The sequence below is a fragment of the Lactuca serriola genome, chromosome 1, assembly GCF_051521515.1.
Source record: "Lactuca serriola cultivar US96UC23 chromosome 1, Lser_US96UC23_V15, whole genome shotgun sequence".
NCBI lineage: Eukaryota > Viridiplantae > Streptophyta > Magnoliopsida > Asterales > Asteraceae > Lactuca > Lactuca serriola.
Window position 1 is genome coordinate 34122635 of NC_136408.1, and position 72089 is coordinate 34194723.

Sequence of the window (72089 nt, forward strand, 5' to 3'; positions counted from 1 at the left end):
GGATCGATTGCAAATGCTATAATATTTGACCATTCTAAAATTTTCCAAATATCTAGCGCATTAAGAGGGAAAAAGGACTAGAATCGGTTTTGACTAAAAATAATTAAACAACTATCAAAGGACGATCCAAAGTTCGTTGAGGATTGGTTGCTTGTGAGTAGTTGGAAGTATGGTATTGGATGGACCATATCAACATTATTATGAATAGATAAGATTCTATTAAGAATGAGTTGTCATATGGAAAATATGGAAATGCATCCATATTGGGAGTTGAATATTGAGAGTCTATATTTAGATTAGAAAATTTTATGCAAGAAGGATGTTCAAAGGAATGTACTTTAAATGTGAGACTTCACGTCTATGGAATTGTCTTCTAACAATTTCCGATAGAGTACTTTGTAATTTCATTGGCCAAGTCTTAGTGACTTTTGTGCTATGACTTTGCGAAATAATCGTTGCATAAAATGTTAGAATCTAGCATATTCTAGTAGTGTCAAGAACCTTGTGTTCTAACACTAATGATAAGGATTAGGAATTATGAAATGAGCATCATTGGAAAAGTTTTTCAATTGATATACTTCACAAAGTAAGGACCATAGGAAACATAGTGTGCATGCTTTGTGCATGGGACAACTATTGTTGTAATTTGAGTAATAAGTTGATTTTCTGGAACATTAAACGATGAATAATAAGTAATCAATATGGTGTTTAAATAGAAGTGTTTTATTTACTCTCACAAGTTTGGGGCCATATACGATAAAGTATTATTGTTGTGTTTCAGTTTGCATGTTTTGACTTCCAGAATAATTGGGTTATTCGAACCTCCACAGTCGGTCATACGTTGGAAGTAGGTATGAAGCAAGACTGTCATGAAAAGTCTGTAGATTGTTTGAAGAGTTTAGACATAGCACAAGTTTGCTGCAGAGTTCATGAATGCTTTAATAAGATTAGAGTATTGGATGAAACCCACGCTCACTTGGATCGCTTCATGGATTTATCACAGATGATTAGTGAGACGATAATATTGTATATTCTTGAGACCGAGACGTGTGAGTTGTTATTTGTTGGTTGGTTGCACATTGATAATAAGTAAACGCACCAGTAACTTGGTGCTATAAAACTTATTGTTGTGTGTGATTCGATGAGTGAATGCAAGCATGCATATGAGTCGAAGTTTATCCATTCCTTTTAACCAAATTTGGATAAAAGCGATATTTGTGGGCCCCTCAATGATTTAGTGATGACACCTAAGTGATTGGCCAAGCCGGGACTAAGTTGATGTGTTCAATTGTAGTCTGTTGTCAGTCGTCATAAATCGGAAGTCGGGAAACAGTATAGAGAGAATGATCGAAATTCATGTCTTGTGTCTATACGATATCTTGAGAATGGAGGAATATATAATCCCTTATCTAAAGGACATGCATATATGATAAGATCAGAGTTGACAACGGCTTTTAAAAGCTACGATTGCTTATCAGGTTCTGAAGTCATACGGAAAATAGTTATTAGACTTATCCAAGTGGGAGACTGTTGGATTAGTGTCTAAGTCCATAACTATTTTGGTATGTACTTGACCCGATTATGAGCATGGTCCTTTTGGGTTGCCTTCACCATAGCAATATGTAGGATGAATTAAGGAGAGAAAGGTTTAATTATGATTTATTAATATATTATAAGAATAATATATTAAAGGAGAAATAATAATGTTTAATTAATATTAGTCAAAAATTAATTAAGAATTAATTTTGTGGCTAAAAGAGATTAATTAAACTTAAGGGACTTATTGTGTAATTATAAGATAATTACATAGATGGGCTTATGGACTCCATAGAAGGTGGAGTGGATGAATTCTATGGGGGGGGGGGGGGGGAACCCATTAGAAGTCGTCCAAGGCTTCTAAAGAAGGAGTCCATGGGCTGCTTAGGGCTTAAGCAGTCAAATTAGGGTTTCCTTGTTAGATAACCCTAATTGCCTAAGTATATAAGGAGCACTTAGGCACCAAAAACGTAGCTAACACTTGGATTAGGGTTTCCAGCCGTTTTTGGTGCCTCCCCTCTCTTCTCTTCTTCATCTTGTTGCTTAGTGGTGTTTGTGACTCCATTAGAGGTGCAACACTTGAGGCACTAAGCTTTCTAAAGCCAAGGATTAGATTGTTATTGCTATATAACAATCAACGGTTAGATCCAAACCCTATTTTATGTTAATATGATTAATTGTATGCTAGATCTAGGGTTTATAGCTTTGGATATTCAACTGCATGTTCATTAGACAAACTAGATCTAAAAGCTATTAGGGTTTGCATGTATACCATAGGAATGATGTTTTGCTCAAAACCCATCACTACTCTCATCCTAGGCTTGCCCTAGGGTAATCACCATCCCACTCTCTTCCGTCAGCTACATAAGAAGTCCCTGTTGTCTCCCCCTAACTAGCTCGCGAATACTATTACATATCACTAAGACTAGATAATTCTTCGAATGAGAGATCCTACCCTATAACGGTTGGACTCAAACAAGAGCTGCGAAATAGAGCTAGACCTAACCTTCTAAAAATTTTTATTCCTCGCAATATGTAACTTAACATATTCTGTTACGAGTTAGTAAAAGACAACTAGAACTCCTAAAAGCACAAAGCAACCAACATTCGAGCATTGAGTAAACATGATCAAGCATATACTAATCAGGCCATCATACTGACTAATCTGTACTAGCATGCAATTCATAAAGCTCATACATATATAACAGGCACATAAGGCATCCTTCCTAGATCCTTATTCCTAATCTAGCATACAGTTCTCATAAACATATCATAACACAACTTGTATGGGTAATTTAGGAGTACTATTTGAGCTTGGCTGATTGCATGCACCACACCATTTTCTCTTTTAAAAATTCTTTTCTCTTTTCAAAATTCTTTTTATAAAAGTGATTTTCCTTAGAAAATTTTCATACCTGTTCCTTAGTTTGATTTCAGACACACCTGAGAGTGTGCCCGAATCCCTCAAACCAAGGCTCTGATACCAACTTGAAACATCCCAAAAATACGGTCCAAAAATTTCGTTTTGATTATTTATAAAAACCATAATTATCATTTGTCACCTCATAAAAAGAACATAAGTAATGTATCTCAAAGAATCATCATAAAATATTGTATCAAAATCATGTGTCAAATATCAGAGTCTAAACATCCCAGGCTGAATCAATGGTGTGTGCACTACAATCATCCTGAGCTCTTCCCCTTGCTACCGGAAGTATTTGAATCCAAAACTGAAAATTGTAAGCTCGAAGCTTAGTGAGTCTCCCCAAATGACCACATATCATACACGCATAACATGCAACTAGGAGATACGAGCCTAGCCCACCCTCATGGAGGTACGGGCCCCGCCCACACTCCGCTGGCTATGAGATACGGGCTCCGCCCATACTCAGGTACTATGAGATACGGGCCCCACCCACACTCATCTACTATGAGATACAAGCCCCGCCCACACTCAGTTACTGATCATACATACAAGCATCATATAGACAGCAAGTATAACTAAATCTATCAATCAGTCAAAGATCCATACTCAACTATACTATGAGACATGAGCCCCGCCCACACTCGGCTACTAATCATAAATATACGGGCTGGCCTTGGTGCCTTAGACCCGTTCTACTGGAGGAAAACTCACCTCGTAAAGTTGACTGTTGAATCTCGAGTGAGGAATCTCTAACGGCTGCTCCCACGACTCCCCGACTATTATTATCACAGTAACACTTAGTTAAAACCTGATAATTCTCCTTAGGATAAAATGACCATTTTACCCATGGTCAAAGTCAACCTCCTGGTTGACCCAACTCGTCGAGTTGCTCCATCAACTTGTCGAGTCCTAGAGCCTGAAATCACGATCTAACTCGTCAAGTTCCCAGGCTACTCACAGTCGCGTTCTACCGAATCAACTAGTCGAGTCCCTTCACCGACTTGTCGAGTTCTACCTTAAGCTAAAACGGGACAAACCAACTCAACTCATCGAGTCCCTTTATGGACTCGCCGAGTTCCTCTATCTAATTGAGCCATCTCAATGGATTAAGCTCCTACCCTTCAGATCCAAACTCCATACTTCATCTACACACTGGTAATACACTTTTAAGGATAAAGTTTCCAACTTTATCCGCTGTTAGCCCTTCCTAATGGGTTTAGCTCAAACCCTAACTCTCTAGAACATAGATCGTAGTCCACAAGCCATAATACTCTAAATCAAAGCACACTATAATAGATCTAGGCCTTGGACATCAATTGGACACATAAAGTTCCTAGCTTTCCTTCCATGCATGGCCTTTTAGGGCTAAAAAGGCCATAATAACGTTTCTAAGCTTGCATGTGGCTTCCATGGCCATAAAGTTTGCACCTTAATGCCATGGAACCCCCTCTAGATCCGAGATCTGGAATGTAAGTTACTTGGGACGTCCAAATCCCAAAGACCAAGGTTCTTGAACCAAAATCCTCATAAAATGGAAGTAAATAGATCTAATGAATGAATGGTCAAGTTAGATACTTGATTACCAGAAAGTGATGAGGATGGAAGGAAATCCCTAGATCTACTATCTTCTCCTTGAACCTTTTAGTTCCTTCTTCTTTTTCTAGCTTCAAGAACACACAAAATCACTCAAGAATGGCTCACACACTCACAAAATGCTCTAGGGTTTCGTGGATTAGGGTTTAGGACTTGGAGGCTGGAAATGAGGCCAAAAGGTGGGGATTAAGATGCTTAAATAAGGTGCAAAACCCCGAAATTAGGTTTTCACTTTGGCAGACCTACTCGTCGAGTCGAGGGCTCTCGACTTATCTAGTAGATAGTTGAAAACCTGCATCCAAGACTAGATTCTACTCGACGAGCCTGGGGCTTCCAACTCATCGAGTAGCTCTATATATATGAATAATTTTATAAATAAATGCGTACCAGAAACCGGGCGTTAGAAAAATGCTTTGAGGGTGTGAGATGAAGGGAAGTAAATTAACTTTATCGGTTTTTGGGCCTGTTTGGCAAAAAATAACTAGTAACAGGTAGCTTGTAGCTGATAGCATTTTGTTAAACGCTACATGGAGTAGCATTTGGATTTGAAGCGTTTTGTTTAAACTAAACGCTAAAAGCTTATAGTGTTAAACGACACTTTTTGTTCAAAAGGGAGCATTTTGTCAAATGCTAGAATCTAGAAGCTCTTAAACACTCTCAAACGTTCTGTACCGAACACGCCCTTTATTAATGGTATGTATGTGAAAATAATCGATAAATGAATGTTACGTCTCTAAATGTGTGCGTGTAAGGTAACAATCCGAAGAGGTGTTTTATTTTGTAACTTTGTTAAAAGCAGTGGAACAGTGTTGTTGTTGTTGGGTTTTTTTTTTATTTTTTTTTTATTTTATTTTTTTATTTTTTTTATGCAATTCATGAGTCTTGTATTACACATTTGGATCTGGTTAAAATAAAAGGTATATATGGGTTTACTACCAATTTGATTATGCATGTAGTAGTGCTAGAGGGAAGTCATACCACATTATTTTTGTTTTGGATTCATCACTCTTTGTCAAATCTAATATTATATGTAGTGAACAATATTTAATTGTGGAAGTGAAATGCATTTTTCCTAAATGCAAATGTTTTATCATTAGTGTGTACGCTCCTCGAGATGAAAATAATAAGATGTTGCGGATGCAATAAAGGCTTAATTGTAGAAGGGAAATGCATTTTTTCTAAATTCAAATGTTTTATTATCAATTTGTATGTTCTTCAAGATGAGAAAAATAAGAAGATGTTGTGGAGGGATATACTTTCTTTCTGCAATGAAGGCAAGGAAGTTACAATTTGCTTGGAGGCTTCAACTCAGTCATGATACTTTAGAGAGATTTGATACAACATTTTATCCAAGTTGTTTATGTTTAGGCTTTAGCTGGATGGTTTTCATGAAGTGGTGGTACAGTAAGATTAGGATGCTGAGTTGGACTTGGGCAGACAACCATTAAACTAGAAACGTGAATGCCTAATCTTTGATTTAGACTAAAAATAATATAAAAATTATTAAACCCGCAATTGTTGAAAATTTCATATTGTAATTGCTTTGTTCTCATTAAAAACTTACAATATTGATCAATGTTTTTACTAACAGTTTTATTCCCTATATACACCTAGTGCAATGTAGTTTGTGTAACTATATAACGCACACAAATTATCTATAAAACAATTCTTAAAATGTTTTTAATAGACGTGGCAAAACCTAACAACACACTGACCCGACACAAAATAAATAACTTTGATTAATATATTTGAACCGATTTAATTAATCGGTTGATATGACATGACAAAATAATTTAAAAAAAAATAAGGGTGTGGGTTGAGAATTTCAATTTGAAAATTATATATTTATTTATATGTAAGTTTTTTAAATTCTTAAAATAAATTAGAAAGATTCAAACCAAAACCATACATAAAAATAATGACTTCATTTTCACTTTTTTTTGTTATCTTCCAAACTACTATGTCCCCATGACTAGGTCTGACAATCGTGTCGTGTTCGGGGTGGCGTGTTGTGGGTTGACGGATTGGCGGGTCAAAATATGTCAACCCAAATACGATCCATTTAAATATACAGGTCACGGGTTGACGGGTTTGGAACATAAACCCATATATGACCTGCCAACCCATTTATTTATACGGGTTTACAGGTTGGCGGGTTTGTGGGTCTAAATTTTAGACATTTAAGTCATAAACATCCAAATGAAAATTAAAAACATTTATAGAAACATGTTACAGACTTAACCTTATAGGTCACGACTTCCGACCTTAGACCATCCACCACGAGTCAAAATATCAAAACAGTCAAATTGTCTATGAATCAATGGTATATATTATATAATACTTATTAAATATTAATACTTTAAAAATAAAATAATTTTTTTATTAAGAATATAAACGGGTTGGCGGGTTAGCGGGTTGAAAAACTCAACCCAAACTCATTTATTTCGTGTCATGTCGCGTGTCGTGTCGAGAATTGTCAACCTTACCCATGACCACTCCGTCCTTCATATGAGATATCCCGCCCTCCGCCTCCGAGCTCATACTTTTTACATTTTTCCCTCTAAATTGACATTCAATTTTGTCGCTCCGCCTTCCTAAGTCATACTCTTTCAACTTGTTTAGTGTTTCAAACATGGCATGACACATTCAAGGTATTCACCTAATCCGAAACTCAAATACGAACTTAACACAAAAATAAATTGGTAGACACGATCACACAACACATTAATTAAACAGATCGGGTTAAGATCAAATTGTCTCAACCCATTTACTGTTTTGACAGGACATGACACATTTGAGAGACCTCGTTTTTAAATGAGAACCAATATTAAAAGACTCAAAAAACAATCTTTTTTACCAAAAGTTAATTAAGTCCATTTTGCTTACTTTGATTAATATTCATTCAAGCAATCATCCAACCACACATCCACAAGATACCCTTCTTTTCTGGTTCGTGAAACAGCTTTAGGGCACCATGCCTTTGTCTCTGTGTCTCTGTGTTCTCTTTTCTTCTCCTCTTTCACTTTCACTGCCACTCTTTAAAACGTGCATCAAAAGCTCACTTTTACACTTGCATGCGGGAATATATATATATATATATATATATATATATATATATATATATATATATATATATATATATGAGAGAGAGAGAGAGAGAGAGAGAGATATGACCATATAAATACTTATGACATGACACACTCATATATATAAGGGCACATACCATAAGCAGTTAACTTGTAGACAAGTAGCGGTAGCACACCCTTCAGTCCAAATGTGTTTATTAGAAGATGATAAGAGGTCAGTTGAGGGTATGTTTGTTTACGCTTGTGGGACAACAGCAGGTGAATGCTATGATCGGTGTTATGATTCCGGCAATGAACCTTGAGAAGCGTATATATGTGATGATAGTATGAAGTCGGGTATGTTTTATCATGCATCCGAGAAGGGGAATCAAGCGCTACTGGTCCGATTACTGTCTACTTATTTATTTTGTTGTTATTATTATTATTATTATTATATATCTAGTTTTAGAGTATCTATATATAATTAATTCTTTTGATCGGTTTAAAGTTTGCTTGGCAATTTTAATGTATGGCTCATTAAAAGGTAGTGTGAGGTTTAAGCATGTTCGAGATTGTAATTTGTATCATGTAATCTGTTTTTTTGGTTAATTGATGTAATAATCTTGTTTAATCCAAATAAAAATATTTGTTCATACTTATTTTTGTTTCTTCTATTTCCACTTCTACCCCTTTTCTCGATTATGATGCTTTTTTTAGAAGATGGCGTGACAGATTTACAAGATCCAAATAATTGAAATGCGATTTTGGCGACTTTTGAACAACTCGACTGGTTTGAATTTCAAGTTTAAGCAACTAAAATTTACCAATTTGAGCGGTTTCAAATGAAAATATAATCGGTTAATTTAATTGTTCTAAGTTGCCATGTTATGGTTTTGGCTTTTAACCTTAGTGTGTCAATGACATACAAAACTAATTTGTTGGAAAAATTATAGTTGATATGTGAATATATGAATAAATTATTACGGATGTGTTCAGTATAACTAGATGGTAATGGATAGTGTTTTGTTAAACGCTACGATGAGGTAGCTTTTGTATTCAAAGTGTTTTGTTTAAACTAAACAATACAAGTTTATAGTGACAAATAAGACTTTCTGTTTAAAACAGAACATTTTGTCAAACGCTAGAAACTATAAACTCCCAAACACTCCTAAACGATTCATGCCGAACACGACCTATATTTTGTTTGGGTTAAAAAAATTATATATGATAGTGAAGCAAAAAAAAAAAAAAAAAAATATATATATATATATATATATATATATATATATATATATATATATATATATATATATATATATATATATACCGACACGTATATAAAAATAAGTAAGATTTCTTTTTTAAAAGTTAACACACGGAAGTTCAAGTAATCAAAAATATATTTTACATGACCCGACTCAATGTAGGAAGCGTATATAAAAATAAACATGAAAAAGTAAAAAAAAATTTATGTTGAAACGTCGACAAACTTGAATTTATATCGACATGTACATACCAAAAGCAAATTTTTTTTTTTTTAAATTAACAATTAGAAGTTCTAAATTTATGTTGAAATATTGACCACCTCGAATTTATACTCTAACACATACATAAAAATAAACACGTAAAAATTAGTTTTTTTTTCTTCAAATTAACAAACGGAATTTATTAACGAAATTCAGATTATGTATACTACGGAAAATAAACATGAACGTTTATAAAATGGAGGGGGTGAAAGTGATATTTTATAAAGTTTGAAGTGGAGGTGGTCAAATTAACTTTTTAAATATCATTCTACAAACTATTTTAAAATGCAAAGTCGTAGAAAATATAACTTAAGAAAGTGGAAGATGCCAACGATCCATAAAAACGTAAATAACTGTAATTTATAACGACACATATAAAAAAATAAGTAAGTAAAAATTCTTTTTTCGAAATTAACGAATGAAAGTTCAAATAATCAAAAACATATTATATGTGACATAATTCATACATAGGAAGTGTACATAAAAATAAACACAAAAACGTAAAAAAATACATTGAAACGTAGACAAACTCGAATTTATAAAACTCGAATGTATAAAAAAACAAGTTTAAAAAAATTAACGAACGAAAGTTTTAAATTTACGTTAAAACGTTGACTACCTCGAATCTATACCGACACTAACATAAAATAAACATGTAAAAAGTAAGTTTTTTTTTTTTGTTTTTTTTTTTTTAAATTAATGAACGAAAGTTATTAAGAAAAATCATGTTATGTATACTAAATTAAATAGACATGAAAGTTTACAAAATGGAGTTGCAAAAATGATATTTTATATAATTCAAAGTAGATGGAGAAAGTAAAAAATGACATTTTAAAAAGGAATGAAAGAAAACACGATTTTATAAAATAAAAGGGTATAAATGTATTTTTAGAAAGTAAAGGGTGCCAATTGTCACTAGAAACATCCACCGACATTGTTTTTTAATATAGATATAAGAAAAAAACATCAACAACCTCGTCTACATGTTTGGACGAAAGATCATCCACCAGGACAAATCATTAGTAACCCATCCGCAAACGTACAAACTCGATCTTCTAATGATCTAATAGACCACTGCCACTATGTGGTCTTCATATCCGCAGTCGAGCCTCGATCCATCAAGGAAGCTCTTCTGGAGCCCGAATGGATCATCGCCATGCAAGAAGAACTAGAGTTTGAAAGAAACAAAGTGTGATAACTAGTACCGAAGCCAAAAGGTCACACTGTTGTTGGAACAAGATGGGTGTACAAAAACAAACTGGATGAATCCGGTGCGGTCGTACGAAACAAAGCAAGATTAGTTGCTAAGGGGTATAGTCAACTAGAAGGTGTTGACTATGATGAAACTTATGCCCCCGTAGCCAGTATGGAAGCAATATGCATTTTCTTAGCGTATGCGACACACAAAAATATGAAAGTACATCAAATGGATGTAAAAAGTGCCTTCCTGAAGGGTGAACTGAAAGAAGAGGTTTACTTACAACAACCTCCAGGCTTCGAAAGTCAAGATTCCCCAGATTATTGTTATAGGCTTGAGAAAGCAGTCTATGGTCTTAAGCAAGCATCGAGGGCATGGTACGAGGCTCTCTCCGAGTTTCTTGTCATGTCCGGATACAAAAGAGGTGTGAGTGACCCCACATTATTTAGAAAGGCAAATGGTAATCACCTTATGCTTGTCTAAATCTATGTGGATGATATCATATTTGGGTCAACAGATCAGGGTATGGTGGATGAATTTGCAAAGCTCATGACTAACAAGTTCCAAATGAGCATGAATAGAGAGATCAGTTTCTTTCTAGGACTCCAAGTGAAACAAGTCCCTCAAGGGATATTCATTCATCAAGAAAAGTATACCTATGAACTGCTGAAGAAATACGCAATGGATAACTATTCCTCAGCCAAGGTTCTTATGGCCTTCGGATATAAGATTTCCGCTGATCCTTCCGAAGATCAGTGGACCATAAAACTTATAGAGGAATGATTGGTTCGTTGATGTACCTCACCGCAAGTAGACCAGATATTGTCTTCGCAACAGGCTTGTGTGCCAGGTACCAAGCCGATCCTAATGTATCGCACTTGACTGCAGTTAAGCAAATCCTCAGATACTTGAAAGGAAGCAAAGCTCTAGGCCTCTGGTATCCTGCATGGAACGACTTCAGCCTTCAAGCCTTCACAGATGCGGATCCTGCCGGATGCAGACTGGATAGAAAGAATACTTACGGTGGTTGTCAATTTCTTGGAGGAAGACTGGTCAGCTGGTCCTCAAGAAAACAAAATTGTGTTTCTTTGTCCACCACAGAAGCTGAGTATGTGGCCGCAGCCAACTGCTGTTCTCAAGTCTTATGGATGAAAACCCAGCTGATAGATTACATATACATAACGTTGCAGATACCGATTTATTGTGATTCAGAGAGTGCCATAGCGATTTCTTATAATCCTATTCACCACTCAAAGACGAAACACATTGAACTCCGGTATCACTTCATCAAAGACCACATTCTCAAAGGTAACATTGAATTGATTTTTGTCAATACTCATGAAGAGATTTCTGATGTGTTTATAAAGGAACTTGATGCAACAAAACTCTATAGTTTTCTGAAAATGTTAGGTATGATGAATCCGGACCCGCAATTCTTCTTGAATTAATAGGTACCGCAGACCACTTCTGGTCTCTGTTGCGGTCCTAGAAGTTATATATGTATCATACATAGTTTCAGTATACTTTGTATACCGCAACCATATATCATACTTATATTCCTTGGGTCTTTATTGTTTGTTGTTTATGATCTTTTATCAAGTGTTCCTTTCAGATCTTGCTACCACAGTAACACTGTCTTCCACCGCAGTCATCAGAATCAATCCACAGTCACATTAAATGATCACTTCATACATTCCCTGAACTTTGTGTGCTATTTAATGGTCCTCATTTAATAAATAAACTTCTCCATTAAATAAAAATAAAAAAACATTCTTTTGTAGCATACAACGTTTTAGTCCCCTATAAAATACATCTTTTTGGTGTCAGACCTATTTTAGCTTAAATGACAAATAAATCTTTTTTCCATAAAAGAAATCTTTTAAGAAATCCTTCTTTTTCTTAACTTGTCACTTCTCATAGCCCCCAACTGTCTAATCCGTTTCAACTTCCTTTTTATTCAATGGATTTTACACCCTCACCACACGTTCTTCAAACGTGCAGTATATAGGGTAAATCCAATAAAATTTTAAAATCTAGGTCTATATAAACCCTTTTTCCCTCCCAATAAAGCTTTATGCTTTCTGAACCCTCAATGACGATCTTTCTCTTCCTCACCTTCTTGCACTCTGTTTTCTGCAAGTTCCTAAATCTTTTCAAAATGGTGAAATCTGACATCTCAAAGAAGCAATCCAAGGCGTTTGGGTCCGCAGGACCTATTGGGTTTGAATCAACAACCAAAAATCAATCCCCAACGATAGCCTCTAGCAATTTCAGAGCTGTTTTTGAGGATCATCCCTCATACAATGAAGCTATTCTTTTGATGATCAAGTACCTGTCATCTCACCCTCTATTTGGCGCATTCAATTCATTCACTAATGTTGTTCCTCTGTCTACCCTGCTCAAGTGTGATTTCTCCACTTTTCACCCCAACAACAACCCTCAAGAAGTTCACTTGACCTTGATCGATGATTCCCTGGTAGTCCTGACCAAAACCAAGTTTCTAGAAGCAATCAACCTTCGAGTTCTTCCCTCAACTCGAATTTACTCACCAAGTGCCAATGACATCACCTCAACCCTATACCAGATGGGGTATCAAAAGAAGCTGAAAAGTATTGGGGAATTCAAGACAAATCAACTCCCTACAGTATGGCAATACGTTTGCCATTTTGTGATCTGGAGTCTCTCTGGCAGAACCGGAGGCATAGACAATATGGGACTCCATCTGTTGGAGATCCTGTGGAGCATCTTCATTGGGAATGCAGTCAACTATGGACAAATTCTCTGGGATCATTTTCTATGGTATCTTCCCAAGGAGAACCCTAGAGAAGACCCAACTGAAGTCACATTTGCATGATTTTGGTCTCTTTGCATCTTGGATCTTCACAAAGATGTGAAGCTTGACATGGGTGTGGACACCAATCTCTTCATCACATGCGACTTAAAAAGGTACCCTCTTTCAAAAGATCAATCAATATTTGGACCTCTAAGAAGATTTCATGTACACATCTTGATATCTATTGGACTTGAAACCCAAGAAGTCACTGATCACATAGAGGCTACATATGGTATTGACCCATACCATTCCTCCCCACCTCATCCCATTCAGGCGATTGTTATTTCTTCAAAACCCCATGGTCCCTTAAGTACCACAGTTCCTACTGCAACCGTAGTTCCCACTTCAACCTCAGCCCCTCTTACTGAAGGACCCTATAAAACAAAATCTAAGCATGTCAAGCAAATTGTCTCTTCTAAGAAGCGCCCCCGCAACATAGTCAGGAAATATGCAAATCCTTCCAAGAAACGCAAACACATGATTGTAGAATCTCCAACTGACTCCCATCCTTCTCAATCCCCAACTCATGACGAACCAGTAAATGTTGATAAATCCACAAGTGATGAATCTGATGATCTCTTCAGACGAAAGAAACTAAAGCTTACCCCTAACCAGAGCCAAATGTGTGACCAGACAAATACCTTAGTCTCTCAAAAGACTCTGGTAGTCCTTGGAACCCCCGTAGGATTATTCACATCTACCATCTATAGTTACTCAGATGCATCAAGTGCATTTGTTTCAATTGAGCATGGAGACAACACCCCAATTGGATCCCAAGAGGATCCTATTGGTACAAATCGCCCTAAGGTCTCCAGGGCAAGTCACCTTCATTATTTTGAGCCAGAGGAGTTGCGCTCCATCCTTCATTTTGCAACCCAAACACTTCAAACAGATAACCATTTGCAGGGCACCTCTTTTGCCCATGTCAGTACCGAACAGAGGCCACACTTGACTACGAGTCAAGGAGACCAAGGAAGTTCGGGAAACCATACTCCGCCACCATTACACTCATGTGTTTTAGGCGTGGTGAGCACAATTGTGCCAGGATCCATGAACCCGGGGGACACCCCGGTGCGAACTCATGGATTTGATGGTTATTTTTCAAACGACTCCTGGACTCGGTATCAACCAAACACTGAGTCCGAAGTCAGGAAGTACGAAGCCTTCTGCAGAGCATTCCAGGCCCACAAAGATCAACAAAAAAACCAACAACAACAAAAGGAACATGAATTGCTAACCGTAGCAAAATATTGGGCAGAAGCTTTCAGCAACGCCAAGACTGTTCATGATCTCTTGCAAATTCAAGATTGGATGTCTCGCATGGAAGCCACGGTGCAAAACACTCAAAATATTCATGATATTGGTTCATCTAAACCTCCCCCCACTACTGAAACACATGGTTCAAATGACGATGGAACCGCAATTGAGATCAGTTCCGAACCAATGTTTGGTTTGGATGATCTTGATGTTGACCAAATAGATCAGCCTCCTCATTCAGATGATTTCATAATGATCTTTGATGAAGAAGAAGATTCAAGTGGCTCTCAACACTCCACCACAAAGCCAAAGAAGAAGAAGAAGAAGAAGAAGAAGAAATTGGTTGTATCCCACAAAGAATTTTTTCTCCCTGTAGTCAAAGGTCGATCAGATTCTGGCCGCAGTCACAACCCCTCAACCGCAACAAATTGAAATTTCTAGGCCGCAGTCCCAAGCAGAGCAGGTTGAACGTCTCGAAACTAGGGAAAGACTGGCTACTGAAAGAATCTCCTTAAAGGTGGAAATGGGCATTCGAGCCCTCGACAACAACAGAACTGTTGATCATAAAGAGTTGATGGCGACTGCTGAACGCCTGATCCAAGAAATATCTACAATCAAAGTTGAACTCCAATCTAGAATTGCGGATCAAACAGTCCAGTCAAAGAAGCTTGTTGAGGAAACTCACAACGCTTATGAGTCCACAATTGCGGTCCTTCAATCCACAATCAACAACTTAAGGCACTCTCTATCTGCAAGCTCCCATGGTCAAGAGATACTGAATCTTACCAAAGAAATTCATCAACTTCTCTTCAACACCAAGATTCCATATAATCAACAACTCAGTGATATTATCAAATCCCAGTTCAACAATGTCTTCTCAAAGATTGATGGCCTCAGACAATGGTTTGAGGAGCAACAGGTTGTTACTTCCTCAAAAGCGGGAAGTGAACACTCAAATCCGCAACACCATCTATCTACAGCAGCTGTTCCCATTCCAAACTTCGGTCCATCCCACTTTGTTTCATCACAACCAAGGATCGAAACTCAACAACCAACTCCACAACACTCACCGCAACACATCGCTATGGTTCAATCTCTTCAACAAACTCCAATTGCAACTACAGATACACATAAGCTCCCCTCTCCAGTGCAAACTCATCACTCTCGTCCACCACATCAAGAACAACAACACTCACCACTTCAAGAAATCCATCAATCCCTACCTCGTCAAGAAACTCCACCACATTTCAAAAATCTAGAGCCAACAATGTCTTCTGAACACTCCAATGTCTCTCTCGCAACCAAACAACGTAAAGCAGACTGGAAGGCTGCAAAGTTTGCTGAAAAATCTGGAGAGATCATGGCATTGACACGACAATGGATGAAACCCTGATTAACTCCTGGGTTAATCCTACAACAAGACTACTTGATGAAGACTACAGACCAATCTTTACATATGTTGAATCGCCTACAGATGGATATTGGGATATCCCTATTTCTCCTAATGTTAAATTCTTCACTGTCTTTGAACCCTTCGACCGCAGTCTTCCCGATAACCAAAGGCTCCCCCTTGAATTTGAACGACTGAGCTGATTCCACGCCAAGCACAGATCTGCCTTCGAAAGCATATGGTCTAACGATAGACACTCCATAGTCAAGAGTTACAAGATAAGAAGATTCATAAAAACAGAGTTCATTCAGTACACACTGAAAAGAAGAGGTGATGATTATATCCGAACTCAGGCAGATTTTCACTGTATGAATCCGAAAGAGGTATTTTTTATTGCCAGGGTGTTTCAGATCAAGTCAGAGAAACATCCCAAGATGAAAATTGCATTTGAAAAGGCTTGTGAGTACCTTAAATCCACAGTGTGTGACTTCGCCAAGATTGATGCGGATATTCATCCAGTCCTTGCTAAAAAATTCAATCTTCCTGTACTTGATCTAGCACCTGTCTTTATAGAAGGATGTCAAGATCGATCCTTAGGTGCAACCAACTTTCCGAAACTGAGAGTTGTGTTCAAAAGAGCTAACAGCAATGTCAAATACTTCATCCCCATCACTGCTATGCACCGTCTCACCCATAGAAAGCTAGAAGTCACCTTGACTTCAATGCAGAGGACGAAACACACAACTGATGAAGTAAAATTCAAGATCACAAGGAGGATCACTTGGCTAGGTGAAGTAAGAAAATTCTGGTGGTTGCTGATCAAGTTTTTGAAACTCAACAAGTGAGAAGGTTGAAGAGGTCACTTAGGGGGAAAATGTTGAATCAGAAAGTGACACTCTTAAACCTCTCAATCTGAAGTCTATTTCTCTATCGCAACGGATCTTTTGCTACCGCAACCTCAAATGAAGAAGTTATCTGCAACGACCTCATCCGTAACACAGACTAGTTATTTTGTTTCTTAACTTATATGTTTACATTGTATTAACCAATGTACCTTGCATGAACACTTTATCAGAAATTTAGTCTTTGTTTATTCTCCATGTAATTTCTCGAGACTCTATAAATAGAGATGTCAACTTTTGAATGAGAATACATCTTATTTCTCAATCACATCTCTCCATTCTCTTAATATCTGAATTCTTACCTTTTTATTCTCAAGATCTTACTGAACTACCTCTCAAATACATTAAGATCAAAATCTCATATCTCTTTCGGAGCAAGTCCTTGTGACTTCACTCACTTTAAGCTGATCACATAAATTAACTTGGTTTGAATGCAAACCTTGTTAAGAATCAGCTTAGTGTTTACTTGATATATAACTTGTTGTCATTTACATTTTCTTTACATTTCGTAATTATATTTCTGCAACTAACAACTCTAACAATCCTAACTTCTTATTATTGTTGAGCTTAATGATCCTTTGAGATTAACTTCATTCCGCAACATATAACTTGTACTAATTTTTGTTCAATATCTCAAAAGTTTTTCTCTCAACAACCTGCATATGAGCTGGAACCAGAACCAGAACCAGAACCTCCTTCCTGAGTGCTCATCACCAAACTGAAATACAACATGCAAATGATCAGAACATACCCAAGAATCCTCATTCTACAAGCTTCCTAGATTCTCCAAGACTCTCTGTAATTCAAGTATGGATCATATGCTTTCAGTAGTATGGGCCCAATACTACCTTCCACACTTATCCATACTTTCCTCAAGAATCATCCTGAATCCTCTAAGTCACCCTCTTAAACTAGTGCACCCTTTGATCGCTAAACAACATAACTAACCCGCTGAAGCACTTCCTAGGCTCTCATAGGTTCCCGACCTCACCTTGCCGTCAACTGCTAAAAGATTCTCACTGATGTCAACAAACTGCATCATGAATATAGTCACAGGCAATAGAGATCAGATAATCCTTCGAGTAAAAGACTCAACCTTATAACGGTTGGACTCAAACAAAAGTTGCACAATATGGTCAAATCTATCACTCTGATATTATTTAACATGTGCAACATGTGACTTAGCATATTCACTTAGTAGTTGATCCACATCACTAAGAGTCCCATAAAGCACAAAGCAAACAACATTCGTGCAACAGAAAATCTAACCAGCATATCCCTACTCAAGCCATTCTATCCACAAATCTGAAAATCACACTAGCATGCAATTCTTAAAAGCTCATACAATCAGGCATATAAAGGCATCTCTCCTATCATAGAATCCTAAGCAGATCCTTAGCCCTAATCTAGCATGCAATTCTCATAATCATATCATATATCATAATAAACATGTGTTGGTATTCTGGGAACCACTTACTTAAGCTCAACCGATTGCATGCATCATACCCCTTTCTTTGATTAGAAACCCTTTTAATAAAACATTTATTTTATGAAAATTTTCACCAAACCCTCAGTTTGAGTCCATGCATACCCGAGAGTATACCTGAATCCCTTAAACCAAGGCTCTAATACCAACGTGTAACATCCCAAAATATGAAGGTAAAAAAATTCATTTTTAAAACAACCAAAACACTCATTTATCATTTATCAGACTATTATCCCAAAATCTCAAGGTTGCAGAAAATATAGGTGTATACGTTGTGATCAAGTCGGGTCCTTCCCTTTCGAATCGGAAGTACCTGAAACCACAAACAACAACTATAAGAAAAAGCTTAGTGAGTTCCCAAAATATCACATAACATGCCACCATAGAATACCATGCCACATACATAAGGTTGCCATGGGCTACCCCCATGGTCTTTACCTGGAATACCATGGACTACCCCCATGTTCTGATATCCAAGTGCCATGGGCTACCCCCATGGTCTTCACAAAAGTGCCACGGGCTATCCCTAGGGTCTTTAGAAAATTACTTTCATAACAACTACCAATCCACATGTCAGATAATGGGTCGACATTGGTGCCTTCGACTCATTGGTATAATGAGGAAACTCACCTCAATCCAAGATAACCAAATACTCGAACTGCTTCTACCAGAAACCTCGCGCTGACATTAACAATTAAGATTTCATCAATAATTGATTCCCATTAAACCAAGAATTCTACTCCAATAACCGATCCTTCAAGGTAAAAGTCCATTTTACCCTTTTCCTTACTTTCCCAAAATCCAAAGACCAAACCACTAGCATCGAAAGCCCAAAACCCTTAAATGACACCACAAGGCCCAATAAGGCCCAAATATCTAAATTGGACCCAAACCCATCATGGACCTAGCTCGAGAAGGCCCAAAATCCTAAAAGACCCAAAATATCCAAAGGTCAACCCTGGTCAAACTTTTGGTCAATGGTCCATAGCCAACAAGTCAACGAATCAAGAGAAGCTCATCAGACTGAGTACGCCCCACGTACTCAATGGGTACGCTTAGCGTACACCCAAGAAAGTCAGTATGCCCCGCGTACAAGGAGGTACGCCCCGTGTACTAACCCTGCCCACAACCAACCTAGAAAATCTCTTAATCCCTTAAGCCAAGATGTCCAAAGCTTAGATATAGTTCCAAAACATGGCTTAATCCATAAAGATGTTAGCTTTGACTTTTTTCATGGCTCAATGGGTCTCAAATCCAAGTTTTTTACTTTCCAAATTCATCAAAAAGAGGCTAAACCACATGCATGAGTTGATATTAACTATCAAGATCACATTTTTATGCATTTGGGACACCTAAAACATCCAGATATAGTGTCCAAACTCTTGGGGCAAGCTCAAACTCACAAATACAAACCAAAGGGACCGAAACAACCCCAAAAAATATCTAACCAAGGATATGCCAATGTGAGAGATTTTTACCTTCAATAGATGGCAGAGGATGAGATACTTTTAGATCTATAAGCCCTACTCTAAAAGATGATCCTTTAACAACCTTCAACCTCTTCAAATGCTCAAGAACACTCCAAAATCACACATAAAAGATTGAGAACTCCAATATGGTGGCTAAGGGTCGAATATTAGGGTGTAGGAGGCTTGGAGGTTGATAAGGGTCAAGACTTAAGAAGATAAGATGCTTAAATAGTGGTAAAACCCTAAAAATGGGGGTTTATAGCTGAAGGGAGTACGCCCTGTGTACCCCTTAGTGCGCTTGGCATACTCAAAGAAGGTTCACGATCACTTTAGTCTCTATGCCCAGCGTACTTGTTGAGTATGCCCCGCGTACTCGACCAAGCTCCAATTCTTATGATCTTCAATTGGCTATAACTCCTTCGTCTTAAGTCTGTTTCCAACGAACTTTATATCCACGGAAAGGTAACATGAAGCCCTACACTTCTATCAACTCATCTTCTCCTAATAACTTCCTGAATAAAAACCCAAAATTCATAAAGAACCGAGTTATCAAATTACGATTACACCTTTAGGCTCCGAAACACAAACTGACACTCAGATCACTTAATCTATAACCCCCCCTCAATCCAAAAAGGGCCAAAACTCTCCTTCCCAAGGCCCTAAACCTTATGATAATTGGGCCACAACCCTGAATAATGAAACGATTCGAAATCGAGCGTTACACGAAGTAAGAAAATATGCCTAAATCAAAAGGCAAATCAATAAAAAAATTACAAAGTTCATAAAGATACACCTGAATATGTTGGCTACCACTGGCCTCATGCTTTATCTTCTTCTTGTTCCTCCCCATGTATATGTAATCTATCCCTTACTATTAGAACCTAAAAATTCACAGCTCTAAAGGCAAGATGGGGTTTTGCTTAACAGACGTGGTGAGGGGATCAGCATGACATTTGGGTATGAATTTCAATTGTTTAATTTTGGGAAATTTGGGTGGCCACGACGTGGTGAGGGGATCAGCATGACATGGCAATCCTGCATCAAATGTGTGTTTCATTTAGACAGCATGACGTGATCATGCAATGGTCATGAAGTGGTGACGATAGATGTGCAAAACCTTTATCTTCGGGCTCAAGACCCTATTTAAAGGAAGTGATGGCTAGGGTTTCCTCCACCCCCAGCCTCCATCACCTCCAAAAGTGTTCTTGATCAAACCATATCCTCTTTGCAAGCTTTGAGCTCATTTTGGTGTTTTGGTGCACTGTGAAGGAGGAAGAAAAAGAGTTTAGTGTAAGGATCAAGAAAGAAACTCCCCCTTATCTTTGGGATCACTATATTGACCATTTGTAAGACTTCAAGACTTGATCTTTTTGGTCCCTTCTTAGTAGATCTAGGGTTATTTACATATTTGAGTTCATAGTTATGAATCGAATGGTTCAATAAGATAAAGTTTGCAACTTTATGACTCACCAAGGCCCCTTGAGCATTATACCTTCTGGATCTAGAAGTTGGTTGAGTTTGTAGAGTCATACTTATGGTTTAGGTCATATTTCTCATATTATAACCTAGTTGGATGAAGGACATGCATGGGTTATGCATGTCCATAAAGTTTGGGTTTTTATGGACCATAAGGGTGCTAATAAGTTTCCTGAATAGTGAGAGATGAAGACTTAGTGGGTTAAGAGATTAATCCCTTAAGTTGTCTTTGTGTAGTTGCTACGACGTGGAGACTTGCTTGTTGCGATGTGGTGGTTGGTCTAGTCGCAACTATTTTGTCATGAAGCTTCCACGACATAACCAATGCGTGGCGACGACGTGGAGGTCAACTAGCATTAACTTTGACTGTTGACTTTTTGACATGGTTGATTTTTAGTCATATTGTTATTTTTAGAAAGTAAAAGGTTTACCTTTTATTATTCATTAGGAGGTATGTAGCACCCACTTTTCGACTGTGTGAGCTCGTTAGCTGTCGACTACATTTTTTCAGTGAGTTTTATCACTATATTATATAGGATGCTAGTTGTATTAGTGAATCTTACATGTATGTTGGGTGGGGCCAGTTTTGTATGCTGCGCGGGACCCCTTTAAATTTTTAGTGGGGCCCGTTATATGAATTGGGCGGGCCGGTTATGCATATTTGGTGGGGTCCTGTACGAGAGCTGGGCGGGGGTCGTTAAGCTAATTGGGTGAGGGCTATTATGTTTGTGGGTGGGGCCCATATGGTTATTGGATTAGGAGTCTAAGCCCATAAGTATAATTGGTATGTACTTGAATTGATAGTAGCATGTCCTTTTGGGTTGCCTTCAAACCTGGCAATCGAATAGGATAATTGTTGGAGAGAGAAGAATGGTTTATTAATTTATTACTAGGTTAATAGATTAATTTGAAATCAAGATAAATGATTTATAAATGTATTATGGATATAATATATTAAATAGAAATCATATTGTCTAATTAATATTTAATCAGAAATTATTTTGGAATTAATTATGGGATTAAAAGAATTAGTTGAAACTGCAGGAACTAAAGGTGACAATGTTCAAATGTTGAGCATTGAAGCATTCTAGAATCTCCCTTAGAGGTAGGGAACTAAATCTAGAGTGTCTTAGGGTTTCCTTGGGCTATAAGGGTGCCTTGGAAGGCTTAGGGAGGATGTTAAGGGATTAGGGTTATCTAAGATACACCTGCCTTATCTTAAACCTTCCTTATAACCTATATAAACCCCTATAAGGTTGGATTTCGTCCTGTGCACTCCAAGAAAGGGTTAGAGCCTAATTTTTCACTTCCCTTCTCTCTCTCTCCATAGTCATCCTTGGTTGCTAGGTTTGTTTGTGAGCCATTAAAAGCGCGACACTTGTGGCGCTTGCTACCAAAGTTCAAGATCTTCAAGGATTTGATTGTTATTAAAATATAACAATAAATGTATGTATCCTAACCCTAATTATATGTTAATTTCAAAAATTACATGTGCCTCCTAGGGTTTCTATTTTTTGTGCTCAATGCTTGTATGTCAAATAGTGAAAACATAGATCCTCAAATTAGGGTTGCATGCATACATAGGATTGTTTGCTATGTGTAAAACCTATCAGTGGTATCAGAGCTTTTGGTTGTTGATTTTAGTTAGATTTCATACTAAAGTATGAATTTGACAAATTAGGGTTTATGGCAAATAAACCCTAGGGCTTGGATTTTCGAAATTAGGGTTTCAAAACCCTAGTTTTCGAAATTTGTTAGGGTTTTGTGAACCCTTTCCTTTGGCCTCATATTTTCGTTTTTTAAGGGTTGGTTAACCCTAGGGTTTTCGAAAATAACTACCTTCCCATGATTAGATTTCAAAATTTTAGGATTAGGATAATCTTTGGTAATTATCTTGTTAATTGTTTAAGTAGATAATTAAAGATTTTGTATTATCCCTTCCCAAAATTTCGAAATCTAGGGGATAAAGAGATTAGGTTAAATTAATTGTTTAATTTAATGGATAACCCATTAAGATTTAATAATTTAAATTAATTGTTTATGTTTGGATAATTATTAAATCAAGGTTTTTAATATTTAAGATTTTAAAATTAAAAGGTATTAATTTTCGAAAATTTTAAAGTATTAATTGAAAACCATAGTATTTTGAAATGTTTAAAATACACCCTTATACTATTATAATATTAAAAGCTTAATGCTTATATATGTATAAGACGAGTCAGTCTTACCGTTAGTAGGCGTCATTCACGAAGCCAGTCTATAAGGGAGGGTATAAGGTTACTGCCTTTAAAATGGTGGTTTAATGGGTGTCCACTCTCACCCACCGCTTCCTTGATTGGTGGAGGGTTGTTAGCCGAACGAGTAGGATAGGACAATTAATTCCTCATTAAAGTATAATGATTATATAAAGTAACTAATTTTTTTAATTCCCAATATTAGTTACTTTAGGAAAAATGTGAATTTGGTGCTAATCCATGAAATTGCACATTACACCTTATTGGTCGTTAGTCGAGCGTGTGTGGTTAATCGGCACACTAATATGGGACCAATGAAGGATGAAAATGGGTAGCTCGTAGATTATCATAGATCAATGGAGTGTGTGTGGTTAACCGGCACATTGATTAGGTGATACACATCCTCAACAGTACCAAGCTAATTTGCATGGTTATTCACACCTTGTTTGTGATCCTCGGCATCCCAGTCACAAACTTGAAGGGCATAATCAAGATTAAACATGCCATTGAAAATTTCAATGAATCTCAAAAGATCTAGGAGTTTCAATTCATTTAAAACCTAATTTCCTTTTTTTTTTGTTTTTCATGGTGGAAATTGGTAAATCGTCATTTACCTACCTTCAAATATTCTGCAACTGGATTACGGCATCCCTCTTCCGAGTTGTAGAATATTGTGTTGGGTCCTAGCCTTGATATTTCATTTGGGTGTTATATTAAGGACTCTTATCAACTAACTTGAACTTCTCCCTTTTGTAGATGTCTAAATCTATCAATCATGGTCTTCCTGAATCCTTTGGAAAAAGCTTTCCACATGAAGATGATGTTCCACGATTGGATCGTGGAAATGAAAATCATGCTTCACTTCCTCCACCTCTTCCAATAATTCTCCCTGACCCACGTGTTCGAAGACTTGAAAAGTTCAAGGTCATTTAAGACCTATTGGCAAGAAAAAATGAAGATGGAAAGTCTATATGTGCTCACGTCTTAGAGATGAAGTTGCATATTGAGAAGTTAAGGATGTTGGGTGTCGATGTCTCGAGGAAGCTGGCTATTGACTTGGTTCTTCAATCACTTCCTAAGTCGTATAGTGAGTTCATAAAATATTACTATATGATAGACCTCAACATGACCCTTATTGATCTAACTTATTTGCTTATTGTTGCTGAATCAACAAGGATTTGGCGCACTGGTAAAGCAAATTTGACTGGTGGATCATCCTCCCAAACTTTCATGGATAAAGGCAATGGCAACGATAGTCCAGAAAGGATTTCTTCTCCTATGGGTAAGAAATATGCCATGGTCAAAAGGTTTGACCATAAGAGAAAGGCAAATTTTGAGATTGTCCCTTGTGTCATTCCCAAAGAGTCCACTTGTTTCTACTACCATTTGAAGGGACATTGGTTGTAAAGCTGTCATGACTACCTGAGAGATATAAAAGATGAGAGAGTCAAGTTTTATGACTCTGCTTCAGGTAAAATCCACTATCTAACTCTATTAAGTTCCTATTTGTAGATTCTTAATACATGATGTGATAAGATTGCATTTTGATGTTTTGTAGGATCGAAGAAAAGAAAGGAAGCTTAAAGGAAAGAGTGAGCTGAGTCTGATCACGAAGAAATGGATTTCGATCGCATAGTTCGATGATCAAATTTTTGAGCTGCTGCTTAGAAGTTAGATAAATTTCTTACAGACATTTAGTAACATAGTTTTCATTTGTAATTGCATTGTAAGAACAAGTTTTTCCGCGTTTTCATAAATAAAATAAAATTTGATTTTTGTCTTATTTATATCTCCTTGCAATGACTTTTGTGAAAATTGATGTTTGTATGTTTCTACTGCTAGCAATATTGAAAATGGATGTGATTCTTAGTTATCTTTTTTGTGGTAATGTCAGAAATTTAACAAATAAGGAAATATTATCATCACCCAAGTTTCAATTGGACAGAAACTTGGAATCATGCAACTTGTATTGTATGATGAATCAGAACCTTCATATTTGGGAAATTAAAACTAATTCATTGTTCACGTAAGTATGTGAATCAAGTGAAGGACCAGGAGATCTAGTACACATTGTTGTGCATTGGACAACTCCACCACAAAGAACGATAAGAATATTCGTCATGATTTGCTAAAAGTTTAGTAAATATGGTTATGCTTACAAGATTAAGTGTAATTCTGAATCGTTGAAAAGTTTTCAATGTAAAGTAGAATGAATAGGAAGAATCAATTAGGCAGAAAGATAAAAGTTTCTCCAATCTGAAAAGATGGGAGAGTACTTAAGTATCGTGTTTTATGATTAACTTAGTGATTATAAAACCGTGTCACAATTGATCCTCTAAGGACACCTTAGTACACTAGTATGGCTAAGAAGAGGAATCAGAAATTGTTGAAATGGTTAAGTCAAAAGGTGAATCATACTTCGTTCCAAAATCAAGTCTTAGAGTCATACTCCGAGATTGTGACTTGAGTAACATCATCTCAAAAAGGTTTATAACACTCATCAAATGTAGAGTAGAAAAGTATCTTACTCCTGCACGTTTGAAATTGGTAAGTTGTGATGTTTAGGATAAGACAAAGACCGACTAGGACCAATTGTGTGAAGTGCTTGTCTTGATAAGAACCCGCACTAACTCTTGAATATTAGTTTGTCAAGGAATGTTTCTTGACAAGAGAATTTTATATGTCAAGAGGTCAGTGGGAGTCTAAATGATCTTGAAAAGTTTAAAGAACTAATCAAGAGTAAACCTATTGTTAAACATTAGCACACGACTTAAGGTTTATAACCTATCGTGTTAACATATTCTTGTTTCTGTGCCCATTCCATTTAAAGTTGAATATGCATGTGAGTCCTATGAGTTCTCATTTGAATGCATAAAAGCAAAGCACCTTAATTAATGAAAGTTCATTGATCTGTATGGGTGAGCTGCAAAACTACTTGGAAGACATGGTAGGCCCTTGTACTGCCAGGTGGCAAGAAATTAAGATTGAACAAGTTCACTCCATATGAGTTTGGATTTGTCACAAACATTGTCTTATGATTATGGTTATGACAAATTCGCATGGATACACTACTAGAAAAACAGCCTTTTACGACGCTCATTGCGCGTCGTAAAAGGCTCAAACGACGCGCAAATGCGCGTCAAGGAAGGCCCTGTCATAAAGAGAGACGACGCGCTTTTGCGCGTCGTCTATAGACGACGCACATTTACGACGCGCGTTTACGACACGCAATGCGTATCAAGGAAGGCCCTGTCATAAAGGAAGACGACACGCATTCGCGTGTCGTAACCTTACGACGTGCGTGTTAATGACACGCAATGCGTATCAAGAAAGCCCCTGTCAAGAAAGGTCATGTCATAAATGAAGATGACACACATTTTTGCGTATCGTAAATTTAAATGTTTAAAAAAATAAATTTATATATTTATTAATTTTTAAATTAAATTTTCATTTAATTTATTATAATAGAAATAAAATACCATATACAAAAAATACAATCCATTGCATAATATAAAATAAAATTTCATACTCAAAAAATAAAATAAATTGCACAAATTATAATGTTATACAAAGAATCATTCAAATGTTAAACAAAAATAATACATTGCTAACATGTGTTATACATTCCTATAAAACTAACAAATAATCATACAACTCTGTTTCTTACTGGAAAGGAATGCTAAACATGATTACAAGTCTCCCTTAATCTTGATTACTCATGTGCTTAAGTAGAATGTTGTTGTTGAAAAGGTTACCTAGCAACAGAGAAAAACACAACACCTCTCCCACAATCACAACATCATTTACAGAAAAAGGGTTGTCAATTACTTTCATCATCACAACCCGTTTTTTATTAAATAAAAAAGGAAAGATTAATTAATCACTTACAAAAAAGTTTTGACACTCAAACAAATCTGCCCGTTGAGATTCAGCCTGCCCGATTTCATTAGAACACAAACACAACCCGGACAAGAATTACTCTCACTGCCCTCAAAAAACCCTGAAGTGAATAAAATGTTCCAAAATTATTCAAAAATATCATATTTTCTCAAAATGAGGTTTTCCACATTAACCAACTCCTAACATTTTCTCAAAAATATTATTTAAACATCATTTACATTTTTTCTTTTTAAAAAAGAAAAAACATAAGGTACCTCAGTTAAACACAAAACTTTAGTTGGAATCTCATTAGGTAATCTAGGTAATCCGAGAAGATTAAACCCTCCAACTTGTAAGGCCATTTTCGACAAATAAAAACATGAAGTTTCAAAGCATTGAAAGTACAAAAATAATAATAATAATAATAATAATAATAATAATAATAATAATAATAAACTCTGTAGTACCTGCATAGCTATATCTTGTTGAGCCTGGGCCATAATGGTCTCCTGTTCAGATTTCATCTGCCCGCTGTAGTAAAATAAAGAGCACCAAAAACATCAGATTTATCATAAACTTGTTCATAATAATAAAGCCCACATGGATTGAGAAAAATTTAAATTAATAATAATAATAATAATAATAATAATAATAATAATAATAATAATAATAATAATAATAATAATAATAATAATAAAGGATATTTTAAATAAAAACCTGATGGTTGCACCTGGCATTGATCTATCAGAACCTTAGTCTCTGGTCTCAGGTTTGCATCAAACCTGAATCCAAAATAAGTGATTGGAAAAGCAAAATCTCAGCTATCGGAAGCTATACACGTAAAAACACAACTGATAAAATATCATCTTGTTTATAAATAGAATGAGCTTGTAAATATTTGTATGTAAAGTTGGTTTATACTTCACTTCTTGTAGATTGGTAACAGGAGGGCATATACCTACAAAATCATTGTTTTAAAGGTCAAAATACCATTAAATGTTTGAAAGACCTCAACATTGAAGAACCTTCTACTTAACTCTCAGTTGGCTCATTCAGCCTTCAAATTGTGCTCCTAATTGTAACAGCACTTGCAGTACTATCATCATTCATACACAAACAAACAAAAAATATATATATCAGTAAATTAAAAACATTAAAATATCATAAGAAAATTTAAAAATTAAATATTATTACTTCAATGTGTATGGACCCCCTGCTTTCACTTTCCCACAGTCCTTGCAACTCTAGATTCCAATCTCCCTCTGTTGGTGACTCCATTGATTCCCACAGCCACTGCCAAGTGTTAGCAGCTTCTCCACGTGTTCGAATACAACACATAGCCGTTTTACATCTTGGATTATTTCCATATCACCCGGTAGCTTGTTTGCTGCCAATGCAATAAGTCAAATTAAAAAAATGACTATTTTACCCTTGTGTCTAAAAATTGTAAATGAGACATTACACATACCTTGTAAAGGCTTCAATGCAGAAGCAATGGTGAAGTATAATTGGTCGATTTTTATTGTCATGTTCTTTAACCCACCAAAATCTAGTCTGGTTAAGAGTGTCAGCTGCAGCTCTGAAAGCAGTACACACCATTTGCTCTAGTAATTGATGTGGTCTTACTGTTTCCAGATTTTGAACACCTCTTATTTTTCTTGACCCACCCATCGATAGATACAAACAGTAATACTGCCATGAGAACAATATATAACTGATTATTATAACTTGATATATCTACAAGATGTATTAATGGAAAGATGTTGACAAAACGGTTATAATTTGGTCAAATGACTGTTTGTCCAATTTGTCAATACTTGAGCAAATAGTTCGCATTTTGTGAGATGGTACACCACATATCTCTAGCATTCCATCCAGTAACTTTCTATGGTTTAACTTTATCTGTGCATGGTGGAATGTCACTTAAGTAGAAGAAAAGATAAGGAAATGAAATTGAAAATGTGACTAAAACACTTACCTCATAATCACCAATGTTTAGCTCATCTAGTAGTTCAACCAAGATCCTAACCACCTCAAAGTCAGTTGCTATTGTTTCATCACCAACAATGTCAAAATCACATTGATAAAATTCACGGTGTCTTGCTTTAGATGGGTTGTCTCTTCTATACACTTTTGCAATTTGGTACCTTCTTAAAGATGTAAGACCATTCATAGCAACATATCTCGCAAATGGAACCGTCAAGTCATACCGGAGGGAACAAATCTCCCCACCCTAAAAAAACAAACAAAAACTTTGCCCAATGGCTATCAAAGGATATATCACTGCTTAAAAAAATAATAAAACAAAAATATATAACCTGGTCAGCTAGATTACAAATCAACTTTGAATCTTCACCGTATTTTCCTGTAAGAGTTTCCCTCAGTTCAAACACAGGAGTATCAAGTGCCATTGCACCGTGCCTCTTAAAGACATTGCCAACGATTGCAAATGCTTTCTCTCGTACAACCATTTGTTCTTTTGCAAAATCACGAGTCCCCTGTAAAGTTTAAAAAGTAAGATAATTATATATATATATATATATATATATATATATATATATATATATATATATATATATATATATATATATATCAATCAAGAAACAAATAAATATTTTATCAAAGATAAAACATAAGCATGCATGGTATTATTACTTTGGCAAGCTTCGGAAGCCTTCTGCTTTCATTGCTTTCATTGCTTTCAACGACTCGTTTTATTTTCGATAGTAGACTTTCAAAGTGGGAAAGGAAACATTGTGCCACTTTCTCCGGGAGAGTTGAGCATGAGTTGTCGTTTACATTGTTAGCCACAGACAAAGACAGTAAATTATCTTTTATAAACTGCATCAAAAGAGTTGTGCCTTTTCCCATAACCTTCTTTTTCTTGTCGGGTTTCTCATCAATACCCTCTTCCCCTTTCATACTCCCCTCCAGTGATATAAACGAAATTGTGGCTTCCCAAGAAAGAATCTTTCTTACAGCCTTGGAAAAAATATAAATTTCATGCAATGATTCGACATACTTGTCTTCCAACTCAAACTTTGCAGCAGCCTTAATGGAGTTATTCAACCTGTCAAGACCAGGGCATCCAACATTGAAACTATCAACCAAAGTAGGATATAAGTTATGGTTTTCGAAGCCCTTTAGACAAATATGTGCTCGGTGCCAACTACTCTTGCCAAGATTCTTAAGGGCACGAGCTAGAGAAGAGAAGAGTCCGGTCAAATCCTCACTGACACTTCCATTTCCATTTGCGAATGGGGTAGAAGAATTCACTGCAATTCGAGTTGAAGAGTGGACTGATTTGTAAAGAGACCTTAAACGACCATGAACTATAGGAATGTTATCAACTTGGTCACACTGTAGATTACCACATAATTTTGAGCCATTAAGTAAAACCTTCATAACACTAGAAACATAAGTCATGTCTTTATCAGAACAACCATCACCAGAATCTGTGAAGCTGAAGGCAGTGGAAGTGTCGGCCTTCAAGACCTTGCAAGACAAGGCAGCAACAGCATCAGCAACTGGTGCTAATGAGGAGGCGGTGTGGTCCAGGAGAGCACCTCGATCTAAAAATTGTAAGAGAGAGAGAGAGAGAGAGAGAGCATTCAAAAGGAATAAACATGGGAGTTTATTAGAGCGAGAGAGATGAGAGATGAGAGAGGAAGAGAGAAATGGAGGGGAAGAGTAGCTGCAACCCGTAAAATTTACCTTCACTGTGTCTTCAGTTGTGTTGTTGAAGTAGGCCCAGTAAATTACGTAGTCAATCCAACTTCCTTCCACACAATCTTCTTTTCTCAATCCCAATTCCGGGAAGTTTTTGGTCATTAGAGCAAACCATCTTCTCCCCAAATCACTCCAAACCCTAACCCTTAATTCACTAATCCAACAGTGCGATTAATTTTGTATTTACGGGAAGATAGAGAGGAAGAAGATGAATACGAAAGTAAATACGCCAGAGCAGTCAACCATGTTATGTAATTGCTGCACCGTTGGGCCCCATCGTGAGTTGCAGCAGGGCGTTGTCAACATGAAGAGTCGCAGACCTCCAATCGCCGGTTCTATGAAAGATTTTGTGAGGGACAAGAAGTGGTGATAGAAACTAGGGTTTTTGTGGGAGACAGAAAAGCAAAATAAGAAGCGAGCCTGATTCTTTGGTCGCCGATTTTATTATATGGAGCACGAAGAAGATAACGGCGGGGGAGAAGAAGATAGATCCGACGAAGGTAAAAAATATGGAGCAAGGAAGAAGGAACGTGAATGGCCAGTGATTGTGTCTAGGGTTAGAGAGAGAGAGAGAGGGGGGGGGGAGGGAGAGAATGGCTCTGTACGAGAGATAAGGCGACCCATAGGATCAGAGTGAGAAGCGGGGTATTCAAAGTTTTAGAATTTTAGATCCCTCTTTAAAAATGTGCGTTTAGTTAAAAAAATATAAATCGACATTTGTAGACGACACACACTTAAAATAAGCGCCCTCCGTGTTTTTAATTTTTTTTTTATTTGACACCAATTGTAGGGCACGCACAAATGCGTGTCCTCTATCCTTCAAATTTTGGAAAACTGACATCGATTTTTACGGCACGCACAAATGCGTATCGTCTATTAGCGCGTGTCATTGATTGCGCGTCGTAAAAGGCTGTTTTTCTAGTAGTGATAGGGACACATACACCATAAAATCTAAGTGACAATGTTTCTCTCCATTTCATGAAAATGATTGTGAGGAAACGCTTTCACTAAGAAGATTTCAAGGAGATAGCAATTGTGATATTTGCATTCTCGAATTCGATTATGATTACAACATCCCTCTTCATAGTTCGAATTGTGAGAAAAGGCAAATAGTTTGAACATTTAAGACTTATTGCTATAAGTTCTAGAATTATTTAGACACACATATGAATTATCTAAGGAAAGGCGTATGAGTTTGAGAAGCTTAGATAAAGTCTTATAGAAGCATCACGTATCAGAAATATGAACTTTGGTAAGAAAGTCAATAAGTATTGATTTCTAGAAGCCCAGGTGATTTCTGAATAAATGTAAAAGCTAGTGGAAGCATAAGTGTTATGTTGGTAAGGATATAATCATCATGTTAGTGGGAGCATGATTATTATGTTAAGTATTGTGAGTTAGCAATATTAATTATAGAAAACAAAAATTTCAATTCGCAAAGTTGCAAAGGTTGAAAAGTTGTTTTGCTATAATTAAGGAGAGGTACTTATACTTCATTTCAAAATCTAAAAGCTTAGATTCAGAATTTTTAATCAAATTTAGTCAAAGGACATATATGAATGGTATGTTGAAAAGATTCAACATAAGGGAATTCTATATATAGCAATATTATAACGAGAGACTAGTAAAGTATCATGTCTTTATGGAAGACATTATGTATCGTATCCCATACGCTTCGGGTATAGGATCGTTTACATATGATGTAATATTTAACCGTTCTGTCTATTCCAAATGCCTAGAGTGTTAAGAGGGAAAAAGGACAAGAATCAGATATGACTAAAGTAAGTCAAACAACTGTCAAGTACAATCTAAGGTTCGCCAAGGATTGGTCACTTGTAGGCAGTTGGAAGTATAGTAATGGATGGACCATATTGACATTATTATGAATAGATAGGATTCTATTTAGAATATGTTGTCATATGGAAAATATGGAAATGTTTCCACAATGGGAGTTGGATATTAAGGATTTATGTAGATTATAAACTTTTATACAAGAAGGATGTTCAAAGGAATGTACTTTGAATATGAGACTTCATAATTATGGAGTTGTTTTGTAACAATCTCCAAAAGAACACTTTGTAATTTCATGGGCAAAGTCTTGGTGACTTTGGTGCTGTGACATTACGAAAGGATCATTGCATAAAATGTTAGAATCTAAAATATTCTAATAATTGCAAGAACTTGGTATTCTTACACTTATAATAAGGATTGGGGATTGTGAAATGAGCATTAATTGGAAATGTGTTCAATTGATCTATTTCACAAAGTAAGGATCATTATAGTATGCATGCTTGGAGCATGGGATAACTATTGTTATGATTCAAGTATTAAGTTGATTATCCAAAACGTTATACAATGAATAATGTGTAATCGATATGGTGATTAAATAATAGGTGTTTTATTTATACTCGAAGTGTTGAGGCCACATTGGATTCGATTATTCTTGTGTTTCACTTTGCATGTTTTGACTTCCTGAATAATAAGATTATTCAAACCATCCACAGTCGATCATACTTTGGAAGTAGGTATTGAGGCAAGACTGTCATGAACTCGACTGTAGATTGTCTGAAGCGTTTTAGACATAGCAAAAGTCAGCTGCAGTGTTCATGAGTGCTCATGAAATAAGATTTGAGTATTGGATTAAACCCACGCTCACGTGAATCACTTCATGGATTTTATCACGGGTGATTGTGAGACGATAATATCTTATATTCTTGAAACGAAGACATGTGAGTTGTAGTTTACAAGTTGGATGCACATTGACATATGTAAATGCACCAGTAACTTCGTGTTATAAAACATATTGTTGTGTGTTATTTGATGAGTAAGTACAAGAGATCATTTGAGTCGAATTTTATCCGTTCCTTTTACCCTAAGAGGGATAAAATCGATATATGTGGACCCCTCGATGATTTAGTGATGCCACCCTAAGTGCTTGGCCAAGCCTGGACTGATTTGATTTGTTCAATTAGTCAGTCGTCATAAATCAGAAATCGGGAAAAAACTATTGGATAGAGATTGATTATAATGAATGTCTTATTTCCATACGATATATTGTAGAATGGAAGAATATTTGATCCCTTATCTAAGGACACGTCACTGACTAGGTCAGAGTTCAACAGCGACTTTTGGTAGCTAAAATTTGATAGTCAATTTTTGAAATTATACTTGCAACTATAGTTATTAGACTTATCCAAGTGGGAGACTGTTGGATTAGGTGTCTAAGCTCATAACTATAATTGGTATGTACTTGAATTGATAGTAACAATGTTCTTTTGGGTTGCCTTCAAACCTGACAATTGAATAGGATAACTGTTGAAGAGAGAAGAATGATTTATTAATTTATTTCTAGGTTAATAAATTAATTTGAAATCAAGATAAATGATTTATAAATGTATTGTGGATATAATATATTAAATAGAAATCATTTAATTAATATTTAATCAGAAATTATTTTGGAATTAATTATGGGATTAAAAGAATTAGTTGAAACTGCAGGGACTAAAGGTGACAATGTTCAAATGTTGAGCATTGAAGCATTCTAGAATCTCCTTTAGAGGTAGGGGACTAAATCTAGAGTGTCCTAGGGTTTCCTTGGGCTCTAAGGGTGCCTTGGAAGGCTTAGGGAGGAAGTTAAGGGATTAGGGTTATCTAAGATACACCTGTCTTATCCTAAACATTCCTTATCACCTAGATAAACCCATATATGGTTGAATTTCATCCCATGCACTCCAAGAAAGGCTTAGATCCGATTTTTCACTTCCCTTCTCTCTCTCTCTCTCTCTCTCTCTCTCCATAGTAATCCTTGGTTGCTAGGTTTGTTTGTGAACCATTATAGGCGCGACACTTGTGGCACTTGCTACCAAAGTTCAAGATATTCAAGGATTTGATTGTAATTACAATATAATAATAAATGTGTGTATCCTAACCCTAATTATATATTAATTTTGAAAATTACATATGCCTCCTAGGGTTTCTAGTTTTTGTGTTCAATGCTTGTATGTCTAATAGTGAAAACATAGATCCTCAAATTAGGGTTGCATGCACACATATGATTGTTTGCTATGTATAAAACCTATCAATGGTTATGTGGTATTTTGGGGAAACTCACTAAACTTTGTGCTTACAGTTTTATATCTAAATGTTTCAATTACTTCTGGTCCAAAGGGAAGGGTCCGGCTTGATCACACAACATCCCCTAGAGTTTTATTCTGCATTATCTATTTTGATTTACTTTAGTGTTTGACATTGGTTGACTTTTGAGCAAATGATTATATGGTTTTTGGTGGTTTAAAAGTGAAATTTTTACTAGTATTTTTGGGACATTAAATCAATCTTTTGCTTTACTCCTATGAAACCGAATTTGGTTCCTTGTACTTGATTATGAGAAGAATCGGAAAGCAACAGGGCAATATCCCTAAGGGGAGGTGTCGTATGTTCCTAATGTGGCTTCAAAGAATACACCATTCATCTGTGGGCGAGGATTCGATTGAAAAGAAACGATGATGGTTATGTGATTGGTAGATGGAAGGGTAAGCCAGTGACATTGAAAAAAGAAGTTGTATTTTCAAACCCTAAGCCGACTTATGGATGATAGTTACTAAGCCCTTGGAATTTCAACCAATACATATTAACCCTTTATGTTTTCCTAATATCTTCCAAGGCTTTGAAAATTCCCTCAACTTTTATTAAGCCCTTTGATTTTCAACAAATATCTATCAAGCCCTTCTATTTGTCAAATATGTACCAAGCCCTTTGAAGTTACACCTCATATTAACTTAGGCCTTGAAATCTACCCAATACTAAGAGAGTGTTTGGGATTTCATCTCAAAACAACTTATTGACTTATTGACTTTTTGAAAAGTTAATAAGTCAAAAAAAAAAGTGTTTAGCAAATAGAAAAAGATTTTTAAAACTTCTCTTTAACCCTTCAAAAAATGAGATTTTAAGCCGTTAGAATTTATAGCTTTTCTAAACTCTATGACTTTTTGAGTTGCAAAAAGAAAAAGATTTTTAAAACAACTTCTCATTACCTTAAAATACTCTTAAGCTTAGACAAACAGTTTTTTTTGAAAACAACTTATTGTTTATTGACTTTCCCCATCTCAAAAACAAATCAAAACATTTTTTTAACTTATTTCCTAACACAATAAGTCAATAAGGGATTTTGTCTAACACAATAAGTCAATAAGGGATTTTGTCTAAAAAATCCTTTTAAAAATCAAAATGAAATCCCAACACCCTCTGAACTCTAAAAAAAACACCAAAATCTACAAGCCCTAGAGTTTCAATAAAGAATAAACCCTTAAAAAGATACCCTAAATATCTACCAAGACCTTCAAGTTTCAACAATTATCTACTACGCCGTAAAAAAATCTTCAAATATCTATAAAACCCTTGAAATCTCACCTAATATCTGCTATGCCCTTGAAATTCCCCCCAATACCCACCAAGCCCTTGAAAATTGAAGCCAATACCTGTTAACCCCTTCAAATTTCCACTAATATCTACCAAGCCATTGAAACTTCAAACCAAATGCAACATGTACTTAAACAACTCAATACAACATTCACCCAATATCCATCTACAAAGTCCTTCAAATTTCACAACTTAACTCAACTACTCAAACATAAATCAAACCTCTTCGTGTTAACAAATAATCATATATACAATTCCCTCCAACACAACAAATCTTTATTCAAAATGTTTCCAACCCTCAAATGTCATGAATTCGCACTATCGTTTCTCAAAATTACAGCAATGCCCCTGCTTGGCCTCGTATACTCTACCCTGGTCTTGAACTTCTGCTTGAACAAACGTCCCGGACTATGCTTTCCATTTCCTCCTTCCTCATCTCCATCTTCCCCTTTTCTGCAAACATTTTGAAATCTTTTAAAATTATATGAATTAAGGCCTATTTTAAAGTTAAAAGGAGACTTACATATCAGAATCTTCTTTTGAGATCTCGACTTTACACATGGTAACAACTTCTTGTCGAGTTTCGGGAGAAAGTTTCATCAAAATTTTTGATACAATTAATCCATGTTTCTTTTTAAGCTCATCCAACTCTTTTTGTTGCTCAACCATTATTTGTTCAATTTTCTCCACAATCATATTCACATCATCATCACCATCATTATTTTCATCATCATCATTTGGAAATGGTTGGGTGTTTTCTTCTTCATCGATATCTGAAGGAACGGGTTTAAGTGGAGAGCAACCAGTTTTGGGTGCATCGCTCCAGTATCTCCTACCAGAAGGCAATCGTTCAAGAGATAAATGTCCAGGAGAAGCACCGGATTTATTGGTGGATGGGGAAGGAGAATCGTATTGAGGATCAAGTTCATTGCCGTCATTGGAATATTCCGTTAGTGCCCAGTCAGGAAAACATGAACGGATTTCTGCTTCAATCATTTCGGCAATTACAGACACGTCTTGATCTGTTAAATCCAACTCTTCCACCATTTCTCTTGCAACTGCAGTTGGTGTGTCAGCTTCGATATCAAACGGGAAGTGGATATTCCGAACATTACCTAATTAAAAAAAAAAAAGTACATAATATAATCATTTGTTAAAATATAAAGGAATCTAAATGTTTTATTAATTACCTGTTACATCTTCTATACGTAGTTTCAAGAATACTGTATTTGGATCTCTGACTTGAGCCATCACTGTGAAATCCCTAGCAGTATCAGGCATAGAGTTTGGAGTTTCAACGTTCTCAGTGTCGCCACCTATACAAAACCATCACAATTACGTGCACAACAAGAGAAAATCAAATTTAGCCTCTTTTTTTTAGTTATTTTACAAAACATTAGCCAAAAAATAACTAAATTCCACAGTGAGGTTATTGCCAAATGCACTACTGCGAAATTAGTTCCTATATTTAAGGGATTTTTTTAATTTACTTATTTCACACCAGATTTTTTTTTGTACAATATCTCAACCTAAGACTTCGTTTTTTGCAATGTATACTAATTTTTTTAGTGGGGACAATACAAATAGTGCATTTCGCAACAAGCCATTGTGAAATTGGTGGATTTTTTAAGGAAAATGTGAAACGTTGATTGATTTTTTGGTAATTGGCTTGTATTTGTCAATTTCTGGCAGAAAAATATAAATTTAAGGCAAAATTGTAACCTGGATCAGGATCAGAGTGTTTTTGTTTATTTATGTTATTATAATCCTCATCAGCATAAAGAAAATTGTCCATTAACAGTTCCTTGGCGCTCAATCTATAAGACACTTTTGCAAGACATTTTTCGATAAATGATTTGATTTCAGGATCCTTCACTGTTGCTAATGAAGCCGGCTTCACACCCTAAAAAAAAAATCTCGAATCATCTTTGTAATTTTCAAAGATAAGAAAGAACATATTTGCAAGTAGAAGGTAAAAATTATTGATTTATGTGTAATCTCTGCAAACATTTTAATGAAACAATGTTTTATACCTCTATTCATTTAAGGGATAATTGCAAGAAATAACTTTTACTTATTTGTATATTATAGATAAAATGAATCACTTACAGATGTGACTTTCTTATATATTTGAGCAGCATTGGTGCATTCAACATATGGATACTCAAATGTCACCAATTCAAGTAAGCACATCCCAAATGCATAAATATCCACAAGTTCATTGTAATCCTCCTCATAAAGCTCTGGTGCCATGAACTCCGGAGTTCCTAAACACAAAACAATATTAGCTCTTCTGTAAACATAATAGGTCAGAAGGAAGCATGAAAATTACAAAAATGCCCTGGCCTCACCAATGACACTGTGAGCAGAACGAGCTTGGCGAAGAATGGCAGCTAATCCAAGGTCACCAATCTTTACCTCTCCTTGATTTCCATTGACAAAAATGTTGTCACACTTGAGGTCTCGATGAATAACTGGAGGATCATGACTATGAAGATAAACTAACCCCTCCAGTATCTGTTTAGACCATTTCTTCAATGCTCTCAAATCTACATGCTTATGTTTATTTCGGTACCTACCAAAAATTTCTAGCATGATCTTATAACTACATGCTTATGAAAACCATAAATAATGGAAGCTCAGAAATGAATCAAAACATACTGTCTTAATGTCCCAGATGTGAAGATCTCAGTGATGAAGTTGACATGGTCGTTCTTTGTATCAACCCAAGAGTTGTAGAATTTGATGATGTTCTTGTGTCGAAGTGTTTTAAGCAAATGAACTTCGGAGTATAGACGCTCCAACTCCTCAGGGTTCCTCAAGAAATCAGAAATCCTTATTTGATTCCAAGCTACTTCGATTCCTTCCAATTCATCAAATGCTCTATATCTAAATATCCCATATGCGATCAAGGATTTTACCATATAATCTATTTTATAGCTAGTAAATACTTTTAAACTTGAAAAATAGATAATTTTTGAGCCATGATATTTGGCTTCTGTCACAAACAAACCACAATTCTTGCAGAAATTCGAAGGTAAACGCAATGATTTTCAACAATGAGCTAATTTAGTGATTTGTTAATGGAACTAAGTTAGCACCAACAATGCTATATTTGTACTGCTTTACAAAGTTCAATCTAGTTCGCAATATTTCTTGTAATTAGGTGTAAAATTCATAGCAATTATGAAGTTGAGATATAAGTGGTTTGAGTTTGACATTGAATATCAAAAGGCAGCCTATAGCTAGCTTTTATTTGGAACGAAAGCGAGTGAAAAAGGATACACCTTTTTGCAAGCCCCCTTTCCTAGCACTTCCTTATACTGCAAATTACATCAATATAGTCATCCGAAATAACAACCAATATATCTAACAAACGTCAATAAAAACGATAAATTCTTTGTATGAAACGTGCTAACCCGTCCATAACGACCGGAGGGATCGATCTCAACGAACTCAGCATCGGAATCGTCCGCTTCGTAGTCTGAAGACGATTCCAATGGCATTTCTGTAAGATTCGTCGAAACCCTAACTGTTACGCACACGAAACCAGATCAATTCCAAAACTTGTGTAATTCCTTGGCTCCTTGTTTGGCGAACAATTCTGATTGGCAAAAGCTGCCTCCGGTGACTTGAAAATGAACCGAAGGTTTTCGATATAGAGATAAATGATGAAATGCATGCGCGAACGTTTCTATAGAAGACGTGAAGAGGTTGAAGACGACGTGAAGGAGGAGGAGGGAGTCGTTAGAGAGAACCAGAACCGGCGGAGGGACTCAACGGAAATAATATTCTTCTTCTTCACCGTATAATAAGAAAAACGACGGTTAAGTGACTTGTTTATTTAAGGAAGTTACTTAATTTTGTCAAAATATATAAGAAAATCATTTTTTTTTTAACTTATAATTATATTATAAGTTGTTATAAAAATATTATATATCTAGGAAAGATGATAACATATCTCATGCACCATCAGAAGGGACATACAAAGTCTATTTTGTTATACAACTTGATGACAATGTCCTTACATAAATAATTCTAACTCTCCTAATAATTTGAAATCGGCATACTATATACTTAATCAAATAGACAGGTAGACGAATCACTTTTGAAAAATAAAAAGAACAAAGAAATAAGAAAAAAAATGTGTACATAAAACACCTTAATTAAACCGGTTGATTGGTTAAATTTACAACAAACTTGTAAGCTTGTGACTTAATTAAGAAAAAAATATATCATCAAAATTGAAATCTTACGTAAACTTAATGTTTTTTATTCGATTTATCTTATAAATAACTAATGGGTGTTATTAAACTACAATATTATTATAACAAAGTAAATTACATGAATTGTTCCTGCGGTTAAGATAATCTTTGCGTCTAGTTTTAGGGGTTTTTTTTTCACTTGGATTTATGTATTTAGCTTATGGTCTTTTTAGTTTTAATCTATTTGTTATACATGTCTCTACAAACAATAAGATTTTTGCTTATTGTTATTTACGAAAGCTATGTCCCAACAATGTAAATATACATTATTAAAAAAAATTGTGTACTTAAATAACGTTATATATACTTACCAGTAAATACTAAATAGTTATCTAGAACATATTTATTGGTTGTTTGTTGTTAACAATGCATTTATATTATACGTGTGTTGATGTCTTACAATTTAATATGTTTGCATCTACCTAATACGAATCATTTGTAAATCATTGTTCCTTAATGATAGATTGCATGCCAAAATAAATTATTTTTTAATTAATTGGTTTCCATATTAAACAATGTAGTTATTAGTAACTTTATAGTTTTTTTTAGTACGGATCATCCTAAGGTTGAAAGATATAGGATTCAAACTCTTTTTAAAATGATTAATTATCAAATAGCTTGGGTTCCGATTAAAATTAATTGTTTTGTTTGGTATGTGATTTCCAATAAAGTTCCGGTGGCTAAAAATCTTAATAATAGAAGTGTTAATTTGAAGTCGGCGACTTGTAATTTAGACACTTGAATGGAGGAGGTTGATCATACTTTTTTCAAGTGCAACTTTTCAACACAGATATGTAGTTGGTTTATCACCTAGAGTGGGTTGTTAGCAGGGGCGGAGCTACTATATAGCCCCGGGTAGTCTGGGCTACCTCTTCAATTTTCCCGTCAAATGTAAATTTCGTGTTTTTTTTTATCGAAAATGCGTCACAAATCCGTCAATAATCCATCACAAAGTTTGTTAATTATAAATTTAGTGTAAATTCATCGGTTTAGTGATGATTTTGTAATGGAAACTTCCTTTGGAAATAATTTTTTTTTTCTAGTAGTGCAACCCCTAAAGAATTTGTACAACCCCTACTTTTTTTTTATGGATTTGTCATTTGTTGTTAGCTTCGATTCCTGGGGATAGATTGGAATTGTTTACGATGTTGGCAACCCTGAGTTCTGATAAGAAGAAAAAATTCAAACTTACCATCGTCTGCTCTCTGGTTTGGTTAATCTAGAAGGCATGAAATTCTTTGATGTTTAACATTAAAAGATATTCTCCCTTAAAGTTAGCAGATGATATCCAATTAGTGTCGTTTAATTGAATTAAACATAGATCTTCTTTTAATTTCATTAGTTGGTTTGAGTGGTGTATTAATACTTGTAATGCACGGAGTATTTAATTTTATATAGCCTCTTGCTAGTTTTTCATACATCTGCCATTAAAAAAAAAACAAACTAAGATTAACGTATCTAAATGACTAAATAGCTCAATAAACTAAATATTTATAATACATAATCATTAGAAAAACAAACTGAGATGTTGATGCATGCCCTTTGGTTCGAATCAATGGATACATTTACTTTCTCAAAGTTTATATTAATTAATGCACTTCACAATCTATTTTTATATTCTTTCATCCACACGCCCTTTTTTCGTGCAAAAGCGATACAAGACTTTTAAGTTTTACATATTTAAATAAAAAGGTAAATTGTATTTTTAAAAGTCAACGATTAAGATTGGTTGTTATTTATAACAAATTCCACCTGTCGTAAACGAACCAACGACCAGTCGATCAATTATTCCGTGCAAAATACGTCTATGTTTACTATTTCTTGGAACCAACAATTGCAAATAGAAAATAATCAATTTTGAATTTCATAACCAAACGACCAAATAAAGTTACAGTGTTGGGTTTCTTAGTAACCAAAGATTGAAAATCTTATACAAAACCGTATAATCCCTTCGCTTTTGGGTCTCAAAGACCAACACATTCCACCCAAATAGAAAAACACACACACACACATACATACACACATCGTCATCCGAGCATTAGTGTTGCAGAGTAGTGATACCCGATAACTCGACGTGTCGACCCAAGAAATTCATTATTCATTCGAACCAACCGAGGGAAATTAGATGTCCCACCAATGGCTAATAAGACTTCGTGAAAGAAGCCACATCGGAATTTAGAAACAAATGACCAGTTGCCTCCATAAACCTATCAAACAAATGGCATCTAATCGAATACATATTAACATCCTGATTAACCAAATTGTTATGAATAGGATCCTCCAACCCAAGATATTAATTTTTACATGGGTCACTCTATTCCACATTGTCTCTTGCCTTTCATGTCCACGATATATGAGAATTAATAGAACTTCTGGTCGAACCAACCAACTGTGTACTCTAAATTAGAATCAAGATCCTAACACCAAATGTTTTGTTGATAGGAGAGAGCAAAGGAATGAAGGGCCTCTTGAAGCTCTATTATCTGAGAAGATTTGACACCCATCCTTAATCTGGAAACGTCAATTCCAAGACTAACCACCATTTATGAATCGAATACTAACTATACAGTTTTATTAACTTCCAACAAAAACAATCTAGAAATTTTAACACATAGTTTTTATATGAATTGTGGTTTTATTTGCTAGCGATGAATTTGATATATATATATATATATATATATATATATATATATATATATATATATATATATATATATATATATATATATATATGTTCTTTTACAAGCAAAGATATGATAATCCCGTGGGTATGTTATGCTTTGACTAAAGTATTAGAATCATACTAATTTAAGTAAGAAGTGTGTTTAATTATGCATTATGTAGAACTTAAATTTTAGTACCTTGTCTAAAATGGCACTTTAACAAAGTATCATAGTATCATGTCGCAAACCATTAAGTACGTGTGTAAACTACTGGTTAGGGTGTGTTCCCCAACATGAGAATAATAACTCATGAGGTATATATAGAGGTGGCAATCGTGTCGTGTCGTGTCGGGTTCGTGTCGTGTCGAAACACTAAACGGGTTGAAAGTGCTTGACCCTAACCCAACCCATTTAATTAACGTGTCGTGTCGTGTCAACCCGTTTATTTTCGTGTCGAGTTCGTGTCGGGTTTCGGGTTAGGGCTATACCTTGAAATATGTCGTGTCATGTGAGGTTAAAAGATTGAGCATGCTAAAAGAGTAGGAGTTGGGTAGGCGGGGAGGAAAAACTAATAGTTTGGAGGCACAATAGATGAAGTCATAGCAATTTCAGGTGACAAAATTAAAAGAGTGGGAGTTGGGGAGGCGGATGAAAATGTCGCGAGGATGTGAGAGTGGTGAAAGAGAGTGTGTAGTTTGTGAGAGAATGGAAAAACTGAAATTAAGTCTTGATCTAGACGGCTAAGTCATTTCAACATTACAAAACGACTCGAAGGTTTTCTTTTACTTATGGTTTTGGTTTTGTATCTTTCTAGTTTATTTAAATAATTCAAAAAATTTGCATATAAATAAACGGGTCATTTTCGAGTCATATTCGAGTTGAAATTCTCAACCCTAACCTTACCCGTTTAATTTTCGTGTCGTGTCGTGTCAACCCGTTTATTTAAACGGGTTGAAATATCTTACCCAAACCCGTTTATTTCGTGTCGGGTTCGTGTCGGGTTTCGTGTCGTGTCAATTTTTGCCACCTCTAGGTATATATGTCTCATAAGAATTTGAAATGATTATATGACGTTATACATGTGTACAGGTGGTACAGCTTTTGGGTGGAAGTAATTACACCCAAAATGGTGACTTTCAACTTCTAGTAAAATTGATACAACTGTACAAATGAATTTCAAAAGCATACAAATATGTGTTGTAAATCATGGTACCAAATGACTTCTTATTTAAGTGACTAAAAGACGATTTTTGGCTATTTCGTCCCATTTCACTCGTGGATATGTATGCGTGTTTATGGATTTGGAGCTAATAATATGTCTAGATGATGTGGAGAGGATATTTAACATATTATAGGTGGATTAACATCCCCAAATCAATGCATAATCTTTAACTCGCCTTATTATGATGTTAAAAGCTAAGTTTTTTCAAATTAGAGGTTTTGGGGTGATAGACTAAAGAGGTGGGTAATACCAAATGCATGTGAAATGTATGAGCTATTGATGTATAATAATAAAGATAAATTGGGATTTTGAGTTGTAATCATTATTTTGGAGTGCATCTATGATTACAATCCCAAATTAGAAAGGTTATGAGTAAACATTTGGGTGTACGAGGTGAAATAAATAATTCACCATGGACAAAGCGATAAATAGAATATGATGTGTTTAATTAAAAATAATATAACACATATTTAGAATATAATGGATAATGATGAAGATTTTTGGTATTATTTTCCCATGAAACGAAATATTTCATTAATAAGAAATAGAGACATGATATAATGGGCTACAGTGGGCTATGAATACAAAATAAATATATAACACAATATATACACTAGCATGCCCACATAGTTTGAGTGGGAGGTCTAGAGTGAAAACTCAAACTAGATCGAAAGCTAGTAGCCTTTTTGCAAAAAATATATGCATACTGAAGGGAAGAGGGAACATGGAGAACTGATATGGCCAATTGCAACTTTATCTCAAACAAAGTGAATGTCAATTTCAATATGTTTTGTGTATTGATGTTGCATTGAAGTTGTAGACATATAAACCACACTGACATTATCACAATACACGATAGTAGCTTCGCCGAGAGGTGAGTGAAGTTCCCGTAGTAAGTTTTGAAGCCAACAAGTATTTGTCATTGCATTGGCAACACCATGATATTCAGCTTAGGTACTCAATTTAGAAATAGTGTTTTTTCGTTTTGATGAGCATGATAGAAGATTTTCACCCAGAAAGACACAGTAACCACTAGTGAAGCGTCGTGTAACTGGCCACCCGCCACACTCTGCGTCAAAATAAGCAATTAGCCCTGATGTCGTGGAGCGGTGTAACTAAAGTCCATGATCTAAAGTGCCCTTAACATATCGCAATATGCATTTGAGAGCATGTAAGTGAGGTCTTGGGGATCATGCATGAACAGGCATATCTGATGGACAACATACGAAGGATCTGGTCGTGTGAAGGTTAGGTACTGAAGACTGCCAACAAGACTGCGGTATAGTGTAGGGTCGACAATGGGTGGACTCGAGAGATCGAGTTTGGACTGGGTGTCTATTAGTGTACGATAAGGATTGCAACTTTACATATTCACACACTCTAACAATTCCATCGCATATTGCCAATAAGAGAGAAACATGTTGTTTTTATCTCTAGTTACTGCAATGCCCAAAAACATGATAAGTCACCACAGTCTCCCATAGCAAACTCAGTATCCAACAATGGATGGTAAGTTTGAGAAGTTGAGAAGAAGAGGTTGTCAAGATGATATTGTCAACATATAGTAATAAGTATGCTAAATCCTGCCCATGCTTGGAAATAAAAAGTGAAGATTCACAAAGACTATACATAAAGCCAATAGAGGTGATATAGGTGGCAAAGCAATGGAACCAATCCCCAAGGGATTGTTTGAAACCATATATGGATTTGTGAAGTTGGTAGGCATAGTTCGGGCGTTGCGCATCTCAAAAACCAGGTGGTTGGTTCATGTATAATGTCTTATTTATCTAACTACGCAAGAAATCATTCTTGACAACAAGCTGGTGAATGGGTTAATTCTGTGATACCATAAGGCTAAGGACAATGTGTATGGTAGTTGGTTTGACAACAAGACTGAAGGTCTCATCACTGTCAATGGTCGATCTTTGGTTTTTTCCATTAGCGACCAAACGTTCTTTGTATCGATCCAAAGAACCATCTACACTACTTCTTTCTGAACAACCACAATGACCTAACAATATTAGCCCCATGAGCCCAAGGAACAAGTACCCAAGTTCTGTTAGAAATAAGAGTATTATATTCATCTTGCATGGCATTGGTCCAATTTATGTCCTAGGACGCTTAAATATGAGAACGAGGTAATAAGGATTCAGTTGTGATGTAAAGGTTTAGGCATTAGATTGGTTTGGTGATGTCATGTTCGCCACGGGTGAGGATAGGGTGAAAGGATGAGATATTATAAAAATAGGAGGGGGATATGGAGGAACACTGGGATGGTAAAGGGTGCCCTTGGTTGTGGAGGGCTTGGGGTGAGAGGTGGTCTTGGTTTGGCTACTTGATTTGGGAAGGGGATTTGGTGGTGATTGAAGTTTGAAGGAAATTTCTAGATATGAAAACGTCGGTTGTGGAGCTGTCTAGGAAGGTGTAGGAAGGAGATTGAGTGAGTGTCATGGAGTGGAAGGGAAAAGAGGTTTCATCAAAGTGCACGTGGAGGGAGATGATAATTTTGCGTGTATCAAGGTTGAAACATCTAGGATGTCGATGGTTTGTGGGGTAACCTAGAAAAACGCATGGTGTAACATCCGGACTTTCAGGTATATTATTATTGTGTTTAATTTTGAGATTTATGGAGTGACTCAACGAGTTATGAGTCCAACTCGTCGAGAAGAGTCGAGTTGCCTGCGTGAAATTAATGAATGGACTCGATGATTCAGAGAGCCGACTCGTCGAGTAGGTGTTGGGCAGAGAAACCCTAATTTCCCGGGGTTGGGGCCTATATAAGGGAACTTATGCCCCCATTTCTGCCTCACCAACTACCTAACCCTTCTGTGTGAAACCCTAAATGAGTGTAGTGAGCTAAAAGAGTCTCCAAGCTAACCTTGAAGGATGCTAGTGCATCTTTGAGGAGGAATAGGAGTATATTCAACAAGAAAAAAGAAGGAGTTGTTGGGGTTCAGGCCATTTCGTCAAGAGCTTCAATAGGAAGGTAAAAAGCTTGAATCTTTCCCCTTTATTTGGTTAGATCTCATGAGTTGAGAAGTTAGGGTTTTCATCACATATTATTTGGGACTTCGAGAATACTAAGTTATCTAGAGGTTTAAACCTCAGATCTGGACCTTGTGAGGTCCCTAGAGCCTAAAAGTCCCAACTTTATTCATTTGTATGAGGAGTATGGTGTTTAACACCTTATGAGAACATGTATTGGTAGATTAGAGCAAAACCACCATGCATGAGTGTAAAGATCGAAGCTTTACGTGACAATCGAGCCTTAGGATGGTAGATCTAGTGTTTGGAGTGATAGATTTGCCTTAAATCGTCTGAATGAGAAATCAAATCGAAGGGACTCGCCGAGTCCATGGCCTGACTCGACGAGTCGATGAGGGTTTGTCCTGATGAGCTTGATCATGCGATAACCAAAGCCCACCCCAAAATGCATAGAAAGCTCAAAACCAAAAATGGCAATCCAAAGCCCAAGACAAAACCAACAAAAGCCCAATATGGCCCAACTTACAAATTGGGGCTAAAATTCTCAAGGGACCTATACCAAGAAAGTCCTCAGTCTAACCATGGCCCAAAAACAGAAGCCCAATGGACCAACAAGGCCCAAAATCAAAAAGGCCTAATAATGTTGAATTGGGTATTACACCTCGCGTACTCAAGATGTAGCCCCACGTACACAGCCTCAAAGCACAAAGTACAATTCATTTATGCACAAACTCTGCATTATGCTAAGCGTACACTTACGTACACCCAACGTACTCCTTAGACCCCTTTTTCACTCCAATAAGCCCTTAATTGTTTAAGACAAAGTGCCAAACTCTCATATCTGGTTCTATAAGACTACTTATCACGTAAATTTGGCAACTTTACGTGCTTGCATGGCAAAAAGGGACTCAAAAGCTCAATAAGGACTTAACAAAGTTCTTAATGCTTGCATAGACCAAAATACACTATAAAGCTTGCATTTTTATGAACCTAGGGACTAAATGGAGCTAAGATCTAGCATCCATTGCTTCTGGAGTAGATCAAAAACCCATCTTTAACACAAAGACTCCAAAAAGCACAAAATACTCCATGAACTAGATCTAGCATATAAGATCACCAAGGTATACACTTTATACCTTCAAGATGTAGATCAAGATGCAACAAGTCTGGATCCAAAAGCATTAAGTAATTCCACACTTCTCCAAGAAGCTCCTTCTTCTTCTATGAACACCAAAAACATGAAATAACACCCAAAAAATCAAAAACCACTCAAATGGGGGCTAGGGTTTCATTTATAGGGTTTAGAGGAATGAAGGTTGAAGATATTAGGGTTAGGTGATGATATAAGGAGTTTAAATAAGGTCCAAGACCCTAAAATAGGGTTTGGGACTGACTGGAGTACGCCAAACGTACTTCTTGTACGCCATGCGTACTCAAAAGGATAATCACGACCATTTGGCCTAGTATGCCATGCGTACACTCGTGTATGCTCCACGTACCTGATGAAACCCTAATTTTACTAATCTTTCGAAGGCCACAACTTATTCATTACAAATCCATTTCCGACATTCCTTATATCCACAAAAAGGTAACGAGAAGCTCTACAATTTTGTCAACTTATACCAGCTTTAAGACCTTCCAAACAAAAATCCAATTTCCATTAAAGCCCGAACCGAAACTTTACTGAAATACCCCTAGGCTCCAAAACACAAACCGAACACCCGGATCACCTCAGTTACATTACTCTCACCCAAATGGGTATAGATCTCACCTTTCCAAAGGCCCTAAGCCTTATGAGGACCGATCTTCGGGCCATATCCTCGAATTAGGAATCAATTCGGAATAGGGTGTTACATTAGTCGATTGATGTGATGTGGTAGAGTGTGTTGTGTTAAATAATGCTCCAAAAAAATACACAGTTGAAATGTAGTGATATGTAGGAAGATATTATGCAAGAATCTATCATAACTCCTAAGTAGTAGCTCAATAATCCAATCTTCGAACCATCCGATTGAAATCCATCTTCGCGATTAGATTCAACATACTCTTTCTTTAAGTTTCCTTCCCTTTGTTTGATCCTGCCAAACACCAAATGTAACCGAGTCACATTTTGTATTAAGAATCATCAATAAGGAGCTTAACAGAGTTAGATAGTGGACTTACCTGAAGCAGAGTCAAACCTTTTTTATTTTTCCTTTTCTCTTAGATCTTTCAGGTAGTTAGGGCAGTTTCGCAACCAATGCCCCTTCTCTTGACAATGAAAACATATAGACTCTTTGGGAATGGTACACGGGACTATCATAGACTTAGCTTTTCCCTTTACCTTTTGGTCAACCGGGTTGACCAAGGCCGATCCTTTTCTATTGGGAAGAGAAAGGTTTTCTAGACTTCCAATGTTACCATTGTCAATGTCCATGGAAGTTTGAGAAATAGACCTTCCACCCATATTTGCTTGACCATTGTGCCACATCATTTCTGACTCAGCAGCAACAAGCAAATAAGATAGATCTATTAGGTTCATGTCGTGATCTGTCACGTAGTAGTTCTTAATAAACTCACTATATTACTCAGGAAGTGACTGAAGAACCCAGTCAATAGCCAACGTCCTTGGGATAACGACACCCATCATTCTCAACCTGTCAATGTGTGACTTCATTCCTAAGACATGAGTGCACACAGGTCTTTTATCTTTATGTTTCATTGCTAGTAGGGCTTGAGTGACCTTGAATTTTTCTAGTCTTCGAGCATGTGGGTCATGGAAAATAAATGGAGGAGGTGGAGGTAGAGAAGTATGATTTCCATGAGACTTGGGAAGATCATAGTTGTCTAAACCAGACATCTACAATGGGAGATATTCAAGTTAGTTGATTTAAGTCCTTAATATAACACCAAATATGAAATATTAAGGCTAGGACCCAACACAATATTTTATAACTTAGAAAGGGATGTCGTAATCCAAGCTATAAAATATTTGAAGGTAGGTGAATGACGATTCACCAATTTCCACCATGAAAAATGAAATAAATTATTAGGTTTTAATTGGTTTTGAAACTCCTAGATTCTTTGAGATTCATTGAATTTTTCAATGGCATGTTTCAATCTCGAGTGTGCCCTTCAGGTTTTGTGACTGGGATGTCGAGGATCACAAAACAAGGTGTGAAGTAACCATGCAAATTACTTGGTACCCTTAATGTTTACCCCTCAATCGATGTGTCAGTTAACCACACGCGCTCCATCGATACTATGATAAACATTAAGTTACCCTTTGCCTACCTTGTTAAGTCCAGCTAGTGTGTCGGTTAGCCATACATGCTCCACTAACTGACTTAAGCAAAGTGTAAAGTGTAATTTCATGGGTTAGCAAATTATTCACATTTTTCCTAAAGTAACTAAGATTGGTAATTTATAAAAACATTTAGTGACTTTATATTCATCATACTTTTAATGAAGATTTAAAGTCCTTGTCTTACCCGTTCGGCTAACGGCCCTCCACCGATTAAGGAAGCGGTGGGTGAGAGTGGACACCTATTAAGCTGTTATTTTATAGGCAACAACCTTATACCCCCCCCCCCCCTTATAGGCCGACTTCGTGAATGAGGCATACTAACGGTAAAACGACTTATTCTTATACATATATAATTACTATTAAACTATAATATTATAAAGTATAAGGGTTGAATTTGAACTTTTAAAATTCTAGGGGTTGGAACTAAAGTTTTTAAAGTGACTTTACATGCTCCAAAACTTGAGGGCAAGTTTTGTAACTTTCAAAACTTTTCATCTTTCATAAATTATGAGTTAAATGGTTTCTTAAAATGAGAGACTTTTCATTTTATGTAACCTATGTGTTTTTTTAATGGACTTTAAAAGGATGACTTTGGTAATCCATAACTTGAGGACAAATTATGGATTTCATTAAAACACATAATGATCAAGAATTAAATCAAGCAAGTTACAAATAATTCCTATGATCTTCTAAACTCATAAGTTCATGAACATGCATATCAATAATTTCAAGAATCATAAAATTAACCATATAAAACTTGAAATTTTGATAATAGCTATTGAAAATGGATTAGCATAACCATTACACCATCTAAAACAAGTTTTATAAGACCAAAACAGTTTAGGGTAATGTTTCTAGTCCATTTCCAGCAGCAAAACTCGAAAATTTGCATTCTGGGGCTCCTACTCGTCGAGTGCACGAACCTACTCGACGAGTAGGATGAATTTAGTCATGGACTCGTTGAGTCCCCCCATGGACTCGATGAGTTCATGTTACAGAGTGCAGAAAAACTGAGTTTTTTTCACAATTTTGCATCATGTATCAAACAAACAAGTCTAGTCTTTGATACCACTGTTGGGTTTTGAGCATTCTAACACTCCTAAGGAGTACATGCAACCCTAAAAACCTTGGATCTATGTTTTACTATGATACATGCAAAATTGATTTTCCAAGGTTCTTAACCTATTTAGCATACCATGGGGAACTTTTAAACATAAATGGTAGAAGAAGAACATACCTTTTGTAGTTTGGATTCCTTGAGAACCTTGTGAGCCTAGCACCTCAAGTGTGATGCCTCAAATGTCTCACACAACACTACAAATCTTGGAATAGACTTGAGAGAAGTTCACTTACACCTCAAAATCGGCTAGCCCTCTATCTTGTACAAGTAGTGCCAATTTTGCTAGACTAGGGGTCTTTATATAGTTGTGGCACAAGTAGGGTTACACCATGTAAACCCTAATTGTCATGGCTTTTCATATTCCATGATCCATGGGTTTGTAACCTCTATGGATTATCCATGGAGCACTTTATGGGTTTTAGCTCAATCCATACAAACCATGGATCATTAGCTCACTATATAAGAATAGATTATTTACACAATCAACCCCATATATTTAATTAGTCTCTTTTTGATCACTTAATTAATTTCAAATCAATTCTTTGATCAATACTAATTAAATAATATTATTAATATATTAGAACTTATAATATATTAATAATCCTTAAGTGTCCTTTCTCTCATTTAGTCTATCCAAGTGTTGCAATGCCATGCAACCTAAATGGACCATGCCAACCGGGTCAAGTACATCCTAGAAATAGTTATGAACTTAGACACCTAATCCAACAAAAAGATCAAAACTTTCCTAGTCCATGAGGTCCTAGTAAACATTCTAAACTGATCAAAAGGTGTGGGAGTCCAGATCTAAAACATACAATGTTCTTGGGAACTTGGAGAGTAATAAAGTTGCAAAATTTATTCCCAACTCTCACTCAAAATTCATTAAAATGGACCAAAACACTAAATACACTTAGATCCAAAGATGAATTGCAATAAAGCTTGGAACTTTATAACTTACAAAGGTCTAGAAGGTAGATGAAAGTTGAGATCTTCAATTACCAAGCTTCAAGGATCAATCTTGCATGAAAACATTACTAAAAAACCACCCAAAAAAATCAAAAAATGGATGAGAGAGGAGAAGGGAGGCTCAAATCTTTAAAATGGAGGCTAGGATTTCTCCCAAGAGGTTCTAGATATGATGGGGGCTAAGAAAATACCCTAGAATATGAATTCTTACATTTAAATACCTTGAAAACACTAAAAATTTGGTGGGCTTTGGCCTGGACAATTCTCATGTCGTGAGAATATATTCTCACCTCGTGAGGAATCTCACGTCGTGAGAATTACTTCACACCTCGTGAGAACAGGTTTTCACCGAATTTCAGTCCAACTTCAAACAGTCATAACTTCTTCGTTTCAACTTCGTTTTCGGCGATCTTTATATGCACGGAAATGTATTGACGAGCCCCACAACCATATCTAATTACTTTTGACTTAAAACACAACTAACTAAAATCCTTAATTCATGAAAGAATTTTGAAACATCACTTTTCCCGTTTTACCCTTTGACTCCAAGACACGAACCTTAATCACTTATTCAACATTGTCATCATCCAATAAGGTATAGTTGAAGCCCAAGGCCTTTAATTGATCCATTTATTGTCCAAAATCGCAGAAGAAAAGACTTCTAGAAATAGGATGTTACATAAAAATTACATTAAGGATGTACGAGAAGATAACAGATGTAATGAGTTGAAGAGCATTGGAGAACTTGCCAAAAGATGGTCGAAGAATAGAAGCATATGATATATCCTAAGGTTTATCTCCTCTTGAAACTTGCATTGATTTTACACATTGCAACAAGTGTAACATCCGGAATTTTAGGTATTATATTTATTCGTTATATTTGAAGTTTTGTGGAAGAACTCGGTGAGTTGGTGCGTAGACTCGCCGAGTAGAGACGCGAATCATTATCCGGGTGGATGGATGGACTCGGCGAGTCCACGCTGTTTAATGAAACCCTAATCCCTCGGGTTTGGGGCCTATTTAAGGGGCCTTATGGCCGTCATATGCGGCTACCAGACCCCAGGGAGAAACCCTAAGTGAGCTAGAGCGATTGTGAGAGGGAAGGAGCCATTTCTTGATCTCTTGTTGGTGTTTTTGCAAATAGAAGAGGACCAAGGCAAGAGGAGGCTGAAGAGGGTGCTAATCCAGTGACTCCAGGGCTCAAAGACTTCATTTTGAGGTATTCATTCGACCCTTATTCAGTTTATGGTGTAATTCCTAGAGTTAGGGCTTTTTAGCCCTTTTTAGAGGAAGGTTGCTGAGTAATTGGTCCCTTCTCGTGTTGGTGCTGTAGATTTGGACCCAAAGAGGTCCAGAGACCCTTTTCCCTTGAGCTTTATGAGTGTTAATGGGGGTTATGAGCTTTGGATGTCATTTTAGTGGTCATATCTTCAAATAAGGCCTTTAAGCCTTTGCATGAGCACCAAGATGTTAGCTTTACGTGATTATCATGCTTGGGGAGGCCAGATCTATGATTGTATGGGACGGATCTGACCTCAGAAGTTGTTTTGAGAGTGTGCATGGCATGAACTCGCTGAGTCCCAAGAACAGACTCGACGAGTAGTATGAAGGTTACCCATTAATCATTCAGTGAGTGGGCTGCCGAGTTGGGGGATGACTTAGTGAGTCAGAAGGGGTCAAGCGGGACAAAGAGTTAGGAGTCATGTGTGTACTCGCCGAATCACCGGAGTGCACTCGGCGAGTTGGGTCAAAGTTTGACCGTTGACTTTTGTTGACTTTTAGGGTTTGGTCAACAATGGAGTCCTTGAGTCATGAGGGGGGTAAAATAGTCTTTTACCCTTCTGAGGGTGACAATAGATGGTCGAGTCTAGCCTCGGGTGTTATATTTATGAGGATATTTACTTTGTGTGAATAGGCGGAGGCTAGGCAATACTTCTACCGAGTCAGGGATTTACGAGAGTTTGAGGTGAGTCTTCTCACTATACTTTACCTTGAGTAGGTAAGCAGAGTTATGTGATACAGTGTTGTATGCTATATATGTGTTATGTGTTGCACTGCGTTATTCTATGTGATTTATGTCGTGCATGTTACAGAGTTAGAACCGGAAGGTTCACAGAGATAGAACCTGAGGGTTCACAGAGTTTGGGTTCACGGACCCACAGAGTTATAGCCTCGAGTGGCTAATATGTGTTATATATGGTATTTTGGGGAACTCACTAAGCTTCGTGCTTACAGTGTTATGTGTTATGTGTTTCAGGTACTAGTGAGGATCGCGGGAAGGCGCCGGCTTGATCAGTACACACACGAGATTTTTATGCTATGAGATCTTGGGATTGATATATGTTATGAATTGAGTTTTAGACAATAATGTTTTTATGAGTAATGAATGAATTATGTTTTTATAAAATGCGAAAAATTGTTTTGAAATTTACGGTGTTACAACAAGTGTGAAACGTTCATTTTTGGCAATGAAGTTGGTCAACACTGATGTACACAACAAAATGGGTGATCAATTTAAGTTATACTTCGGTGTCATATATTGAAAAAAATGTTTTAGAAAATATTAGTAATGATATACTTGTAAAAATATATCAAAATATAAGACCTCATCAGATACAATTGTAAGAACTTTAGATCTTTTTTGGTTTATATGACTCGACCTGATCCGAACTCGCAACTAGTAGTATTGTTTATTTTTATTTTTTTTTATTTTCTATTTGTTTCACTTAAATAGTGAACCACATGGTTTTATGTTTTACACTCGCCACTGTTTGAACCAACAACAAATTGAAAAATATCTTTTGAAAGTGTCGTCCCTTGATACAAAACTCAGCATGGCAAGCTTAACTAGGTTTTGAATTTCATTTAGTAATAAAATGCTAAGATATTTTGAAAATTTAAACTAATAATTTAACATTTGGCATATTTATATGACTACCATATATCTATTATTTAATGAACACACAAAGTCTTTATAGTAAAGGGATAAAGAGAATTTAACAAGTTCATATACTTAAGAAATAATTAAAAAAGTTCGTAAAACAATAATTAAAATTTTTGGGCCCTATTTCGGGTCAAGCCCATATATAGACATAAAGAAAACATCCTTTTGTCATACATAATACTTTACAATCTATAAATAATGGCCCAAAAACAAACACACATCGTCCAAACAACAAAATAATGTCATTTTAATTATTATTAAATGACATTTTTTTCCTTTATAATCACGTAAATGTCATCTGTAATATTCCAAATTGTTAAACATGATTTTGAGTGAAACTGTTCAAAATCCAATTAATAATAAGTTTTGTAAAGATTTCCATTTCAATTCGTTAAATATGATTTGGTAAATAAGTGTCGACAATATGTTAAAACCAATTATAACTTATCAAATATGATTTGCTACAATTATAACTTATCAAATATGATTTGTTAATTTGTAGCGAACCTCACCTAAACTAGACCTCACAACAAGATTTCGACGCTCAACCCCCGCCTTCCAGGGTCGGAGTGGATGAATAATTCCAAAACTCTGCTACACAGATATAACACTCAGCTTTAGTAGGCTCTCAACCCTATAAATTTCGTTCATCACCAAGGTTCCATGAAAGCTATTCATTCAAAACTTTCAATCCTATATTCACCTCTCAATCATTACTCATACTAACTTAAGAAATCCATATAGACAAAGGTAATTAAGATCCAACAAACAAAAAGAAGTAAACCTACTTGAAAGTGATGCACATGGTTCTGGTCCCTGACTCCACCATACACACAAACACACACAATGCACCATGTGGACAAACCTGGTTGCAAGCATATTATTAGTATTTATGAATGTAGTTCGTACCCAAAAAGAATTATTGATATGATAGTTTGGCTATCTTCGCTTTCAACTTTGTCCAATGCCTTTAATGCCCTAACATTGGGTGAATACATGTCCTCATCAAACCACTAGCTTAATCCATTATCAGAAAACACCACGATATCACAAACGACAATACCAATAAATGACATGACAATCTACCACTATTTGAATTATGCCACAAAGCGACACCGAATGGTTTGTTTTTCAGTGAGTTGAACTTTAATTCACATTTTTATTGTATAAAAATTAATTGTGTGAGTTTGAACGTAATTTTATTTTTGCATCTATCCAGACGAAACTTTAAAATTGATTATGATTGTTTGGATCGGAAATTATTTAATATATGATTTTATAAACACACTGAACAATTTTTGATGAGTTCCAAATGTTTATTCGTAAGGTGTTTGATGATGTAGAAAAACTATGAGATTAAATAAGAAATCCTACATCTAATGATTTAAATAACGACAGAACTGATTGAAACCATATATGAAGCTTGATTTGTCATGGAAAAAATAACAAAAAAAAGAAAAGCCGATAACTGATCGATGAAGAAAGTTGGATAAGGATATACCTAAACATGTGAAGGATGTAGCAACGACAATAGGAGCAAATCAAACCATATGTGGCACAGAATCAAAAACCAGATGGCATTTAATGGCATTCTTGAGGACTACTTTAATGACATTTCTAATATATTTTAAATTTAATTTAATTCACTCACATAACACATTTATTTTATTTATTTATTTATTCTTTTTTCGGATCAGCTTATCCGAAAGGTTAAGCCTCAACGTTCGGCGTCTCCTTTAGAAACAAGAAGGTACCCAAAACTCCAAAACCCTTGTTGGACATGAAAGAAAGATTCTAGAGGTATTGACCTAGTCAACAAAAATAAGAATAATAAATAAATAAATAAAGTAAAAATTGTCTCATATAATAACCATATCTATCAAAAATACCATAACACGACAGTGTTCTTTAAAAATCCTAATTTTTAAAAATATATTATATTTTTTGAAAAGGGAAAATGACATAAATGCCCTACGAACTTTATAGGGTTTATCTTTTTAGTCCCTAAACAATTTTTGTGGCCTTATAAGGGAACGCAGTTGTGTTTGTCGGGTCGATTACATCATTTTGGCCAAAATGAAGGAGTCACCCGGTTACTTCTTTGAACATTGACATTTGTTGACTAATTTTCTTATATCGCCTTTGAATTTTCCCCACTCTCGGACTCACTCACTCACTCTCTCTCTCTCTCTTGGACTTTGTGAAAGTCAACTTTTCCCTCCCTCCCACTGAATTACTGCCAAGGAATGAAGGAGGAACAAGAGCGGTCAAGGATTGTCACCCTCGACCACCCACTGCCATCGGGAACCACCAAGAGTCGCCGCCAGCACCCACCATCGTGTTCTCTTGGGCTACCAACACAACCCACACCCACCCATTATCACCGTTGTTGCCGTGGATGGAGGTCGATATACTGTATGCCAAAACGACCCGCTTTCAAAGGATCAGCTCCAATCAATCTCTCGGATCGTCTAAACCAAGTCCTCCGATGGGCCCTAGGCTTAGTCGAGATATTTTTCAGTCGGCACAGCCCTATTTGGTATGGCTACAAAGGCGGTAACCTAAAATGGCTCGAGCGGTTATCCTATGTCAACACCACCGTCTACCCCTTCACCTCCCTCCCCTTCCTCGCATACTGCACCCTCCCTGTCGTCTGCCTCCTCACCGGAAAGTTCATCATGCCGGAGATTGACACCTTAGCAAGTCTCTTCTTCATTTCTCTTTTTCTCTCCATTTTCACCACCGGAATCCTCGAGCTCCGGTGGAGCGGTGTCAGCATTGAGGAGTGGTGGAGGAACGAGCAATTTTGGGTGATCGGGTACCAATCGTGGGGCTCACTATTTGGGAAGTTGTTCTTTGCGTTTTGGGTGATTGCTCATCTTTATCCGTTTCTTAAAGGTCTCATGGGAAAGCAGAATAGGACCCCGACTATTGTGGTTATATGGTCTATACTTCTTGCTTTGATCTTCTCGTTGCTTTGGGTCAGGATTGACCCGTTTGTGTTGAAAACTAAAGGACTCGATGTCTGTATTCAGAACAAAGAAGATGAAAGCCGACCTGATGTCCGTATTCAGAACAAAGAAGATGAAAGGGGAGAGAGACCTATGATTGATTCAGATGGAGACATCAGGTGGGTGTCGGTTGACTGTGAAGAAAATATGGAGACTGTCGATCGATTATGAGAAGAATAGAGGATGTGATTCATAGTGTATGTGTTATAATGAGATGCATAATGGATTTGGGGATTTAAGGGTTTAAAGAAGAGGAGAGAGAGAGAGAGAGAGAGAGAGAGAGAGAGAGAGAGAGAGAGAGAGAGAGAGGCCCTAAGTTTTGTCTATATGTCCCTTAAACCGGCTAAAACAAGTAAAGGGGACTAAAAAGACAAGTTGCCCACAACTTGGTTCCCTCATAAATCCACGAAAAAACTTAAATGACTAAAAGGGTCAACCCTAGAAACTTATAGGGTGTGTGTGTCATTTTCCCTTTTGAAAATACTAAAATGACGAATATTTTTGAACATTTTCATTTTCTTCCAAAGTGACACATATATTTAATATTGATCTGGTACGAAAATCATCAACATGTTTGAAAATCTTATGTTCGAAAATAATGAACACGATTCGAAAATCTAATGCTTGAAAATACTTATCTAATTCGAAAATCATAATCCTGTCAGAAAATAACAATCCTATAAAATACTCTCAAGTTCACGTTTAGCCAAGGATGTAAACCTGCTATCAACATTGTCCATTTTCAACAACTTTTGTTGGGTTAAATATTCTCACATGTATGTTAAACACAAATACACATAAACTTCATCCCAACTTTTATGAAATTGTCCCTATAAGATTGAATGTACCAGATTGAATGTACCGTACTATATTAATGTCAATGGGACAAAATTATAATTTTTTTTGTATGTACAAAAGACAAACACTCTACTCATCTCCATCATAATAAAATGGTCCAAAGAGTGCAATTTTATTATATATTCTAGATGAGTTTGATCTAGGATTCTCTTAAGGAAACCAATAAAACGATAACAAGTCGTAAACCCTACAAAATGAAAGAAGACGAGATGATAAATCAATAATTACCTACGATATATGCATTGTACATAGTATATTTTATTCTCAAGTATTAACTCTATCCAAATAATTAACTTTTAATATATATATATATATATATATATATATATATATATATATATATATATATATATATATATATATATATATATATATATATTCAAATAGACAAAATAACCGGCATACACTACAATACATTATCGTAAACAAATTTCGTACTTAAAGGTTACGCGTTTTCTTATAGGGATTTGAATGAAATTTTGAACCAGCAAATGGATCATTTCTTAATTAACTTTAAAAAAATATAAATCAAATTAAACATTTTTAAAAATTTCGTTAATATTACGTTTCCCATGCTCTGCTTTGAAACTAACGATGGCCCAACGTGAATAAAAGATGATAAAGACTTGTATCCTTCTTCATTGAAACATTTCATCAAGCAGGTCACATGCATAGGGTTCGCAAAGTGGTGCCTTTTTATGGCTTTTGTTCACTCACTTCCATTCATGTAACTGCCAGTTTGAAGCCCCTTTTTTTATTTCTTCAACTCCATTACAACTGCCAAGAAAACCCATCTGGCATATCGTATATATTCCATAATAGTTCCATATTCTGATTATCTCTAAAACTTCTCTCCCAAAGTTGCTCATCGGAGTTGAAAACACTCAAAAAACTAGAGCATACCCAAGAAGACATGCAAGACCCAATTGGAATCCCAGCTTGTTTTTCCGCCGGAGACAAGACGGAAGATTCTGCAACAGTCACGAAAACCGGCCAGAGCGTTTTCATGTCCGTTTACAAGACCAACATCGCCGATCAGTGTCGTCTGATTACTGTCACTTGGTGCAAAAACCTGCTGCTTCACGGCTTATCAGTGTCCGTTGATGGACCGGAAACGGAGTACACATGCAAAGTCGAACTAAAGCCATGGAACTTCTGGAGAAAACAAGGGTCTAAAAGCTTTGTAGTCGATGGTAAGCCTCTCGACATTTTCTGGGACCTCAAAGCTGCCAAGTTTCACGGCGAAACAGAACCAATCTCGGAGTATTACGTCGCGGTGGTTTCCGGCGAAGAGGTGGTGCTTGTTCTTGGGGATATGAGGAAAGATGCTTATAGAAAAACAGGTTGCAGGCCTGCTTTAATCGATCCCATTTTAGTTTCGAGACGAGAACATGTTTTTGGGAAGAAAAAGTTCCACACACGAGTTAAATTCGATGAAAAAGGAGGATTTCACGAGATTTCAATCGAATGCAAGAACAGAAATAATGGAAATGGGGATGATGATTCAGAAATGGAGATAAAAATCGATGGTGACTTGATGGTTCATGTGAAGCATCTTCAATGGAAATTTAGAGGTAATGAATCGATTCTTTTCAAGAAAGTAAAGATCGAAGTTTATTGGGATGTTCATGATTGGCTTTTTAGTCCTGGTTTAAGGCATGCATTGTTCATCATAAAACCGTCGTCTCCGGCGACATCACCCCCACCACCGCCGCCGACTTCACCTTCTCCGGCAGGGATTTGTGGTTCAGTTGAAGGGTTTAATCCAATTTGTTCGTACGAGTTTTGCCTCTTTCTCTATGCTTGGAAGGTCGACTCATACAAAGTATTTTAAATTTTGAGGTGCTTCTTTTTAATTACAATTGAAATATAAAGTAATTTGTGTTATTTTGTTTTTGGCATTGTATTTTCATATATATTTTACATTTGTTTTTTTATTTAAGGGATGAACTATATAGTGTATTATTTGTACTCTTGTAAATGGAAAATTATACAATAAAACTAACATACTTTTGGTATTCTATTGTACGAAAACATACTTTTAAAATTAAAATTCAATATTATATGTTATAAATTTATAATAACTAGGATATTTGGTTATTACTCTTCAATTACTAAACCTATAATATTGTTTTCTAAAAGTTGATTTTGAATGATATTCTTTAGAATAGAAATTTACTAAAACGAGACACTTTTGAAAACAATGCCATGAAATTTTTTAATGCCTTAAATAGAAACAAAATAAAATACAATATTTTACTTCATATTTGAAAAGTTATAACATGTGATCATCGGTTGATCCGATAATATGGTCCCCAAACACAAATTCAAAATAAAATATGCTTTTTATTTATGATTTTTCAGAATATAAGACCTTAAATTAAGCATAAACTACGTTATATATTTTGATATAATTTAACATTTTCACGATTTCTTTAAGGGGAATATTCTTTCGGTTCAGATTACTTATATCTCATATATCATAAAATATACTTCTAGCTTTTAAAAACAAAGAATCTTTGGTACGTCAAGATTAAAAAATTCTATAAAGAATTTATGTTAACGATTCACTTTTAAAATTTATATATTTGAATGTAGATACATTTAGATATATCTATCGATGCCAAATGGGCCAATTGCCAAGATGGATGCACATGGAGAGAGGTAGAAAAGGGACCAATTCAATTTGATATCACAGACTGGATCATATTTTTGGTCAATAATTTCATCATTTTCAGGGTTTTTCTTAGTGTATCTTTCTGGATCTGACCTTGACAAATGAGCCAACTCCACAGAAATATAATATATTTTTATGTTCGTTATGTTTAACTAATATAATATAAAAGCGTATAGTCAAAAAAGATAAATAAATAACAGATGTTTTGAGGCAAAAAATGATTTTTTGTTCTATAATGTGTGTGATATATATATTTATAGGGTAAGGAAAAAGTTGACGTAATGCTTATTGTTTAAGATGTTCAAATGAATGTTTGTATCCAGCAACGATGTACGCATTTAATGGTTGTTTTCCCCCATTTTGACTTAAAAATAAATAATACATTGTGTTATTGGTATGGTTACCACATGAATAATAGAATATAAAACGTAACACCACTCATCGTTTATATATTTTGAAATAGAATACTTTTTAGAACATTTTATGACATAAAATCATTTTTTTTAAATTGGTCCCAACTTTTCTTTTTGAAAATGATAGTCTAACTTGGGGGTTACAATTTCATATAAATACAACCATAATGAAGCCAAATTAGATGCATACAAAAGCATAGTCAAAAGTAAGTAGTCCAACTAAATATGTTTCATTTCTTCTAACATCAAAAGTCTATCTTCAAGTAATCCATAAAAATCATATTCTAAGTACTAAGTTCTTTTATTTTTTGGTACCCTAAGCACGAAGATATGATCTTAAAAATAGAATGTATTGGACGTTCACTCTACGGTAGAATTCAATATAATAGTTTGTTTATAAAATTTGAAGTAGAAATACATTACTTTTTAGCTAAAATAATCATCATAAACATGTAGTAGACGTCAATATAATTTTCATAGATATAAAGAACATTTAAATATGACTTCGTATGAAAAAATGTTGCATTTATTCCTATATGACAAAACGTGTCGTAAAAAGTGAAGCGAAGATAGGTTGCTTATTAGTCTAAGTAACCTAAACAAAATTCGTAGTAATCGTTAAAGCGAAAACATGTATATAAAGAACGTCCAAATCTGACTTATGATTTTTTGAAAATTCGATGCGACACAGAAATCAAAATTTAAATCGGTTAATTGTTAGCCAAAACAATGTAAACTGAGTTAAAGATCTCGTAAATACGAACTCGTCGATATAGAGACAGTCGAGAACGGAGTTCTTATGAAGGAGTTATGATTTTCGCACAAACTTTAACAGTCTAATCTCTATAAAATAATGAATTTAAAATAGAGTGAGAATTAGTTGTTGAGATGTAAAGGAAAGTTGTAGTACTCGAAATTACCTAGGCGTGAATATAAAGAACGTAAAAAACAGAGTTCATATGCGAAAGTTATGGCTATTCGAAGATTCGGGAAAATTACCAATTATGGTGATGTGGCAGCACCATAGTGCCCCACGTGGCAAGCTGAAGGCGGATCCTTATGACTGACATGATGACGTGGCCTCACCACGAGATGACATGTGGCAAGGCTGGAGTGATGAGAGACAAGGCGACGTGACACCACAACATTGTGACACGTGACACCCTTAAACCTAAGCATTCGTCGACGACGTGGCGCGACATGCCTATGTGTTGACGTGGCATGCCTCCCTGTATCCCTATATATAGATATGAAATTCTTCATTTTCACTCACATTTCCAACCAGATTTCTCTCTAGCTTTTCCATCCTTTTTGGTCCAACTTTTCCCTCATTTTTAGAGTGTTTTATCGGGGCTTTGAGTCATTGGAGAGTCCAACAAATAGAAGATTCGGGTTGAAGTTTTGCTCGCACGGTTTCCGATTTTTGCTAGAAATTTCTGTAAGTTAAGCTACACTTACTACGCTTTAAGTTTAACTTATATTTATATCCATAGTCGTTATTATGAATGTATAAATACCAAATGGGCCCTACCTCCTGTATGATCTTACCTGATTGTTCCTTATTTGATAGATCTCGATGTATTCATTGGTATTGTTGAGGAATCCAGGAAATAGTATAAATACAAAGTAATACAAATACATAGTAATATTCGTACTTAGGTTGTTTAAAAAGGTATAAAATGAAGAATTAGCCTAGGAACTAGCTTTTCGAGGATCTTCCACCTCAATCAGGTGATTTATCTCATTTTACCATGTATTATAATATATGTCTATGTATGTTAGGATATAAGAGCTAGTAGAGTAGAGCCGAAAGTATAACTGGATAGTCTCTATGTGTTTAATGATATTGTACTAGGGTTATTGAGTAGAGCCAAAAGTATAGCCTCTATGTGATTAAATGTTATTATACTTGAATTGCTTGTTACAGTTAGAATAGGGGTTGACGGTGGAACATTGACAGGTCGGGAGCCTATAGACCCGTGTGTTAACAACGAAATGGAAAGTAGGCGGTAAGTATAGATACACACAAACTCGTGTTTTTTGAGACGAAATGGCAAGTAGGCCGGAAGTTTGTCACACCCCCGGTCTGGTGGTGGAAACGCCAAGGGACGCAACGTTTTGGAATGTTGGCTTATGGAAGAGGCTTTCCTATCGAGTATTGGTCTTTAATCATCATCTTCTTCGGTAGTTTGAGAGTTGTCCACACTCTTTGGTTTGAATAATCTTTTATTTCTGTTATCAGGGTCGGTCCAAACGTATATGGGGCCCGAGGTGAAAAGAAAAAAGGGTTCCTTAAAGACAAATATCATAAAGACTCAAAAAAATATCATTTATTCTTCACTATAAACGCGTACAATTAGCAATAACAAGGAAACCAAATTGTTTATCTTTTGAGCTAGTTTGAGTTTGAACCAATTTTAGGCCCTAAAAATCATTTAGGTATTAATTTTTTTTTATATATATACACTGCATAACCCAAAAATTTTGGGCCCCCTAGAGACGTGGGCCCTGGGCGGTCGCACGGGTTGCCCACCGTCTGGACCGGCCCTGTCTGTTATTGACCTAGGAATACATATGATTTTTAGAGATTCAACATAATGTTGGTGAATTCACAGGTTTGGTAAACGTGAAAAATACTTTGTCTAAGTTCTTACGTTATCACTCGTTGTATTCTTATCCTGAGTCAGCATGTTAGCAAAATTCCTTGTGTTTTGGTAATAGGATTCAAATAGTTTAATGACTAAATTTGAATCCTAATTTAGATAGAGGATGTATACTTTAATTCATGATTAGTATTCTGATAATAGTCCCCTAATATTCCTTTTACCATATTGTAGGCACTACTTCTCAAGGCGTTCCTCAAGAATAGTGGATATCTAGTTTAGTGAGTGTATTCTGAACTCGTTTCCTCGATTTGGAGTATACTATCACTACTTTCTTAGGTTGGTTCCTAGTAGTAGTCTAAGATAGTTAGTTTTTATTTAAAAAAAGTTACAATGAGTTCCTATAATCGAGCTATGGCTGTTGATCCTGAAAATCCATGACACTTCATCGAACGTCGTTGTGTTTAGAAAGTTATGTCTGCTTGGATATGTCGCCGGGTTGTAGCTAGCAACCACAGGTGGGGGTGTCAACCCCGTTTAGATCTATACATATCCTTCCTGCTCACTTAAGATTTAATGATTATATGCCTGGTGTTAGCTGAAAATCTATCAGCGTGTTGATGAATCGTGTCTCATCTAACTCTTGTTGTAGGGGCCTCCCCTGGTCGGTGGCTTTGTTATTCACGTTGTATTTATACGGTTTTACTTATTATATATTATTTATTTGATAAACTAGCTCAAAAGATAAACAATTTGGTTTCCTTGTGCATGAATCGTACGATGCTGCCACATGTCGAACTCTCAGTGTGCAACATCACTTCGTATCTAGATGTATCAAGTGTCAGGTGTGCGCGAGCGCGCGTGATGCTAAAAATTCAACTTTGAAATTCCATAACTCTCATATACAAACTCTGTTCTCAATAACTCTTATATATCCGTGTAGGTCTGGTCATTTTCTAAAACCTTCATTTTGGTTGTTTTGTCTACTTTTGACTTTTGTTTTTCGACGTGTTTTTATTACCGTTAAAAATCATAACTATCTTATATGATGTCCGTTTTATGCATTCTTTTTTCCATCATTCCTACTTTACGTAGTACTACGATTGCCTAGTTGGTGACTTTTTCCAAAAGTCAACCAATCTCCTTGTAGTTTTCGTCGTTGTAACTTTTTACGTATGACAGACATTTATTTACTATAAATGTCATCTTATTCATACTGTGTCGGATTCATGCGAAATTTATATTTCTGGAATTACGGTAGCGTAAGGAGTCTAAATTTTCTAACATGCTCTCATAGTGACACAACTTTTTGCGCACTTATTTTTGAGCCTACGGTTTGACGTCAATAAGGGTGGTAGTTGAATTTTTAGGCGTTTGCAAGAATGTATTGTCCTATTTTGATGTTGACTATCGACGGTAGTTGAGGATGTATTTCTTAGGTTATCACAAAGTCTATGATTCACATATTATTGGTGGATCGGCGAAAGTCTTGAGCCAAATGGTGGATTGGCGAAAGGTTGTGAGTCATTATTTATATGCATGTATATGTATTGTGATATATGGAATTTTTAGCAACTCACTAAGCTTCGTGCTTACCCAGTTGATTATAAATGTTTTCAGGTACTTCTTTGGATTGTGAGAAGGGCAAGACTTGATTGTACACACGTTCATTGGCATCATGTTTTCTGCACAAATTAAGTATACTCTGATTTAATTGAATAAATAAAAAAGAAAATTTTGCTATGAAAATTGAGACATTACAAAAAGTCACATGGCCTCGATCCCTCGGTGGCTCCGCCCTGACCTGGCATCCATCTGTGATTCTCAAAGTAGTCGGGGCTGGTGCCTGCACTGGTCTGGCGGCTAGCAAGGGACAGTTGGCCTTAACATGGCCAACCTGCTCAGAATGGTAACAAATCTTGGTGCTCGCTAATGGGGTTGCTGATGACAATCCTTTGCATAATGTGTAACATCCCAATGATAAGGTACTTCTAACTTTAACCCTATAATTGAATTATATTGCATTTTGGTCCATAAGTAGAAGGAAGTATGTATTGGAAGTCCTAGTGGCATTTTCATAATTTGGGAAGTTTGGGAGTACGCCATGTATACGTGTGTGCGCTTAGCGTACTAAGGCACATCTTAGTACGTATGGCATACATAGGTACGCATGGCGTACATGCCAGGCATGCAAACCCTAAGTTTTTATTGGTTAAGTAATGGACATTCAAATTAGTAAGCAACAAATGGTTTATGTGTTTGTTTTCGTTTCACCTAAGCCATGAAAATATTTCCTCTATAATGATGATGTAAGCATTTGATATCTTTTGGACTTGGTAACTCTTAAAACTTAATGCATATCGATTTTTACAAAATTAAACGCTTCATTAAATTTGTGACTTTGATTAAGGAAATGCGTTATGAGCTTCTATAGCCATTTTAGTAACAAAGAAGAGTTGAGGTGATTTATGCTTATGAATTGCTATAACCAAGTTAAGTAAAATCACAAGTATTGCACCATACCATCTAATGATAAGTTAACTAGATATCCATGTGATGAATTCCAATGTCAACCAACTTCCTCTCATTGATTTAATCAAACCTTTTACTTGTTTACTTATAATTTCCCAACCTTAGTGTAACTTTTTTTTTTCGAGTCTCAAAAGATTAAAATCCCCAATTTCAGTTTTATCTTTATTTCAAAAGTGCTTGAATAAGGAGATTTTTCATAGAAGTAATAAATTGAACCAATCTCCATGGATACGACCCCGTTACCATTATACGCTATTTTGTGTGCAATATTAAGGGTATTTATTTCATTGGCCTCGACAACCACCACATTCATCAAACAGGACTTGAAGTCTATTGTCTCTAGTTAGCTGATGAACATACATGAGATTAACATCAAAATCAGGTACACACAACACATCATACAGAGTAATAGTGTCTAATATTTTTAAATTGCCAACTTTGTTAACATTTTCGAAACTACCATTAGGATGATCAACTTCAATTTTTAAAATAGAAACATCAACCACATCCGTCAGACCAATATCACTCTTAATCATGTGCTGATTTGCACCCGAATCAATAATCCAAGTTCTAGACACATTAGATCTAGAATTTAAACAAATACCTGCCATATTAGCCGTAAATTCATCTCCAACCGTGGGTTTTTTATTTATCAAACAAAGAAGCTGTAACTTCCCAAAATTCATAAGTAAAAATTTCATTTTTAAGTTCTTCAATCCCAAACATTACATTTCTCGAAGTCATCCAAAATACAAACTATTACAAAATATCATAGTAAAAGAAATCATAAATGCAGAAATCATAAGGGGGAGAATGTTGTGTCATCAGGTCGGACCCTTCCCTTTAGTGCCGGAAGTACCTGAAACCAAAAACATAAATGTAAGTACAAAGCTTAGTGAGCTTTCCCAAAATACCACATACATCATACACATAAATATAACAACACGTGGCTGTTTTAGGTCCGTATCAACCCCTGGGTCTGTATTAACCCCAAGTAATAGCTGTGACAACCGTCAATTTTCGGTCAAGTCAAACCGGTCAACCCAATTCGCCGTGAGTACTAGAGTTTACGTTATATAACTTCTAAACAACTCTTTATTCTAATGAGAGAGCATAAATCGAAAAGTGCGTTCACCTAAATCTCCTTAACCTAAAACGGTGGTACGTAGAAAGCCAATCCGATACAACAATGTTACATACTCATCGGGAGTATGCAAGATCCCTAATCAAGGCTTAACGGGGTTTAAGGACCTTGCAGTGCGTAGCCAGACACTCAAAAAGGTCACTAGTGAAATCTCTCTCACATATCTCTTTGTATGTGAAATCTCTCCAAGTATGTCAAATCTCTCCCAAATCTCTCTAAGTATGCAAAATCTCTCTCACATATCTCTTTGGATGTGAAATCTCTCCAAGTATGTCAAATCTCTCCCAAATCTCTCTAAGTATGCGAAATCTCTCTCACATATCTCTTTGTATGTGAAATCTCTCCAAGTATGTCAAATCTCTCCCAAATCTCCCTAAGTATGCGAAATCTCTCTCACATATCTCTTTGTATGTGAAATCTCTCCAAGTATGTCAAATCTCTCCCAAATCTCCCTAAGTATGCGAAATCTCTCTCACATATCTCTTTGTATGTGAAATCTCTCCAAGTATGTCAAATCTCTCCCAAATCTCTCTGAGAACGAGGAATCTCTCTCAAATCTCTCTCGAAATCTCTCCCAATTTTCTATAATCACTCGGGGCATCCCGACCCTCGAATTTGGCAAAAATAGCCCAAGAACGGAAGTCTACGCGAAAAACGGGCTTAAGGGAACGAACCCTCCGAACCGAAAGTACTATTCATGAACCGAACCGAAAGCACTATTCATGAGGGTCCGAACCGAAAGTACTGTTCATGAGCTCAACCGAAAGTACTGTTCATCCGAACCGAACCCGGCCATGAAAGAGATCCGAACCGAACCCTGCTAAGAAGAAAGGTCTGAACCGAACCTCACATGGAAGGAAGGTCCGAACCGAAGTTACTGTTCACTACTATTCACAACAGTAGCTTCGGTTCTAGCCACCCTTCGGACCGAACTCTACCTTCGCGTCGGATAGCCTGCCTCGGACCGAACCCGCTTTCGCTTCTCGCCTTCACTTCGGACCGAGCCTCGGACCAGCTTCGCTTCGTTTCTTCCCTCCGGCTCGCGCCTTCACTTCCGAGACCAACCACCCGCGTCCGAACCCAAGCGCCGCCTGACCAGACTTCGGCCTAGGGACCGAGCCTCGGCCTAGGTCCGAAGAAACTTGCTGGAAATTACATTTTTTCGCCCGTTTTTGCATATTTTTGCGTTTTAAACCCATTTTTAATTATTTTAACATGGGATTTTCACCCAAAACTTTATTTTTAAATATAAGGCCCCTAAATTAGTGATTTAATCACATTTTAAGGATAAAATCTTATTAAAAAGGAGTTGGTAAAGTACAAAAAGAAGAGTGCTGACTTTACTTGATTTTATGACACAAGCAACCCCATACCCACTCCATGATCAACCCACACTCCTCCCCACCATACCTTGTACTTTTTACCTCCCTCACAAGCCACCTCCATGCTTTGAGAGCTGGATATTCACCCTCTTTCCTCATTTTCTCTCATTTGTTCTCATTTTCACAAGAAGATCAAACTCCTTTCTCTCTCTCTCTCTCTCTCTCTCTAGAAATCCGAGATTCAAGGGCTGATCTTGAGAGTTTCCTCCACCTTTGGTAAGCATAATCCATTTCCTTTATGATTATCTCAGTTAATTCCACTCAAATCATGGGTATCTTACACAAATTCCATTATATATGTGTTAGAGCTTCAAATCTTCAAGCGGTTCTTCTAGTGTTCTTGGGTTGAACACTTCTCTTCTTCATCACTTATCTACTGAAATCACACAAGGTGAGTTCATACACCTACATTTTCACGTTTTCTCAAGTTTTTAGGGGGGGAATACAAGTTAAAATGCTTAGAACATAACTACATTTTTTTCTAACAGCTTTCATCAGAAAAGTTTCACTCCATTCACGGACTGTTTTGGGCATCTTAAATATTTTTGTTTTCAAAACTGTTTTAGGTGCATGTAGTTCCACTTCTTAGCTTTAAAATGACTACTTGCACATCTCCATACGATTTTTCTATAATTTATGGTGATTTTTACAAAACTGCCTATCATTTCAAACATCAATCCGGACCAGTCTGTGATTATGGACTTTTTCACCCAAGTTAGAGATCATTAAAAATTATAATAAAAATTATGAACAAACTAGACTCATTTTCCAAACTCTCAGAAGTTACAGAATCTGATTTGGACATTTTATGATTTTTCTACAATTTTTCCAATATCAGTTACAGAAAAGGTTATTAACAGAAAAACGCAATAAATTTCTTTTCACCTTGTAACATGTTGAGCAAGGTATACATCGTTAGTTGATTATGTGTAGTTGCAATATATGACAAATTTTGTATTCCTACATAGACATACATCAGAAAACACATGGATTTACATCTTCACAAGTATGACAAATATATATATATATATATATATATATATATATATATATATATATATATATATAAATACGATATTACGAGGCTATATCTATTAAAATATAAACATTGATAAATTATGACAAGTAAGGCCTATGCTCTTTTCCCACGAAATCAACCGATAAACTATAATAGGTATAGTTTAGGGTCTTTCATATAACAAACACAATATTAAAGGTCTCACACTTACATAAGAGTTATTGCCGCTATGGACGATTAATATAAACTATAATAAGTATAGTTAAGCCATTATACCCCCACAAACGAACTCGTTAGTTATAATTGGTATAGTTATGGTAAATACATATTACAAACAAAGTAATAAACTATGATAGGTATAGTTTATGTTTCATCTACTCTAGGAACTTAATTACAAGAAAGGAATTCACCATCACTTCGATAGGCTATCCATATGCATAGTTCAGGTTCACTAATCTCTATTACTCCCCGGTGAACTATGGTATGTATAGGCTACACTCACCATCACCATCACTTCGATAGGCTATCCATATGCATAGTTCAGGTTCACTAATCTCTATTACTCCCCGGTGAACTATGATAT

At 36.0% G+C, this 72089-nt stretch overlaps 2 protein-coding genes and 2 pseudogenes across 3 annotated transcripts; 2 read left to right on the top strand and 2 right to left on the bottom strand.

Moving 5' to 3' along the window:
* Nucleotides 1-27416: 27416 nt before the first annotated feature.
* Nucleotides 27417-31101, bottom strand: LOC145053421 (histidine--tRNA ligase, cytoplasmic-like). The gene is made up of 10 exons (XM_079001469.1): nt 29926-31101; nt 29589-29768; nt 29249-29503; nt 29044-29172; nt 28938-28962; nt 28739-28849; nt 28559-28657; nt 28192-28228; nt 27738-27801; nt 27417-27470 (listed from the first exon to the last, which is right to left on the bottom strand). Exons 1-10 carry the CDS (start codon nt 31099-31101, stop codon nt 27417-27419), a joined length of 2130 nt encoding a protein of 709 aa, XP_078857595.1.
* Nucleotides 31102-36517: 5416 nt separating this feature from the next.
* LOC145082271 (putative serine/threonine-protein kinase WNK3) lies at nt 36518-40241 on the bottom strand (annotated as a pseudogene). The gene is made up of 8 exons (XR_013696802.1): nt 39837-40241; nt 39703-39740; nt 39079-39306; nt 38769-38992; nt 38527-38684; nt 38140-38320; nt 37608-37733; nt 36518-37532 (listed from the first exon to the last, which is right to left on the bottom strand). The product of XR_013696802.1 is annotated as a putative serine/threonine-protein kinase WNK3 (transcript).
* Nucleotides 40242-58114: 17873 nt separating this feature from the next.
* LOC145053430 (cellulose synthase A catalytic subunit 7 [UDP-forming] pseudogene) lies at nt 58115-59050 on the top strand (annotated as a pseudogene).
* A 1333-nt stretch (nt 59051-60383) lies between these two features.
* On the top strand, nt 60384-61755 carry LOC145082287 (uncharacterized). Its single transcript, XM_079023308.1, has one exon. The coding sequence runs from the start codon at nt 60651-60653 to the stop codon at nt 61569-61571; it is 921 nt and encodes a 306-aa protein (XP_078879434.1). The 5' UTR covers nt 60384-60650; the 3' UTR covers nt 61572-61755.
* Nucleotides 61756-72089: the final 10334 nt, after the last annotated feature.

Bases quoted from the DNA above. Each gene is read 5' to 3' on its own strand.
- LOC145053421 (XM_079001469.1), bottom strand. From the start codon at position 31,101: ATGACCAAAAACTTCCCGGAATTGGGATTGAGAAAAGAAGATTGTGTG. The intron at 28,658-28,738 runs GTATGTGTAATG...TTGCATTGGCAG, and splicing joins TGCATTGAAGCCTTTACAAG to CAAACAAGCTACCGGGTGAT. The intron at 28,229-28,558 runs GTGGGAATCAAT...ATGATTTTGTAG, and splicing joins GCTAACACTTGGCAGTGGCT to GTATATGCCCTCCTGTTACC.
- LOC145082287 (XM_079023308.1), top strand. From the start codon at position 60,651: ATGCAAGACCCAATTGGAATCCCAGCTTGTTTTTCCGCCGGAGACAAG.